Source organism: Xyrauchen texanus, chromosome 43, assembly GCF_025860055.1.
Source record: "Xyrauchen texanus isolate HMW12.3.18 chromosome 43, RBS_HiC_50CHRs, whole genome shotgun sequence".
NCBI classification, from domain to species: Eukaryota; Metazoa; Chordata; class Actinopteri; order Cypriniformes; family Catostomidae; genus Xyrauchen; species Xyrauchen texanus.
This window is the reverse complement of record NC_068318.1, coordinates 27,669,690-27,731,893: the sequence shown is the minus strand read 5'-3', so window position 1 is coordinate 27,731,893 and position 62,204 is coordinate 27,669,690. Positions and strand designations below refer to the sequence as shown.

The 62,204-nt window shown below is 38.4% G+C and overlaps 5 protein-coding genes across 9 annotated transcripts; 3 read left to right on the top strand and 2 right to left on the bottom strand.

Annotated features, from left to right (window-relative positions):
• Nucleotides 1-1,050: 1,050 nt before the first annotated feature.
• Nucleotides 1,051-3,518, top strand: LOC127635763 (carbonic anhydrase 4-like; the record flags this gene model as incomplete). Its single annotated transcript, XM_052115987.1, has 5 exons — nt 1,051-1,185; nt 1,278-1,388; nt 1,540-1,603; nt 1,708-1,868; nt 3,318-3,518. Coding segments are annotated over 5 exons (672 nt in total), but the record flags the coding sequence as incomplete, so codon positions are not given.
• Nucleotides 3,519-6,508: 2,990 nt separating this feature from the next.
• Nucleotides 6,509-35,388, bottom strand: LOC127635679 (histone-lysine N-methyltransferase SETD1B-A-like). 4 transcript variants are annotated; one of them, XM_052115870.1, is made up of 19 exons: nt 33,614-35,388; nt 33,072-33,184; nt 30,768-30,922; nt 30,350-30,448; nt 29,826-30,096; nt 28,763-28,884; nt 26,319-27,362; nt 20,849-21,589; nt 20,032-20,202; nt 19,836-19,929; nt 19,216-19,409; nt 17,800-17,881; nt 17,359-17,712; nt 15,570-16,957; nt 11,446-11,622; nt 11,217-11,342; nt 10,612-10,731; nt 10,396-10,533; nt 6,509-10,179 (listed from the first exon to the last, which is right to left on the bottom strand). In XM_052115870.1, exons 3-19 carry the CDS (start codon nt 30,906-30,908, stop codon nt 10,006-10,008), a joined length of 5,436 nt encoding a protein of 1,811 aa, XP_051971830.1. In that variant the 5' UTR covers nt 30,909-30,922; nt 33,072-33,184; nt 33,614-35,388; the 3' UTR covers nt 6,509-10,005. The 4 variants fall into 4 exon arrangements, with proteins under 4 accessions (XP_051971830.1, XP_051971829.1, XP_051971827.1 ...); XM_052115869.1 differs by having other exon boundaries at nt 33,072-35,388; XM_052115867.1 differs by lacking the exons at nt 33,072-33,184; nt 33,614-35,388 and adding an exon at nt 31,096-31,284.
• A 1,614-nt stretch (nt 35,389-37,002) lies between these two features.
• Nucleotides 37,003-44,611, top strand: rhof (ras homolog family member F). Its single transcript, XM_052115871.1, has 5 exons — nt 37,003-37,914; nt 38,441-38,528; nt 40,240-40,349; nt 41,904-42,038; nt 42,866-44,611. Exons 1-5 carry the CDS (start codon nt 37,786-37,788, stop codon nt 43,031-43,033), a joined length of 630 nt encoding a protein of 209 aa, XP_051971831.1. The 5' UTR covers nt 37,003-37,785; the 3' UTR covers nt 43,034-44,611.
• Nucleotides 44,612-49,314: 4,703 nt separating this feature from the next.
• tmem120b (transmembrane protein 120B) lies at nt 49,315-57,373 on the bottom strand. The gene is made up of 12 exons (XM_052116359.1): nt 57,285-57,373; nt 55,450-55,568; nt 55,223-55,339; nt 55,066-55,125; nt 54,885-54,980; nt 54,683-54,772; nt 54,316-54,381; nt 54,137-54,198; nt 53,916-54,008; nt 53,164-53,228; nt 51,310-51,378; nt 49,315-50,978 (listed from the first exon to the last, which is right to left on the bottom strand). The coding sequence occupies exons 1-12, from the start codon at nt 57,345-57,347 to the stop codon at nt 50,865-50,867; spliced, it is 1,014 nt and encodes a 337-aa protein (XP_051972319.1). The 5' UTR covers nt 57,348-57,373; the 3' UTR covers nt 49,315-50,864.
• Nucleotides 57,374-57,541: 168 nt separating this feature from the next.
• Nucleotides 57,542-61,678, top strand: morn3 (MORN repeat containing 3). 2 transcript variants are annotated; one of them, XM_052116361.1, is made up of 6 exons: nt 57,542-57,589; nt 59,596-59,741; nt 60,037-60,194; nt 60,317-60,434; nt 61,101-61,285; nt 61,546-61,678. In XM_052116361.1, the coding sequence occupies exons 2-6, from the start codon at nt 59,597-59,599 to the stop codon at nt 61,672-61,674; spliced, it is 735 nt and encodes a 244-aa protein (XP_051972321.1). In that variant the 5' UTR covers nt 57,542-57,589; nt 59,596; the 3' UTR covers nt 61,675-61,678. The 2 variants fall into 2 exon arrangements, with proteins under 2 accessions (XP_051972321.1, XP_051972320.1); XM_052116360.1 differs by having other exon boundaries at nt 60,275-60,434.
• The last annotated feature ends 526 nt before the right edge of the window (nt 61,679-62,204 follow it).

The window sequence follows — 62,204 nt, the reverse complement described above, 5'->3', positions numbered from 1 at the left end:
CTTTTGACTCTTTGCATCTGGAGGGTTTTAATTTGACCCATAAAGGTCATTGGAAGCTGATAAATCAGGGTCACTCAGGTGAGTGTATTTTTTTTATCCTTTAAGGATGGATTATACTACACAATTTAAAATCTGAACAGATTTTTAAAATACTAGGCGTCCTTACATTTACCGACTTTGAAAATCGCTAGTAAATACGAAACGTGGCCATCACACCAAAAAACACGGGTGTCTCTTCAGTACAAAAATGGGCATTTCCCAATCAGTGGTTGTTATCAAACTGGGATGAGCTTTTTTCAACTGCTTTCTTGATTTGCCTACTACATAGAGATTCCCTACTTTTATTGGATAGTTGAAAAATTGCCATACCGGTTTGGTAACGCCCACTGATTAGGAAACGGACATTTTTGTTCTGCAGAGAACTTGCCACCAAACGACAAGGATCAAACACTACCAACTACAGGAACTGAAGCTTAAAGGGATACTTCACACAAAAATGAAAATTCTCTCATCATTTTCTCACCCTCATGCCATTCCAGATGTGTATGGCATAAAAGTAATCAATAAGACTCAAATGGTTAAATCCATTCCTTCTGAAGCGATATGATAGGTGTGAGTGAGAAACATATAAAAACGTAAATCAATTTTTACTATAAATCCACTTCCTTCCCCAGTAGGTGTGATAGGCACGATGAATGCAAATCACCAAAAATAAAAGAAGAATTAAAAAGTGAAAGTGGAGAGTGATCATAAAAAAGGACTTAAATACTGAAGTGTTTCACACCTATGCTTATGTGCATTTTGGAGCTATACATTTTTGGCACCCATTCACTTGCATTGTATGGACCTACAGAACTGAGATATCTTTCTAAAAATCTTCATTTGTGTTCAGCTGTTTTTTGACTGGAAAACCATGTCTTTTTGTGCAGTTGTTCTGGGGTCGGTAACATTTATGCATTTGGCAGACACTTTTATCCAAAGCGACTTACAGTGCACTTATTACATGGACAATCCCCCCGGAACAACCTGGAGTTAAGTGCCTCCATATAAGGTAACCATATGCAGGTGAGTGGCGGAGGACTTCCTGGAACTTATCGCACCATCCAGTTACATTTCCACTGGGGAAGTGCCTCCTCCAATGGATCCTTGGAACACACCTTGGACAACATGAGGTTTCCTATGGAGGTTTGGGCATTTATTTCACCATATCTCTAAACTAATAAACTAAAAAGTACCGACGATCACATCACAGTTTTGTATGTTTTTTTCATTCACAGATGGACATAGTCATAGTCAACATTAAATCCACACATCCAAACTTGACGTTTGCACTGGAGGATGCAACTGGCCTTGCTGTGCTTGGAGTCTTCATTGATGTAAGGCATAGGGTTATCATGTTGACTTGACAAAGCCAAGAGAATTCTGTCATTCTAAAGACATGCTCTGCATCCGAAACCATGTACTGTCACAGTATATTACATGCCTGCTCAAACAATACTACAGCTATTGGTTAATGTTTTGTTTTATCTCACTCCAAAGGTGTTTTTGCACAATGAAAACTTCCAGCCCATCGCAAGTGTACTTCCTTCTGTCACCTACAAGGGTCGGTTGAGACTAAACTGTGATTGAGACTAAAACAGGTGATACTGTAATAAAATGCAGAGTCTCTGTGGAAGCTTAATCCAAATATTGGTTGTTTTCTTGTAGGACAAATGAAATCGATCAGACCATTTCCTCTTATTGATCTGTTACCTCAGAACAACTTGTCGCAGTGTTCCCGTTATCATGGCAGTCTCACAATGCCACCCTATTCACAGGTGGTTTTGTGGACCGTGTATAAAGTTCCCATTTTTATTTCGTGTACTGAGGTAAGAACATGTATTACTTAGGCCTGAAACATTCATAATGTAAAGCAAGTACGCTGTAGATGTTCAGCGTTGCTGCAAGGTCACTACAACGTGCATTACATACTACAGTCAGTTTTCTAGGTCAGGTCAACTACCGTCCTGGTACAGCAACAGTTTGAACAGAGATTCTTTTATATAAGGGGATACCACCCCTACCATAGAAGAGAGCACAACGGTCAACTTGGATCACATGAGTCTTCTAAGACAATCATATAATGACCTTGACATCAAGGAACTGCTTCAGAGTGTAATGAATGGGAAGAGCCGTAAACTGAAAACCTACTGTCGCAAAATTGTCTGACTTCTCTTATAAATCGTAGTAAACTCCACACGAAGTTCACTTACAAAAAGTTAGACAGCCGGTGAAGTAATTAAGTGATGAGCTATTTCCTCAAAAGCAGTTTATTCAGGCTACAGAAGCATCTCCTCCTTTGACATCCAGTCAAAACAACAGCCTCTGGTCTCCTTGCCAGTGTACCGTCTCTGGTTAGAATATAGAGTAAATGTATTAAAAGTTAGTTCAATTGTTGTTTTAGCTAGCTATCTGGATCATAACACATCCGGTTTAATGGTGCAGATATTTCAAGGAAATTCTTTCGCCCCCTGAGAGCTAGTATGTACAACGGAACCGCATGCTTGCAGTGCTTTCGGCAACGATTCATGTCAGAAGTTGCATACTTGCATAGATTATTGCTGCATCCAAATTTGTGTACTGACATAGTATGCACTACTTTTGATGAATGAAGAACATACTTTTGGCCATTAAAAATTGCGCTCTTTAGGTATGCAGGTCAGCAGTAGGAATACATTCCCAGCCGTGAATTTCCGAAAAGCAGGATGGCAGGGGAAGAATCATTAACATTCACAAGGAGAGTGTTACTTGATTGGACGATTCCATAATAGTCATCAGCAAAGTGCTACCTAAGACAACGCTACCCCTAAATCTAACCCTAAACAATCAGGTACTTTTGACATAAATATAAATGACTCTTCCCCTGGAAATCCACTTCCTGGACATACTTTATCAAGAACTGTGACCCGAATATATGCCATAGCAACAAAAACTGTGCTAAAGTTCTACTCTGGTTCTCTTAAGCAAGTACAATTTAAGAACAACTTTCTTGGCATAATTACTTACAGTTAAAATAAGTAAAGTGTCATGTGGATGCGTACCTCGGAATCTCGGCAGATACGGTTGAAGCATCCACATATTTCTCGCCTACTGTTTTTATTTTGAGAATTCTGACACCCTAGTCCACTGGCATACTACGTTTTGCATACTATATAGTAGGGAAGTATGCATATTTGGATGCTGGTCATTGAACACACCTTGAAAATGTCGTTTATGACAAACATAAATGTTGTTTCTAAACAAGTGAATTGAAATAAAGATTTGCTTTCTTTTGTCAGTTTGAACAGTTTGTGATTGGAATATATTCCACGGAAGAGGATGCAGATGAAAAAGTTCTTCTGCACGACAACTACAGACACATCCACCCAACCTACAGTCGGACCATGTACGCTTCCAAAGATGCCAAGCTACTCATCACAAGAGAGGAAACGCCATTGATATTTCAGCTTCTTTTCAGCATCTGGACCTTGCAGCACTAAGAAGAGTCTGGAGTCTGTTCATGGCACTTCAAGCTCTGTTGAAAAAAACTACTCGTATCATGATCCAGCCATAATTAAACATTGTTGTAGTTAATCAAGGGCAGTTATTGAGAGAGTTGAGATTTGTAGTTGCAAGTTTGATAGCACATCTACAACAGCCCTATTGATAATACTTGGGGTTCTTTGACTATTCCTCCAACCAAGCTGTTCACGCTTGAATGATTGTTCTTTGGAGGGTATCCCTATTTACGTATTTCCTCGTACTTTCTTAACTTGATCATATGTAAAGGCTGCTGTTTAAGAGGGAAATTGAAAAATATAGTAGAAAATACAAGTTTCAGCTCAATGTTTAGGCTTCAGATTGACTATTGAGTGTACAGTATAGCTTATTCTATATCCAGGGTTGGGAAGTAATGGAATACATGTAACAGGAGTACGTATTCATCCATCCATCCATCCATCGTCAACCGCTTATCCTGTGTACAGGGTCGCGGGGGGCTGGAGCCTATCCCAGCTAACATTGGGCGAAAGGCGGGGGACACCCTGGACAGGTCGCCAGTGGGAGTACGTATTAAAAATACAAAATATAAATATCTGTATTCCACTACATTTACAGTTTAAATAATTGGTATTTAGAATACTGTTACATTACTGAGGAGATTACTTTGCCTTTTATTGTCATTTGTTTCATTTAATATTTAGTCCTTTCAGATGGAAAACATTTATACATACAGTGAGGAAAATAAGTATTTGAACACCCTGCTATTTTGCAAGTTCTCCCACTTAGAAATCATGGAGGGGTCTGAAATTGTCATCGTAGGTGCATGTCCACTGTGAGAGACATAATCTAAAAAAAAAAATCCAGAAATCACAATGTATGATTCGGCTGCAAATAAGTATTTGAACACCTGAGAAAATCAATGATAATATTTGGTACAGTAGCCTTTGTTTGCAATTACAGAGGTCAAACGTTTCCTGTAGTTTTTCGCCAGGTTTGCACACACTGCAGGAGGGATTTTGGCCCACTCCTCCACACAGATCTTCTCTAGATCAGTCAGGTTTCTGGGCTGTCACTGAGAAACACGGAGTTTGAGCTCCCTCCAAAGATTCTCTATTGGGTTTAGGTCTGGAGACTGGCTAGGCCACGCCAGAACCTTGATATGCTTCTTACAGAGCCACTCCTTGGTTATCCTGGCTGTGTGCTTCGGGTCATTGTCATGTTGGAAGACCAAGCCTCGACCCATCTTCAATGCTCTAACTGAGGGAAGGAGGTTGTTCCCCAAAATCTCGCAATACATGGCCCCGGTCATCCTCTCCTTAATACAGTGCAGTCGCCCTGTCCCATGTGCAGAAAAACACCCCTAAAGCATGATGCTACCACCCCCATGCTTCACAGTAGGGATGGTGTTCTTGGGATGGTACTCATCATTCTTCTTCCTCCAAACACGGTTAGTGGAATTATGACCAAAAAGTTATATTTTGGTCTCATCTGACCACATGACTTTCTCCCATGACTCCTCTGGATCATCCAAATGGTCATTGGCAAACTTTAGACGGGCCTTGACATGTGCTGGTTTAAGCAGGGGAACCTTCCGTGCCATGGATGATTTCAAACCATGACGTCTTAGTGTATTACCAACAGTAACCTTGGAAACGGTGGTCCCAGCTCTTTTCAGGTCATTGACCAGCTCCTCCCGTGTAGTTCTGGGCTGATTTCTCACCTTTCTTAGGATCATTGAGACCCCACGAGGTGAGATCTTGCATGGAGCCCCAGTCCGAGGGAGATTGACAGTCATGTTTAGCTTCTTCCATTTTCTAATGATTGCTCCAACAGTGGAACTTTTTTCACCAAGCTGCTTGGCAATTTCCCGTAGCCCTTTCCAGCCTTGTGGAGGTGTACAATTTTGTCTCTAGTGTCTTTGGACAGCTTTTGGTCTTGGCCATGTTAGTAGTTGGATTCTTACTGATTGTATGGGGTGGACAGGTGTCTTTATGCAGCTAACGACCTCAAACAGGTGCATCTAATTTAGGATAATAAATGGAGTGGAGGTGGACATTTTAAAGGCAGACTAACAGGTCTTTGAGGGTCAGAATTCTAGCTGATAGACAGGTGTTCAAATACTTATTTGCAGCTGTATCATAAAAAAAAAAAAAGGATCAGTTGTTTTATAAACTGCATAAGATATTTAGGTTTTTCAGAGAATTTAATTTTAACATATACAACATGTATTTTGTCTTATTGGCTGAGTTTTTATAGTCAAAACAAGTGAAAAAATCTACCAGTGCTGAAGAAGTAATCCAAAGTGTTTAGAATATGTTACTGACCTTGAGTAATCTAACTAAATGTGTTACAAATTACATTTTACATCATGTATTCTTGTAATCTGTAGTGGAATACATTTCAAAAGTAACCCTCCCAACCCTGTCTATATCATGTACAAACCAAACTTGGAAAAACCAATGTCAGTGTTGTCATTCTGTGAAATACACAAACTATTTATTTTAATAGTATAAAATAGAACTGATGTACATGTAAATGATGAATGTTTAAATTAAACTGAAATGACACTGGGTGCACTGCTCAATCACACAAAGAACTGCTGTTTCTTTTGAGGTTTCTAGGTTTGTTAAGCTGATCAGTGATGTCCCTCCCTGGTGCTTGCAGCCAGTAGAAAACATTCTTCTGAGACAAGGTCTCAAACTGAATACACATCACCTGACTTGTGTCAAATGGCTTCTGTAGACTTGAATGGGACTATAGAAAGTAACTCAATATCAAAGCCAGATGGCGAGGAAGGGCTGTGCAGAGACCTCCTATTGACTAAAATATGTTAAGTAATTAACCCTAAATGAATGCACATGTAAGAAAGAGCCCGCTGCCATCGACTCCAAACCTAGGAATCCATGATTAGAAAACATCCAAATTGTTATATAAATGAGTTGTAATGAAAAGTGTACAAAGACAAAGCAGTCTGAAAAAAATCCTTTATTTTTCCATGATCTTTTTCCATACATTTGTGGTATAATAAATAGACAAGGGGGTATAAGTAGATTTCACCAATGTCCCTTGCCATTTCTGAATAATGCTTTTCCCCCACACTGCAAACAGATTTTCATAGAATTTACAACAGAAAATAAAAAATAAAGCTTGACACAAGCTGAAAATACTGCCACCAGCTCTCTGCACGCACTGTCAAATAGACCTTTCCGAGCCGTGATGCTGTAGCAAATCCTCAGGACCAAAAATATATATATATTTATATTTATATATTCACAGTTAAAGTATTTACACATAATAATCCAAAGGAAAATGGGCAGAAAAAAGACGTTTCTACAAGAAACAATCTTTCAAAAGGAAGTACAAATCTGTTTTATATACAAGATGCATCATTTTCCTTAAATTAGCTATTCAACCCCTTTTTATATCATAGAATGTTCCCTGAAAAATAGTCATTTTAAATACTCCATTTGTCGCTCATAAAAGAAGAACGATGCATCACTCCCCATCCAGATAAAAAAAAGCCTCATTCCTTTATACAAATGATCATATCCTGTACAATATAAACATATTTAAAAGAAAGAAAACCAAAAAACGGGAGACCTTACCCTGTGAGTGATCTAATTTAAAGGACGTGATTAATAGCTTGCTCTTGTGAGTGCCGGTTGGATTGATGGGGGGTGGTAGCTTCTAGTGCATTTATAAACATGAGCAAATCAAACACGGACAGCACAGTATCCAGATGCTGCCTTGCACATCAGAAAGTCCTTTGGAGTAGACATTTGGCTGTAATGGCTCTTTAAACACATTTTGATGGTTAAATACTGAGCAATATGCAAAAGGACCTCAATAGATCACCCTAAGTACCAGTGGAGAGTTTTTAGATACCATTTACAGATACAGACTTGAGTGGAAACAAGTGAAAACAGGCTGCCTTTAGAGTGACACTTTAAGTTCCCAAAGTACATATTTGGCACCGTGTTTGACTCCTTGATCTTCAAATCTTCAGGGTCCACATCAGACGATTTCAGGTTGACTTCAAACTGAGCAGCTCTCAAAGCACTGACAAACTTAATACTCCAGGGCCTTGATTGTACTAAATACTTATGTCTGAAGTTGCGTTTAACTAGATTATTAGTAAAGCATCGTTTAAAGTGTGAGATTATAAATAAATGTACAATCAATGCACACATTTAATAACACTTAATACTATGAGTACCAGAGTCATACACTAGGGTGAATCTCATGTAACATGTCTGGGTAAAAATTATATATATATATATATCTATATATATATATATTTATTTATTTATTAGGACCATAAAGATATTTTACGTTCAATACAAGTTCAGCTAAAATCAACAGCATTTGTGGTATAATGTTGATTACCACAAAAACTTATTTTGTCTCATCCCTCCTTTTCTTTAAAAAAAAGCAAAAATCGAGGATACAGTGAGGCACATAGAATGGAAGTGAGTGGATCCAATTTTTGGAGGGTTTAAAGGCAGAAATATGAATTTTATAATTTGATAAAAAACAATTCCATTAATTCTTCTGTTAAAACTGATATATTATTTGAGCTGTTAAGTTGTTTATATTGTAATTTTTACAGCTGTTTTAGGTGTTAAGGGTTTGTTGATATTACATCATCATGACAACAAAGTTGCAAAATTGGCTCCAACTTTGCACAGAAAATGTTAGCAATTTTATCACAGTAAAATCATGTTTACATACCTACTTGTGACTATACTTTTGAAAAAGTGAGTATTTTAATGTAAAAAAAAATTGCCCCAACCTTCATTTCCATTGTAAGTGCCTCACAGTAAACAAAATTTGTGCTTTTTTTTTTAAGAAAAGGAGGGACAAGTCAAATTGAATTTTTGAATCAATATGCCACAAATGCTGTCGATTGATATGAACTTGTATCAAAGCTGGAACATTCCTTCAATTAATGAAATTGTAATGAATTTGTACATCATGGTATTTTGTTGTCTTGCCTTTAATTTATAAAAAAAAAAAATGTGTTGTTGTTTTAAATCATTGTATTGGAGCAATGGGAATTATCATTGAGAATAATGTGAATTACTTGGAAACGTCAAGGGTGGGGGGTGGGTGCTTGATTGCCATTTAAATAATGATAATGCTAAAATCCTAATGGTTCTCAAATTTGGCCTAATTTTTTTTATGATAAATGTAATTTCATTTATTTTTCTTGTGGGTGAAATATGACTTGGACGTGTTTTCATGAGATTTACCCACTAACTGACCTGAAACCAGTGCAGGTGAATTGGTAGGGAACGTAGGAGGTTTCATGAAAAAGCAACACAAGTTTGCAGTATTGCAGAATAGCAGCATCGTACTGTCAACATTGGTGAGAATTCCCATGTGAATCAGAATCAGAATAGATGACTATGAAGCCAATTGAACCTCCACATCTATTAAATGAAAACCATAGTGAGCTGACATAAAATGATGCAGAATTAGTAATAAGCTTTCCACCTTGAGTGTTAGGAAATTGTAACGTGTATTAAAGCAGCTTTCTGTCTTTACACCTTGAAGACGCTAGGAGGCAGTGCACACACTTAAATGTGAAGAACAATATTGGATACAACGTTATAATGGAATAAATGAGAGAATAAATGTAGTGTATTGTTTGGTTTGCTTTTGATCCTCTGAAAAGCTCTATTCGGTAGATGCCATACAAAGCGCTGGCTCAAGTACTGTGATGAGATCGTTTCACTTTGTGTAAATTTGCCTGAGCTTTGGACCTTGTCTACTAATTTGTTTTGTGGCTGACGCAGGTGTGCTATTGTTGAGCTGTAACTGAAGACAATTGACCCAGTTCCCCCAACATTGGTTAGTGTCACAATGCTAAACCTGGAGAAATCTTTCCTGGTAGCAGAATTTTTTGTTGTGAATATCCAAGTAAGCTTGTTTCGTAGAGAATGGATCTACAGTTTAGCGGGAGTACATGGGCAGAGAAGATATTAAAAAAGGATTTCAAATTCAAACAGTGAGTTTTGTGCATGTTGGACAGATACAAGCAGCTTAAAGTGTTCGGGGTTAATGTTCAAGGACAGGGTGGTCTCTCCATAACCAAACCGCAGAGGAAAATTGGACTGACACAGACCATGATCTCCACGGGACAGACAAAGTGTGCCAAACAGGCGGACAGCAAACCTAGTGCCCAAACATTTTGGGATAAATATGGTATTTTCATACATACAGAGGTCAATGGAAGAGTGGTAGAAAAACGTTTTTTTTTTTTTTATGCTTGAGCACCTGTAAATCGTAAACAATCGTGAAAAGGTACAAAAAGAAGTTCCAGACACTTAGCTGCACAATGTTAATTCAGTGGATGTGTTGTATTACACCCACTAGTTCCTCTGTAGCTCCCTGCGTTTTGGCATGATGTCTCCAGAAGACTGGGCGTCTGCGCTTTCGGGGCAGTGTATATTTTTAAGTTAGATCTCACCTATCCAGCTGGGGTTAATTTAAGGTTCCCCTGCAGTTCTCTGCACCACAGAGGCATGGTATCTTCTCGTCCTCGATGGGGAACTTGTAATCGTAGGTGATCTCCTCGTTAACATTTATTGGCTGCCGGGAGTAGATGACAATCTTTTTCTGTGACTCCACAGTGATGACCTTGGCATAACAGTTTGGCTAAGAGACACAAAGAAGAACAGACATGATTAATATGGTTTCCACTTTCAAACCTAGCTCCTTGTTAAAAAACAAACAAAACAGAAGAACAGGCTCAATCATTATGGTTTCCACTTTAAAATTAGCCATTGTTCAAAATCAAAACAGAAAATGAAAATAGAAAAACAAAAACCATATCAAAACAAACACAAACAACATTTAAGGTGGTTAACTCACATTGCAACTGTGATTGATGAAGCGGGCGAAGTTGCCACATTTGGTTGCGTCTATAATGGTATCGTGATCCACACGGAACATGTAGCTACTGCCAATGCCCTCTTCTTCGTAGCGCTTCTCTCGCATGTCTGCAATAACCTGTAAATGAAGACAAGCCGTTAGGTAAAATCTGCCGAAAAGCAGTGGTGCTGAAAGTCTGGTTGAGTTTGTGCTCACCTGTCGAATATTCTGGCCAACGTATTCAATAACCATCTCATCAGCAGCAATAGGTTCCATGGCAAACAATCCCCAATCATGAATGTGACTTCTGCAGAACCGGATCTTCTTTTTACGGAACTGTGGAGAAGTCGTGACTCATTACATGTTGCCAAAGGCTTATATGCAAGAAAAAAGGAGAAGGAAATTTTGCACTGGCTGAATTGGTACCAAGTGGCATGTACGCAGCATCATGTTAATCAATAGTTTTCAGTTACCACTGCCATTGTAAAAATGTGTATTATCAGTCAGCCATAATTACTTTATTCAGTGAGTGAAAGTGTCTGTTAACAGGGTTAATCGGTTACCAAGACATAACCGAGTAGTATTGGTAATTGGTTAGGTGATCTCAACATGGCAGCACCTGTTAGGCAGTGCAGAACCATGTAAAACAAAACATCTTGTATTAGGCTACTGACATGATTGGATTCTTCATCTCATGTGAGTGTAAAGGATTGAATTTTTTATTATTATTGATTTCTTTGGGGGGAAATGTTTAAATAAGAAAAAAGTTCTAAGTGCATCTTTAATTTAGTATTTTTCAATTTTAAAATTTGAAATCTTACCTTAAGCTGGTTGAACTTGAGGAGGTCACTATCACAACTGAAGGATGAGAGCAGGCGTCGCTGTTCAGATCGCCGCTCCGAACCTGCCCTAGAGGACGCTTGGGGCTGTGCTGGAATACTCTTCCCCTGTGGAAAAAACACAAGCAAAATCACATCAGTGCCTTAAGCAAACTAGATTAATGAAAAATTGTTTGCGATTAAACATCTGTATGTCATCACTGCTTCCCACCTGAGTGTCCATATCAGGCTCTTCTGACTGCAGGCGTGAGCTGTTCAGATATTTCATTTTGTCTTTCTTGTCGATTTTGTAGTAGCCCTCACTGCGGGCGCAGCCAGTGACATGCTCCCGTATGCCATCTTCTCTCCGCTTCCGCTTCACCCCTGGCACACTAACCGCATTGGTGGGTTCAGAGGAGTCAAGGACAAACAACTTTTTACCAGGAACAAATAGATATATACAGTTACATAAAAAGTGGACCAATCACATCTGTTGTGGTCTGCATCGATGCGACACACAGTTATTGTCCCTGTTGCTGACGGCACGGTGCATGCGTGTTTGTAGCATGCTTGCTTGCTTAGCATTGTTTTTCTTACTGTCATACATTCGTCGTTTTATCCTTTGTCATTTTACAGCGTTTCTGGGTTTTCCCATTTTCTACTGTTTCATCTGTGTATTTAACCTGTTGCTGCTTTAAGTCTGTGTTTGTAGCCTGTGATCTTTTTTAGCATTGCTTATCTATCCGATTTCAGATTTTAATCCCTACAATTGGCCATTTTCAGCACGTATCGGGTTTCCCCCCACATTATTCGCTTATTGCAATTCAACTGCATGCATTTTCCACATGCATCGGCTTTCTATTTTTATCAAGATTAAACTATGAGCATTTTACAGTGTGCACCTGTTTTCTCCTCTGTGCTTCACAGATTATTGCATCAATCTCAAAGCACCACTTATTATTATCTCATAAACTCAATAAACCCCAAAGCCTAGAAGAACTTGACGAAATAACAGAAAATATAAATACAGTCATCTCTAGCCCTCTTGATAGTGTTGCCCCCCTTTGATTAAAGAAAAAAGCCCTGCACCATGGTACAATGATCACACTCATGCCCTCAAGAGAGCAGCTCGGAAAATGGAGCGCAAGTGGAAGAATACAAAATTAGAGGTATTTTGCAGTGCATGGAAGGATAGTGTCTGTACCTACAGACAGGCACTAAAAGCTGCCAGGTCAGCATATTTGAGCTAACTCATAGAAAATACCACAACAATCCTATGTATATAGTCAGTACTGTGGGTAAATTGGTTAGGAATAAAGCCTCAACAGAACCAGATATTCTGTCGTAGCACAAGAATAATGACTAATAATCTTGAAATTATGCAATCATCTGTCACATTACCAGTACACAGCAAATTCAATCCTTCGCTGTCATAGGTCATGAAGAGCTAACAAAGCTTACAGAAACATCAAAAGCCACAACATGCATGTTAGATCCAATACGAACCAAACTCTTAAAAGAGGTATTCCCAGTAATCTCAGAACCTCTTCTTAATATTATTAACTCCTCGCTATCCTTAGGACATGTCCCAAGAAACTTTAAAATGGCAGTTATCAAACCGCTTATTAAACCACAGCTTGATCCTGGAGAACTGGCTAATTATAGTCAGATTTCAAATCTCCTATTTATGTTGAAAATACTAGAAAAGTTAGTATCCTCCCAAACATGTTAATTTCTACAGAGAAATAGTATATATGAACAATTTCAGTCAGGATTTAGGCCTCATCACAGTACAGAGACTGAACTTATCATCTGACTGTGGGCTGTATTTCACTTCAAGTGCTTTTAGATCTTAGTGCTGCTTTTCGACACGATAGATCACGACATTCTCTTGAATAGGCTACAGAATCATGTTGGCATTTGTGGAGTTTCATTAGCATGGTTTAGGTCCTATTTAGCAGACCGCTACCACTTTGTCTATGTAAATGAGGAATTGTCAAACCAAACAAAAGTAAAGTCTGCTACCACTTTGTCTATGTAAACGAGGAATTGTCAAACCAAACACAAGTAAAGTATGGAGTGCCACAGGGATCAGTTTTAGGCCTCTGCTTTTCTCCTTGTATATGCTACCCCTGGGAGATATTATCAGGAATCGTGGAATACATTTCCGATGATACCCAACTTTATATTTCTTCAAAACCTGATGAGATTTCACAATTCCAAATCAATCTGTCCTTTGAAAATCAAATTAACAATTTTTGTAGAACAGCATTTGTCCACCTAAGAAATATTGCTAAATGACGACATGCTCTCTGTCGCTGATGCCGAAAAATGAATTCATGCATTCATGACTTCAAGACTAGATTATTGTAATGCATTACTGGGAGGATGTCCAGCAAGATCATAAATAAACTTCAATTGGTTCAAAATGCAGAGTGCTGACTAGAACCAAGAAATATGATAATATTAGCCCCATTTAATTGTTGCTACATTGGCTTCCTGTTAAATTTTGTATTAATTAAATATTTCAGTTAACTATGCACAAAGGTTCTGTACTTAAGTGACCTCCTACCATGCTATATTCCATCACGTTCATTATGATTGCAAAATTCTGGCCTGTTAATAGTTCCTAGAATATCAAAATCCACAAAAGGAGGTAGATCCTTTTCATATTTGGCTCCTAAACTATGGAATAGTCTCCCTAACACGGTTCAAGATGCAGACACACTCACTAAGTTTAAGTCCCCTCTATTTAGCTAAGCATACACCTAATTTATCCTTCAACTCACAATTAGGCTGCTTTAGTTAGTTAGTTCCGGAACCAGAAACATTGATTGTGATCTATAACTGCAATAAATTGAATGGCATCTATGCTAATATTTTTCTATTTGTTTGCCTGTCTCAACCTCGGGACTCCTATCTTGAGGTCACCAGAACCATCTGGATCCTGCTTCATTCCTGCTTTGTGTTGGACTCCACTGCTATGTGTCACTGAGTGATGATGACTAATATCAGCCAGCGCCAGCCAAACATCAATTCAGTCTATTACGATGGACTTCAGAGGATGAACTGATGCCAACTCCAACCATAAGACATGGAATACTTCATATGCCTTTGCCTGAAGCTTGGACTTAGTATAGACCTCACAGAAATTACCGGTCAGGTTGAACTGTGATGCACCTAACTGACTACACTATTGAAATGGAATACCTAGACTATCAATTAATTGCCAACAAAACACTTCATCAGCCAACTAACAATGACAATTGCATCTATGTGAACTTCTGCAGATAATCCAGGATGGACTTCAAAGACATTAGTCATAAGTGGAGTGGTGGTGGTGTAGTGGGCTAAAGCACATAACTATTAATCAGAAGGTTGCTGGTTCGATCCCCACAGCCACGACCATTGTGTCCTTGAGCAAGGCACTTAACTCCAGGTTGCTTTGGATAAAAGGGGGGATTGTACCTGTAATAAGTGCACTTAATAAGTGTAAGTTGCTTTGGATAAAAGTGTCTGCCAAATGCATAAATGTAAATGTAATCTTACAGTTCATATAAAATCTTTGTTTAAACACTGACCCTTAACCCTTAATTAGTTTAATCATTTTAAACCACGACTTGCACTATACATCAGTAATATTGGCATTATATTCATGATGTTAGCCAGAGGGGAACTGGCCCCCACAGAGAGCCTGGCTTCTCCAAAAGTTATTTTTCTCCATTAATCAACATCTTATGGAGTTTTGTGTTCTTTGCCACATTCGCCTTGCTCACTGGAGTTATAAATACAATTATTATTGAATGACTTATTTTTAAACACAAATCACAATGATGACTAAGACATTATAGACATTACAGTTTCATTTTCTGTTGCATGATCTTCTGTAAAGCTGCTTTGAAACAACATGTGTTGTGAAAGGCGCTATACAAATAAAAATGACTTGACATTAGCAAGTACATTATGATACTTGACGAAACCACATGTGAACGCACTCACAGTATGGAAAGACTGTCGCCATTGGCGGCTTCATTTTTAATAATTGTCAAAAATGATATGTATTTTTGTAGCATTTGCCAGAATTTCAGTCACAGTCTGGAGCCCTATGGGGTGAAACTGGGGTAGGACTAACTGTTTGCCAGAGAGAGTACTGGGGGAGTATGTGGGAAACCTGATAATTACTCATTAGTTTTGCCATTCTGCTGGTTGCTACTAGGGGTGCAGATATTACGCAGCAGCTTTAATACAATTCTACAAATTTGTCATCACGATTCTGGGAAACGCTTTAATAATTAGACAATTAGACAAATGTTTTAAGATCAAGAGGATGTTAAGACTGTCGGACTAAAGGATATGAGGATGGTGGACCCAGAGTGTGTCGTTGAGCCAGTCATTACCATTGTCCTGCAGAAGCATCTTGTCATAAGTGATCTTAAGGTAAAGCATGTCCTCTTCATCAATGCCGTCATTCCAGATGTCATACAAGATGGTCATCTCCTCGAATTCTGAGCGGGGTAGGAAACTGGGATGGGTCGGTGTTGTCACAGGGGAGTGCATGGATAATAACAGCTCCTGCCAGCCCCGCCTCTGTCGACGTGTCTTCTGAATAGGTTCCTCCTCATAGAAGAGCCTGTCCTCCACCTCATGAGGTATGACTGCCTGAGTTTGGTCTTCTTCCTCCAAGGCTACAGCTGTGGAATCGCTATCAGCTTCTTTGAACGTCTCTGAAGGGTGCTCTTGGAACACGTCATTTACTGGTAGATTTGGAGACAAAGAGGCAACCATTGGAGCTGGAGGCTCTTGAGCATCTTGGGGAGCAAACACAGACCCCTTTTTAACCTTCGGCCTGCCTGGTTTCCTCTTCGGTGGAGTGGCATCTAGAGGCAGAGGAACATCTATCATTGGAACAGGTATATCTTTTGGCGCAGAGGTGGAGGAAGTATCTACAGAAGATGGAGAGGAGCCTTGTGGTGGCATGGCTGGCTCCTGAATTGAAGCAGCATGAAGAGGAGGGCCATAAAAAGGAGAGGAAGCTGCATTGTTAGGTAGGCTGGCCTGAGGAGAGGTGCTGAGCAGAGGCTCTTTGAAGAGAGACTTCTCCTCAAAGCTCTCAGAAGAGGACTTCCTGTGAATGGGAAGGCCTGCAGCTAAAGCAGCAGATTCAGGGAAAGCTGGGGTGAAAGTAAGGTCTCTACCTGGAGTACGAGGGATGCCAGCGCTGAGGACAGGGGATTGGGCAGGGTAAGAGAAAGGGCTGCCAGGAATGTGCGGGGAGCTCAAGCTGTTACCTGTTAGTGGAGTTTCACTGCCTGGTGTGACAGGAACTGTATCAGTGCTTTGTGACTTGCCTAAACCTCGAGGTCTGTCCATGTGGTCTCTGCCCGGCGTGTGTGGGATGTCCTCTTCCATAGGCAATCGCCCACGGACAGGCAAATCAGGCAAAGCCTCCGGGGGTGGAAGAAAGGAACGGGCTTCAAGGGCATGATTGAGGGGAAGTGGCAGGTGCATGGAAGAGGCAGGAAGAGACCGAGGGATTGAGGCCTCTGATTCTAAGGGAACTGGGCCATCACGACCAGGGGTTCGGGGGAATTCCTCCTCTATGGGGATCTTTGGTCGGTTGTCCTGATCACTGTCTCCAAACGAACCTATTGGGGTGGGTGGCCGAAGGCTACCAACATCCTCCAGATTCGTTTCAGCTTTGGGCACTGGAATACGGCCCTCCAAGTCAATATCAGGTTCCTCCACTAGAAAGAGATCACAATCAATTACCATCTGACTTCACAACACAAAGCTCAACTGCTACATGTACATCAATACATCAAGAGGTGTTTTCCCACTATTGAGGCGAATGTTTATTGCTGCTGAAAGGGCATTGATTATACGGTTACAATTTCTTTTTCATTGTGGTGCTGCAAAATCAGAATTTGAAGTGACCAATCGTGAGTCATCACATCATTAAAGCTGTTCCAGCAGCAAAATGCTCTTACCCTGAATAAGGTTGCTAACCATGCTGAGTAATCCATGTGAAGAACAGTTGCAATCATACCGTACCAAACAGATACGTTACTGGAAACATTATTCACTGTGTTCAGAACCGTTCGGGCCAATGGTGGCAAAGCGCCTTATGTAAAATAAAGATTCTGACCTGGCACTCCTTTGGGTGATGAAGGTCGAATGTCTTCAAGACCAAGTTTGCAGGAGCTCAACGTACCACCGATCTCTGCCTCTTCTAACGCCTCTGTTGTCTCCTCCTCTGGGGGAGGTCCTATGGGAGTACTGGGGGCTTTTAGATCAACATCCTCCTCTTCATTGGAGGATGAGGATGAGGAAGATGAGGATGACGATGAGGTTCGTACTTCATCTTCATCCTCTATTCCTACTAGTCTTTCCTCTTCTTCCTCCTCTTCCTCCTCCTCCTCTGAACTTGATTCATAGTCGGATGAGCTCTCACTCCCGGAGGAATCCGAACCAGATTTGGAGGACGATGAACTTGAGGCTTCTAAGGGAGGAAATGTGGTAAAAGTCATTATCTCAGGACCATGACAGTGACCAGAAGGACACAATAATCATCACTGAGAGTCATTACCATCATCTGAAGAGTCTGATGATTCACTCTCACTTGACTCTGATTCGCTCTTTTTGTCCTCGTCTTCTTCTTCCTCGATATCCTGGAAGGACAGGTTTGTGTTAGGTTTGGCTCAAATAAATCACTATGTTAGAAGTACAGCCTGATGATTATAGTTGTACTATTTCTGAAGAAAATGTTATTAGTGTTTTTTGGAACAACTTGCTGTCAAATAGTCAAGTGTTGTGGCTGGTTTCCAGGGCAATGCTATGCAGTAACTAAAGCCCCTTACATGCAGTGACTTCCAACAACCTCTGGCGACTAGATGTGGGTATGGTAAGCAACACGAAAAAGGTGAGTAAAGATTAACTTTATGCAAATGAGGAGCAACTTTCAGGAGTGACAACTAATAGGAGTGAAGACAGTGTTCACTGGAGCTCACGTCACCCATCTCCTTTGTGGTAATAGAGTAGAGTGCAGGCAAGACAGAGGAGAAATGAACGTTTCTGGGAGCGATTTCACTGTTCTTTATGATTTGTCTGTATTCACATACATGGATATAATAAAAAAAAAAATAATGCATGGAAAGTAAAGTATCGGCAGTCGGCGTGAGTTTGATTTTTACATTAGTTAATTCATATTGTTAATGATCTGATGCAATGACCACTGCTGCAGATCATATTAAAACACTCTCCCCTGCAGAATGTTACATTTTAGGGAAAAAATTACTTATTATTTGTCAAATTAGAATGACATTTTAGAAATTATTGGCAGTTTGAGTGGGTTTGAGTTGTAGATTTTGTACATTGATAGACTGCTGATCTGGTTAATGATTAAATGCATTGATCACTGCTGTAGTTTAAGTAACAACACTCTCCACAGCAGAATGTAATTTGTTAGTGTCAAGAAAACACACTCCTAGTCAAATTAGAATTATATCTTGGTTTCACCAGCAATATATCTCATCAGATATGGCCAGATGTGCAATTCACCAATAACGTTAGAGTGACAGAAGCATGAACAGGAGTGACTTTATAGTACAGAGACTAGCGACATCAAGCGATAATCTCGCTGCAGGTGTGTACAGGCTTAAGGTGTTCTGAGAGTTTTTAGCATGTTGCTGTGGGGTTGCTAGGGTTCTACCCCCTACATACGGCTTCAAAGGAAGTCTATTGGATTTTTGTCTCGTTTTGTCAGCCAGGCGAAAGTTGTAAGTCTGATTACTTAGAAAAGTAAAAACACACCTCTCCTTCACATGCAACATGATTTGATGTATCACTGATTTAAGTAGCACAGACATTGCAGGGTGAGTTAGACACCAAAGTTTAATTCTTTAGCTAAGGGCTTTGTTCAAATCAACCCTATGCATGAGCAATAATAGTGATGCTTGTCAAACTGCTGAAATGGCATAAGCCGTTTAAAATCACATGTACTCACCTTGCTGGAAGACAGCCTCTCAGAAGCATCTTCCCCTGGCTCCTCTTCATGGTCGGACAGCGATGACTCCTCTTTACCGGAGGTTTCCTCCTCCTCACCCTCACTGTCCAGCTCCAGAGGCCTGGCTGGCCTTCGCTTGGCAGCAGAACCACTGCCATCCATTCTGGATCCATCCGGGCAAAGTTCTGTTCTTTCTGATTCGGAGAACCAGCCACACAGAGTTAGTTTATTGCAACAGAATGAAACCATGAAAATTATCCTTACTTGAAAATCAAAGGTTCATAAATGTGAATATGTTGTCCACTTATCTAAAGGTGAAGGGTGTAATTTCTTCACCACTTGTGGCAACAAATGGAATTGCAAAAATGATTCCTTTCAATTATGACTTCAATGTTTTCAAACAGGTTTCAAGCACTGCCCTCATCTATAATTGCTCTCAAACAGGTAGGACCACCACAAACTTAAGCCATATGTTACGCCAATGTTGTTATCAACTCTCACATCAAATCAGTTTGAAGATCTCTGAAAATGTAACTGAAAACTGAAAATGAATTGGGCCCTTCACATATATTCCTATCGTTTTTGAATAAATATATGGAAAAATAACATGGCAAAGTCACCTTCATCCTCCAGCTCATCATCGACAGGTGTGGATAGTCTTACTCTCTTGTTGTCATTTGTTGATGTTGGCTCAGAGGGCTGTTTCCGCTTTACCTGCAATTAAATTAGTAAAATTGATAATCATCATCATCTAAAAAGCACACTGGCTCAGGTAAAACAAATACTAACAAAACTAAAAAGTTAATCGTTTTGTACCTTAAAGGATGGTAATCGGATGGCACCACGCAGCCCAATGCCAAGCCCCATACCCTCAAAGCCCAGACTCTCAACCTTGTTCCAGTTCTCTAGCAAACTAGAGGATATAGGCTTGGCCCGTTCTTTATCCTCATCCTTGCTCTCACCTGTCTTAACAGGTGTAAGTGTAGCCTGCAGGCACAGAAATATGATGTCAGATGATTTCTTTACTGTTGCAAAAATGACCTCAGGCGAAGCCTCAGTTAAGGCAATTTTGAGCAGTTGTCCAAGCTTGTCAACTATTATCTGCCCCAAAACAGCAACAGATGTGATTTAAATTGAGCAAACCATCTCAAGAAGAATTTAAATCAAACAAAAATAATTTTGTCGCTTTTTCAGACGCCACTGAAATAAATAATCTGACATTTGACACTTGTCATTTAAGATTATAAATAAAACATTAAATATTAAACAAAGCTTCATCATTCTCTATCAAGCGTTTACAAATGTCTCTTCTGGTAGAGGACCATTTTAAGTGTGGATTGGACATAGCCAGAGATATTCTTTAAAAAATGTAAACTTTTATTCAAAAGGTTTCTTCTAGGCAATCCTGTATGCTCAATCCTCATGTTTTATTCCCCCTTTTAGATTTCTCGATATAAACAGGCTTTCATAAAATCTTGACCTTTCCAAAAAACTTTCTTGCTTTCAATCTGTAACAAGTTTGGTGAATGCTATAAATAAAAAATAATGAACTGAATCAAGTATTCAAAAGGGTCATGTAATACTATATATACATATATATATATATATATATTTTAAAAAAAGCTTCACAAACCTTTGCAGAACGCTCCTGTTTGTCCCACCACTCATCAAATGCTCTGAAGGCCACCACCTCTACCATCTTACGGTTGAGATCTCTTTTCATGATGGCCTTCAGCTCTTTGACAATAACCATAAGCACTCCATCCACTGTGGCTTTGTGAGGGTCTTCCTTCTGGGGCTCATATCCTGGTGGTGGGACAGCAGGATTAAACTTGGGTACGTTGGGCAGAGACCAGTGTTGCTCATGGCCTACACCGGCAGCAGGGGCAAGAACCATTGACAGAGGTTGGTATGGGCCCCCAAACTGCATGGCACTAGCTGCAGCCCCTGCTGCGTCACCGCTCATGAAGTGGGGGTAGGGATACGCTCGCTGGCTCTGAGCAATACGACTTAACATCTGAGTCTGCATTTGGAAAGACATGTGAACGCTACCCCACTGTGGTACGGAGCTCATTAAGTCCACATGCATTATGGGCATCATGCCAGGGGGAAAGGGGTGCAATGGATGCAGCAATGCATGAGGGGCAGCCAGGTGTGGAACGGTTGAGTGGGGTGGAAGAGGAAGCGGTGGCAGGGGGAAGCCAGCCTGTGGAGGGGGCAGAGGGGGGAACCCTGGTGGGGGCATGGAAATGGACTGCATTGGAGACAGGGCAGAGTTGACCACAATGCTTTTGGCACAGTCCCCACTGGCAATGGGTGTGCCAGGCATCTCATCGTCAGATATCTCCATGTCTTCGCCCGAAGACTGATGGCCCTGTATCAGAAAATAACATGTTCTGTTAGAGCATGGTGAGATCTGGTGAACATTGATGAACTAGTTCCCTACAAAGGAAACAGAAAGATAAATACAATCTATGGTGTCTTTGACAGAAATTATGTCCTTCATTTGAACTAACATGGCCAACTAACATCAGATTTTGGATTCTGTTATTGCATTTTAAATTGAGTTATCTTGCTCTTGGTAAGCAATAATATAATTGTATAAATGTATATCTGATTAAGTATGTGACAACAAATTTTGGAAAAGGGTTTGTTTAAATCTCTAACCCAAAGTATGAGCAACTATAATAGTGACACTTGCCTTAGCATGTGCCACTAATTGTCACATACTTGTCTGAAATAATGTCTTCTGAAGTAAACGGCAATGGAGAATTTAAGGGGTTGTTCATCCAAAAAGGAAAATTATCTCATAATTCACTGACCCTCATGCCATCTAAGATGTGTATGACTTTCTTCTGCAGAACACAAATTAAAATTATTAGAAGAATATCTCAGCTGTGTAGGTTCATTCGATGCAAGTAAAAGGTGGCCTTTTCACACTATCCGTTTAAGGCTCCTTTCATTTTCCTCATTACAGAGCAGGTTACATTTGCATATACACAGATTTAATGAAATGCTATGAAATTATTACTGGCTTTCTTCATGTTTCTATGTGTCGTTTGCATAAAGACAGCCACAAAAACTTTACTGGGTTATCAACAGTGGTGGGTAGTGACACGCTACATTTCCTGCGTTACAATGGGCCATGTTCCTTTTGTTACATTACTGGTTTTAATTAAGTTTTATAAATGTGTCATTTATTATTTTTTTAATGGGACTTTTATGACAAGTCCACCTCTGCAGCAGCAGCAAGCGCTCAAAACAAACACTTTCTTTCATCACGCAATGTCTTAATTTTACACTAAGACAAGTGAATATTTCAAGATTAGAATTGCAGCTTCAACTTAAGAAAACTCATAGCGGCGAGTTTTGGTGACTGATGACTTGAGCTTGTCTGGGTTGTGGTGAAGGTCATTTTCAGGGTGATTCTGAAATTATGGGCTTTTATGACATAATTTTCCAAGTATACATTTTTATATCAGTGCTGAAATATATCACTGTATATATCCATGTAAACATCCGCGTTATGTGTAATTGCCTTTTGCTTTGCCTGTTGCATGCATGCGTAATGACTGGAGCGCATCTCTGAGCATGCACACTGCAAAGCAACTGTTTGACAGATGCGTTATGTTTCTCATGGACAACATAGAACAAGCTCTAAACTTAAATGGGACCTATTATGCAAAATTAACTTTTACATGGTGTTTGTACATAAATGTGAGTCGGCAGTGTGTGTAAACAACCATCCTACAAAGTTAAAAGTACACCCACTCCTCTTTCTTATATTTATTTTATCAAAAACAGTGTGTCAAAATGAACTGTTTTCATTTCTGCTCTAAAGTGATGTCACATTAGAGCAGGCCTCGCCCACAACTGGTGACAGACTCCACCCTCCTCCCCAGAGTGATCTACACACAGTCTGCCATTTTTTTCCATGCTGGAGCAACTACAGTGAGAAGAAAAATGTCTCAGCTTTGTAAGCGTCATAAGTGTTCTGTTGTTGGCTGTAAAAGTGAACAGAAAAGTCTTCATGTACTCCCGGCATCAGAGCCACTGAAGACGCAGTGGACATGTTTTGTTTTTGAAGGAAACGTGCCTCAAAATAATTTTACACCGGACTGCTTTGCGAATGAGTGTCAAAAATGTGACTTAAGCATGGATCAATACCAACTGTTCGTGTTCCAGCTTTATATCCTATAAATGTATATATTATTATTATTATATGTAAGAATCGCACTTTATATTTTATGAATGTTTGCAAATCGCCTGTCCAAATGTGCTTGTTAGCTTATTCCACGGATAATGCAGCTAAAGTTACCATTGTCTCTGATTGTATTCACAGAGACCAGATATAGATATATATATATATATACACATATATATACACATATATATACACACACACACACAATCCGGTAATAACTCCGGTATTTACGCTGTCAGTCATATTGGTTCTGATTTGTTCTTGCTGTATTATCCGAAGCATGAGCTGTAAAGGCATAGCCCTCTTCCGGAAAGGGGGCAGGGAGCATCAGCTCATTTGCATTTAAAAAGACACACGAAATCGGCATGTTTTTGATTCCACCCAAAAAGAGGCATTTATATCATGGTATAATAAATGATCCATGGGGTATTTTGAGCTGAAACTTCACAGACACATTCTGGGGACACCTTAAACTTATATTACATCTTGTAAAAGGGAGCATAATAGGTCTCTGTTTAATTGGCCTAACATGCTTCCGAATACAGAGATAAGGTACAGTTTGCCCTTACTGTACAGAACTAATAACCTAAATTCTTTCTACACTGAAAAAAACAACTTAACTAATAATCCATTCAGGACTTTAAAACGCTGTGAAATAGCAAACGTATCCATTAATAAAGCATAGTCTTGCTTCATTTTATTCAGCATTACATATGATTGGACCTGTGGAATATTGTTCACATTTTCGACGTAATAATGATAAAAACTGGTTTCTAAACTTCTCTTCTAATTCCCAGATTCATCTAAATCTGACATGCATCCTTAAAGTGATAGTTCAGTCATAAAATTAATGTTCTTTCATCATTTCCCCACCCTTATTTTGTTCCAAACCTGTGTGACTTTCTGTATTTTGTAGAACCCAAAAGATGTCAGAATGATAGAGACTGACAGCCTCAGTCACCATTCCCTTTTAAAATTTGGAGGAAAAGTAAACGGTGACTATAAGGCAAACATTTTGTCTCACATCTCCTTAATTGTGTTGCATTTTAAAAAGTCATACAGGTTTGGAACAACATGAGGGTGAATGATGAAAGAATTTCCAATAATAATAATTATTATTATTATCAAAATTGTTATTATTATTATTGTCATGTAATACAAGTTAAATGTGTAATAGGTAATGCAATACTGGAGATTGAACATCCATTATGTTATATATGAAAAGTAATTAGTTACTCGCTACTTGAATACCTTTTACTCTTACTCAAGTAATTATTCACATTATTGCTTTTACTTAAGTAATAATTTTTTTCAAGTAATTGTACTTTTACTTGAGAACAGTTTTTGGCCACTCTACCCACCTCTGGTTATCAATGTAGATAATAGATTTTAAACAATGTTGAGGTTTTATTACAGGATGAATTCATCTTTAAGAAATGACACAGGTTTGCTAACGATGGTTTAGGAGATTTAATAAGAACAGCACTATCCTGATGGTCCAGCTTTTAACAAGCAGGAAGTAAAGCACAGAGTGAGCCAACGGCTGGCCATTGTTTCTCGTGCTGAACTGAGTGAAAGAGGAAGTGAAAGTGTGCTGCTTTAAGCGGCATCAACAGCAAGATCGTATTTCATGGGTTTGCCATGCCATACATGTCTGGGGGCTCTAATGCAAACACAGGACAATTTACAAGAAAACCTCATTATGCACTGTAAGCTGAAATCCCTACAACTGCAGACACCAGAGAATGCCCAATCTTAAATTAGCCTATTCTCTGAAATGCAATGCTTGGCATATTTTATACAGATTAATAAATCGGACTTTGACTGGGACAGTCTAAACAGAGCATTTGATTTGATACTTTGATTTAGCACCATTTTCAGTGTGATGTTAAAATGTCACAAACAGTTGAGTTGCAAAAGCACATATCATACAAATGCGCTTACAAAAATACCATGTATTCGACACAGTCTTGCCTTGACCTGTGGGTGCAAAATAGGCCAAAACACCTCGCACTGTTGTTGAGTTTTCTATTTGAAGAGGAAAAAAAAACCTGTACATGCAACACCTAATTTCAAATACCACAGAACATAGAAGTAGCTATATCCTGACGAAGAAAAGATAAAAAACACAGAATATGAAACATGTTCGGCCAGACTTCACAATATGGTCTTCAACTACTGGTAAAGGGTTTCATGCAAAACAAAAGGGAAAGTAGAAGCCCCCTTTAAAGGAAGATGAGTGTGGTTGCTCTCTGTGTTTCCCCTGGGTCCTGTAATCCTCCAAACAGCAAAGTAATGTCACTTTCGACACAGGATCAAGAGCTATCGGTAAATTGAGTTTGTAGACTGCACAAAAACACTTAAAGTATAGGCACATAATTTTTTTCTTGTTTAAGGTCTGGGATGCGGATGTTGGGTAAGTTGCTTTGTAAACTTTTTATTCCGAAGCTCGTAAAAATGTAAGAGTTTAACTACAGTGAAGTTACCTTGTTCAGAAACAACATAGAATACTACATTGAAGTTATGGGAGCAATATAATTTTTTTTTTTTTTTTGTACAGTACATCTCACTCAAAGTCAGTGCTCAGCCTTTTAAAGTATTCTTTAGACCTCTAGCCCATTCAGACATGTTTGACCCTTGCACGCTACAAATGCTTTGTGATACTCTTTGAGCCCAGTCAAAGGCAGTCGTATGTGCCGATGACACATGCACTGTCCGCCAGTCTAGATAAACTATGCTGCACACAGACAGTCTATTTTTACAACGAAAGCCAAAAACCTAATGGAGTACAGCAGAATTGAACTGACATAATATATCTCTACGAAAAAGAAGACATTCAGACGTAATAATGTTAGTAGCATCGCTACTTTTAGAAAACAGGTTGAATAAACAGTCTTACCATGTCCATTTTGTCTGTGGGCGTCCGTGGTCGTCCTGTACCACTTTTACAGTGGAAGTTGGCAGGCGACATCGCCCTAGAGTTCGTCAGCTGAGAAGCAGTACCTAGGATAGGTTCATCATCATCATCTGAATCAGGCAATGGAGTAGGGCTAATATCCTCCAGGCCAGTGCTTGAAGGCCGTGAGGGCCGATGGGGCGGGATGGGGGAGAGCTGCGAGGAGGATGAGGAGATTGGGCTCCCATCCATGCGCACCTCAGTGTCTGAGTCTCCACGCTCGTTCAAGAACGGCTTCAGGAGCATTTCTATGCGGGAGTCCAGGCTGTTGCGCTCTGACTCCTGGGTGGGGGTGCCTAGTGATGGGCAGGTCTCAGGTGTGGAGGGCGGAGGTGTGGCTGGATGGGTCTCAGGTGTAGGGGGCAGCTCAGGCATTGGTGGGGTCGCAGGTCTGTCTCTGACAGGCGTAAAGTCGGTGCCTGGAGGAAGAGGGGCTTGAGGGGTTCTCCTGTAATCTACTTCATGCTGAACGGGCTGATAGAAGGGGGATTCTGTGTGAGGGTACACAGGGGGCATTGGGGGCTGGTAAGGAGAGAAAGCGGTCTTGAAATTTGCTGGTGGTGGTGGTGTGTGCGCAAATGCAGGGGATGGCGGTTCAGGTGGCTGATGTTGCTTAAAACTGGACGGCTGCTCTGCGTTGCCGCGATGTGCCCCTCCTGTGCCATGTACATAATGCCGTTCTGGTCTGCGGTTGTAGGCGTCCTGGAATTTGGTTTCATGCCTCCTTGCCTTGTAGCCTCCAGAGGCTTCCGCACGGTTAGGCTGGAATGCCGGAGTGCCCTGCCTGCTAGAGTAGCTGGAGTCCTGAGAGTATGGGGTGCTCGATTGGCGTGGGGTGTGCGGGGTACCCTGGGACTGGGGCGTATCCTGCCTCAGGCTGGAGTAGGCTGTATCCAAGGACATGGGTGTGTTGGTGCCAACTGGTGTAGCAGTGCCTGTGACTGCAGAAGAACTGCCTTCAGACAGCCTTCGCAGGGGCTCACAGGCCTGCAGACAAACAAATACAAGTCTCAGCACAGTTGCAAGACATACACAGACACATTTTGCATACTTAAAGGGATAGTTTACTCAAAAATTACCTTCATGGCATTCCAAACCCATATTAAATTTATTTTGTGTAACAGAAGGAATAATGTTGACACTGCTGCTTTATCCATACAATGAAAGTGAATGGAGGTTGTCAATACCTGACAATCTGACTAACAACTCCTTTTGTTTTAATGCAAGAAGGAAAGCCATATGGCCTTTGTACAACAGGAGGGTGAGAAATTAATGACAGCTATTTGGATTTTTGCATGAACTATCCCTCTGAATACCTTCTACATTTCACACTTGATGCAACCAATACACAGAAGCACCGGTCTGTCCTAATGCCATTAACGATTAACACGCTAATCAAATACATACTGTACAAACATAATTAGCTATGTTGCTCTTTTTTTGGTTTTATGTGGGCCCACTCTGTGATAATAGCTATAACTGAGGGGACCGTTCAAAGTGCATGTTGAATTGGCTTGCAGTTCTCTGCTGGTTGTGGTTATTATGCTGCATTTCAGTCAGTGTCCATTTTACCACCTGCTGCACTGACAAACTAGATTAGAGATAAATACTTTTCTATTGAAGAGAGACTCACAGCATGTTACACAGTGTGAAGCCATAAAATAACTAAAAACAATGAATTAACTAATTAATGACATTTCATGTTATGAGACATTAACAAAACCAAACTACTATTTTCATTTAAACATAATTAAACATATTTATTTCATTTAAATATATCACTAATCATATAAGCTAAAGCTAAAGTGTGTAACCTTTTTGGTGTTAAAGACTTTCTCCCATCCCAGCTTAATATATAGAGACAACTATGAGTAAGCCATTTGTAGGTAAAATTTCTTGCTGATATAAAAATGTGTCTGTTTTGAACAACCTACCCAGCCTAACACAACAACATTGACTTAACCAATGGAGTGAGCATGAATATGCAACTATCTGTTTGTTTGATCATGGCAAACGGAGACGTATTCAGAAGGCTGTTTGAAAACAATGTTTATTTTTACAATTTCATTCGTTGGCGCAGAAAAAGCTTAAAATAATGTTTACAACTTTCAGCATTAGTAAACAAAATGAAAAACTACAGTAAACATTTTATGTTGGATTTAATACTCTTACCGATGAGCTATTCTACAAAACATTTGAAACTGCAGCAAATCATTTTAATTAGTGCTTTTTATTTTAACTGTGATAAAATATATGTCTCTCTAATGTCTGTGTGCATTTGTACTAAAATTGTCTTCAGTTGTGTTTTGTATTAAACTTAAGAATTCAAATGCATGCTTTCTATAATTAATGTCATATACAGTGGCACATTGTTGTTTTGATTTTACCAGCAGGGCTTCGGCTAAGCTCCGTGGAGAAACTTCACAAGCCTCTTCGCCACCAACTGGAAGTGTGAGTGGAGTATAACTTCCATTGATCAAACGCTGGAAGTACCTCTGGCGATTTTCACCTGAGCAGATGGATAGGAATGCAGGTTACTGAGGTGAACGTGTATTATGGGATCACAGCTAATAAGAATACGGACAAGATTAGTTTTTTTATTACTTGAACTAAAATGTGGGCAGAAAATGTGTGGGACAAATCGGGAGGAACAGATTTCATACATTGTACATTTCTTGTATTGTCTAACATTAATTTCCAGATATAATTAAGTAAAATTTCTGTTTCTTCAAGCTGTCATAAAAACATGAACAGATAAAATATAATTTCTATTAATATACAAAAGTAATTCTGTATAATATTAAATACTGAGGCTTACCATTACACATATGATGTAAACATGAGAGTACAATGTATATATAAAATAACTGTACTCATTATTTTCATATCACTCCTGTCCTGTCACTGATGGCAGATGTAAGTGTACTGTCTCTTTAAGAGAGGGAGAACCAGCCACAGCTGTCGGTCTTCAGGATCATTCTTTTACAAGATTAATGACAAAAATCATAGTTATTTTATTTCAGAGTAAAGTCTAAAACCATTCTAGGTTTTAAATGTCCAACATTTCTGTTTGTACAACTATTATGTTGTACTCCTGTTAACTTATATTCATAGAAAATAAGGCAAATCTTCATCTAGATATTAAGATATTGTAATGAGGTTGAGCAACTGGCATTTAGTTTATAACTATAGCTAGACATTAAACGGTTAAAAATGCATATTTTTTCACGCATAATCTCAGCGTAAGGACATAAACAAATCCCTCTGTCGCTGACGTTTCATTTACACTCGTTACCAAGCAACCAACGTAAATTTCTGCACGTGACTTGACATTCCAAACAATCAATTCAAATTTACATGTAGGAGCACTGTTTTACCATAATAGTATTTGCCACGTTATAAACCACTTGTTTAACATTAAAACATTTAATTCATTAAACAAGCATTTACCTTTAGGGTCCAGCTCCACGTGGATGATGTTGCCCATGACAGAAGTGTTGTTCAGATTCTGAACAGCATCTTTCGCCGCCTTGACGTTTTCGAACACAACTTTTGCTATTCCGAGGTGTTTTTTATTCTTCGGGTTGTATAATATTTCCACCTCCTCGATATCTCCGAATTTCTTGCACATGTCGGTGAGGAATCCCTCTCTGACGTTGTCATTCAATCTCGCGAACGTGATCTCCTTCGGCGGCACGCGACCGATATAACATTCGTCGATCTGGGGAAATAAAAAGTTTCTTGGGTTTATTTGGGGCTGTCGCAAATTAACTGACCCTCTGCCGCAGTCCTGTGAACAGACTGGAGGTTATCGTGAAAGCATATGGCACTCATATTTTTAAATAGCCTAAATGTTAATAATATTTGAGAGGCATTAGATGTATAAGCGTTATGCGACGTTTAACTTGCTGCATCTGGCTACTTCAAAACAAAAACAAATGCATGCATGTGTCAGGGGGGTGTGACTGGGCTACCTTAAATTTAGGAACCGGGAGATCCGTTTCCTTGTACTTTGTCCAGAGACGACCGATTCTCGGGTCTCTAACGATATCCACTGGTGGCATTCCAGGGTTCTGCAACCAAAAAAAAAAAAAAACACACACATTTATGAACACTTTACGCAAAGAAGTTGTTCAAACCGGGAATGCCACTGTCCCCGGGCGCGTTTGAACTATGAATATGTCATGAGCTCCATTCAACGGCAACTTCGAGTTGTTTAATTTTAAATGTGAAAATAAGTGGTCAGTAATGAAGGTTTGGCAGAGCCAAACTGTTTGATGTGCCGTGTCAGGTTTATGTGTGCGTTTACAATGCGCAACAATAGGCTACATTCACTAACGGTGCGTCAATGTAAACGTTTCTGCAACGTTCGTAACGGCTCGTTTCCCTCACCGGCATGCTGAAGTGCTGTCCATCGTAGCGATACAGTTTGTGCGACCCCTTTTTTAACGCTGGGTCAATAATCAACTTGTAACTTCTCCAATGAGGACTTCGTTTCTCTCCCGAACTGCAAAAAGGATGGCTGTTGTCCATTCCGTTCGCCAAACCTGCGAAGAGAGAGACAGCAAGATATAGAGAAATTGTTGTTTACTAATACTGACACGGCGCAAAGAGTGATATTTGCACAGAAATAGTACGTTGTAGAAAATTGGGGGGGTTAGAAGCGGAGCCCAGTCACTGAAACAGACATTACAGAGGAAGAAAAAAAGAGAAAGCTTACTTGAACTCTGCCTTTTGCCGTGATCTTCATTTAGCTTATTTCTTTCCCCGGGTCTGGACATTTTGTGTCCGAACGAGTAGTTTGATATAAAACGGCTAGATCTTCAGCGTTCTGCCGATCACATTACATGATTTTAAAGATACTGCCTCCTTTTTGCGAGCCAACACATATTGTGCGCCTGTACTCTGAGGTTTCTGTCTCTCCCACAATACACCACTATCTCAACCTTCCGTCGCGCGGCACATTCGACACGCAGATTCAAAGAATATTTTTTAATTCTCACATCAATATACAACTATTTTGCGAACTCCAATAAAACATGTATACAGTTTCGTGTTTAAAACACAAGAAAAAGTTGCCATATATGAAATTCCAAACACAAAAACAAAGGTTTATAACGCGTTGAATCTGCTTGCTAGATTTACGTGGACGTTAAATACAAGATGGACATGGAGGACCAACGCTGGGGAAGGTTGTTAGAACTGATTTGGGACACGATCTGCGAGTCCAAACGATTTAGTCCACAGCTGGAATGTAACTTTGCATTAATGTAAACATTTATTCCGAAATATGTTTTGACACGACCAGACAGTAAAATGTGCCTTCAAGTGGCTTGACTAAATGGTTATTTATCTTTTTATTTTATTTTTTTGGTCGAGTATTCAGTGTAAATATCTAATGTCTGTTTTTTGTTTTTGCAACAGCATAAGTTTTACACGTCTCGTTGCTTTCCACCATTCCGACCATTGATATTCTGCGGTGCTTGGGCAATTGGCAGGTTAACAGCAGTTCCCTCTCTGGCCAATCAGATTGAAGCACCATGTTAGTTTCTGCTATTAGAAGCACAGCCCTCAGTTCTTCCTACAGAGAGCAGAATGAAGGCTGAATGCAGGCGCAGCCATTTTCTCCTACATTGGAACTCAATGGCCAAAATTGGTTTCCTTTGTTCCTAAAGGGATCTAAATCTTGATTTCATCAGCCTTTTATGGACTATTTAATACATACAGTGTTTCTGTTTGCAGGATCTGAGAAGAAGGAAGAAAAAATGTTGGATGATATCCCTTTGACATTTTTAAACTTTTTTTTTTCTCTTCCTGGAAACCATCTTTGTCCTAGCAAACTAGGTCATGGCACACCCATATAACAGTATTGTATTCTTTAGTAAAATGCTACTGAGTAAACAATTTGCAATTGATTTATATTACTAATTACAATGTAAAAAACAACAACAAACAAAACCAAAAAAAATGAGAATTATCAACTGCTTTGTAAGGCCCTTTCTTGTTCAGGGACAAGCATTAATCAATAAGTAAGTTTATCTTTATTGTCTATGTTTTTCTAGCTGCAGGGAAATCTGTTTTGTTGCTAATTAAAAATAATTTTATGTAAACTGACTGGATTCTATATTTCTTTTCAGTGCTCCCTCAAGATGTCATTTTTGAGCCAACTTTGGTCTCCAGATCATTCAGTTGTGTGCTGTTTTTTTGTTTAAATAGCCATTTAAATTGATTGCTTCTCACATTTCAGCAAACAAGCCAGGCCATAGAGAGAAAGGACCATTGGCCTTTAACAAAAATGCTGAATCACAGGTATGATTGATTGAGTTGTAGATGTTAATTCTCACCCTTGTTGTGGCTTATTTATTTTTTTTTAACCCTTTTTATTTTTTTTTATTTTTATTTATTTATCAAACCATATTTAAAAAATTACCAATGGCAAAAATGTGGAATTCACTTTGTGTTATGACGTGACAGAAAATGGAAAAAAGAATGGAAATTAATTGGTCAAATGGCAGTTTTAGTAAGTCAATGCTCTTGGGCAAACACATTTGACCTCGCGCCATGGTGCGTGCTTTAATTTCATAACACATTTCGTCTCATGGACAATGTAATATACAAATTTCCCCCCTATATATTTTGGTATAAAGTCGACTTAAACACACACACAATCATTATTACACTAACAGAGATATTTACCTTAACATTTTGTTGAAATATTTTTATCAGGCCTATACGCTGAAGAAACAGGAACGTTTTCATTCCCATCTTCGGATCCTTTAACACTGCTTTAAAGAGGGGGTTTGGAACGCCTAAAAGGAAAAAACAACCATTTTTTTTCTGTCATCGTTTTTTGGGAAATAACCATTTAACACTTCTAACTACGCAGTCTCTCACTACTGAAACTGCTGAGAATCCTGTGGCACTTCTTAGATATTGCAATATGCAAACAATCTCTTTCTCTTCCTGAAGACACTAACAGGATGACAAGAGAAAATACAGTCGCTCTTCATCATTCAGAGAAAATATCATCCAGAGCTTTTCTTTCAGAAGTTAATAGTTTGTAGGACATTATGTATGACAAATGGAATTGGGAATAGTTTGAATTTAAAATATAACAATAAAACCACATTTATCATATACAGTTACAAAATAAACTTTAATCAAATATTTCAATATAAATTTATATAATGGGGATTTTATTGTAATCGTTAAAGGTGTAAAATCAGTATTCCAAACACCTCTTTTGTTGACCCATGTCCAAAGCGACCTTAGAAATAGCCTGTTGTTGAATGGCTTCTCTGCTGTTCTCATTTTCAAAATGGCTAGTCCATGCACACAAAGGACATCATAGAGGGAAATGAAGGTTTCCGCGCCATACATGGGCGAGGCTGTCGGTCGCTGTTACAAATGACTCTGCTTTCGACACGCAACTGTGGCGTTCTCAAGCAAACACAAGATGTGCATAAGAAGGACTTGAGAAGCCAGTATATTGCATAAAAACACTCTTATCTGAGCAGTAATATCTTCTGCGTAAAAGGCGCTCTCGACGCTGCTGCGCAAAGCCGCGGAAACCATGTGGCACGAGAGAGAGAGCGAGAGAATAAAACAGCAGTAATCTGAGCGCTTGGATGCGTGCCACGGGTAGGCTACGGGATATGAATGCACCCACCTATCTAACCATTTAAGGTCGGAGAAAGAACCTCAAACACTGTGACATTTCAATCAGCAAGCACAAAGGGAATATACAGTCCTCTGTTGTGCTCTCTCTCTCCCCCTTTCAAGAACATTCGGTGCTGTTTATTCGTCAGCCATTCAGTGGATCATTTGACGTGAAGCATGCAGGATAAAATAGAACCAGGATTGCGCACTAAGGAACACTTGATTTTTTTTTTTTGCTTAGGTTCCTGATCTTCTGGTGAATTTATCACACTGTTGCAACACATACCGGTATGTGGTATGGAAATTGTCGTGCTTTTTTTTTTTTTTTTCCACAATTTTTTTGGCAATGTAATTTTGCATATTCAGGTTGGAACACAAGACTAGTGTATTGAAATGACAAAGTTAATCTATAACCCAAACATTTCATCTTTGGAATTTGGTCATTTGCGTTGGTCTCTGTCTGTTTTCCCCAATTTGTTTTTTTTTTTATATATGTGTGTTTGGGTTTGGTATATCAGCCTGTATGGTGTTACGCAAGATTCATTCAGGAACACCAAATATCTCTTTTTTTTTTTTCTTTTTCGTGGTTTCTTGTTGCGGTAATCCAATCTGATTTTGACTCTGCCATAGTCAAATGTAGCCTTGGTGTCAGAATATGCCAGAACATGAAGGACGCCGTATTGGCCACATCGTTTCCTGCCGTGCAAGGCTTTAGTGGGTCACGAGGCCGTTTTGTGGCACTCGTGTTAATCAGGAAAATCCTCTTTATATTCGTGTCCTGCGAACGCAAGCTGCTTCTAATCCGCTACTTAAAATATAGAAGTACAGATATGCTACCAGAGAGTCGACGCTAGTATCTTAGTATGTGTTCAGTCTTTTTATATTTTTATTATTATATATATTATACTGGACATGCAAACGTGTGAAAATGCATTTCATACCGCAAGCGTCATATGTTCTCTCGACAGCTGTCGATAATCTTCAAATTTCGACATTCAGTTTCACCATTAGGCGACTCGTATCTTCCCCCCTTCTTTCCAGGCCGCCTTATCTAAACGTTGATAGACTAATAGCCTATAATTCTTATGTAGCTGCCAGTAGCCTATTATAAAAGGCATTTCACTGGATTTTTATGCCAGTGATGAGTGCTAAATTCACCTTCTAAAGCCATTTTAACCTTGCACACCGTGTTAAAATCAGATCAAGGCGAGATTTCACACAGTGGATATCATTTGGTTCATGTTTATAATTAACGATGGACCTCATTAGATGGTGTGTAATGTCATGGTGAGTATTCCTACAAATGGGGTGTTTAAGCTTATTTTTGTGGTTTTTATATAATAATAAATATGAACGTGCTCTCACGTGCAGTCTGTTGTTTTTATTGATAATCGTGTGGAATTTAATTGCCTTTTCCTTTCATTGTATTCTTGTTTTCGCAAAAGTCTTCATTTAGTCAGCTAATGTTCTAATGAACCGTATATGAGTAAATTCAAGTTCAAACCTTGAAAACGTTTTACATTTCAATTAGCACACATTTAATATTGGACCGCAATATTAAAGGGACCACAGGCCCAATCGTGTATTTTTTTCGGTGCTGCTGTAGGCCGCTTTTGTCCTTCATTGATGAACTGTCCGCTTTGAGCTCGTGTACTACATCATTATCCATATAAGAAATCCGAGCAAAACGGGCTGATGATTCATTTTAAAGCAGTTCATCTCCGCAATCCTGTTCGGCATAACTAACCTCGTCACAGTTATGTGAAGGGATAGTCATATATGACGCCTCCTATCTGTGGGCGAAGAGATAAAACAACAACAGAAGGGGGGGTCATTAGCAGCTCGCCCATTGGTCACGATCAGGCTGGATTACATTTAATTGATAAAACAAATAAAGGAAGGCTAAAGGTCTGCCCAACAACGACCTTTAGCTGATTTGCCGACTATATTTACAATATGGCACGGCCTCTTATGCATTATTGATTTTTTTTATAACACATTTATTAGGCTACTACTACATCACAAATGTATAAGGGCATTTACATAAATACATCACTTTATAACGCACATTTGTCAAGTGGAACATATAGTTCCTGACATGTGTGCTACTTGTGTGAAGGCAAGGCAAGTTTATTCACACATTTCAGACACAATTGTCAAGTTGTGTCACAAGATCACTCAAGGTCAGTAATGTATATTAAATACTTTGGATTACTTCTTCAGCACTGGTAGATTTTTTTTCTGCTCCAACTTACTTTTCTGTCTGCTCGTATGAATGTAACACATCATAAAAAAGTGTTTCACCGCTCTTTAAATGCACATTGGATCGAATCATTTATATGTATAAATATTTTCCATCTGAAAGGACTAAATATTAAATGAAACAAATTACAATAAAAGGCAAAGCAAGCTCTTCAGTAATCAAAATACTTTTTTGAATGTACCTGTATTCTAAATACCAATTATTTAAATTGTATCTGTAGTGGATTACAGTTACTTATATTTTGTATTTTAAATACGTAATCCCGTTACATGTATTCCATTACTCACCAACCCTGAGTAGGCTACAGAGATGCAGGTGAAAAGATTACTTAAAGGAATATTCTGGGTCCAGTTCAAAGGTGTGTTGACATTACATCACCATGGCAACAAAGTTGTAAAAATGGCTGTAACTTTACACAGAAAAGGTTAGTTAATGATTTTATCACACTAAAATCATGCTAACATGATCTTGTGTCTATACTTTTGAAAAAATTAGTATTTTAACCAATGCTGTTGATTGAGCTAAACTTGCATTAAATCCAGAGAATTCCGAATTAACACTAAACATTGAGGCCTCAGACTCTTAGGACCCATTTTGTCAAAGAAAACTTTTAAAATGTCTTTTGCAGTGTGGAGGCCCCCTGTCAGATCGGGAGCCCTAAGCAACTTAGTTAGCCTATAAGGAGGACCGGCACTGCTTGCAGGCCTATCTCACATTTTAAAGAGCAGGCATGAATCGAATGCTTGATTTGAATTTGAAATTAAACCAATTGCAAATTCAAATTAATATTGAAACAAGTCACGAATGTTTTCTTTTTATTATATAGTACATACACCGAGATAGCCTGAAGGTGCCTGTGCATATAGTATGTTTCTACTATATGTAGGAGGATAGTAGATGTATACAACTTATTGGTAATATAAATTACTCTCTTATATAATCAACAGTCAGAGTCTCAATTATCAGCCAATTAAATAATCATATAGATAGAATAGCCATGGCAACAAATGTTTTGTTGATTACATAATCTCAAGTATGTATTATTTAAAGAAGCACTCTTAAGTGTCCATCTGCTTCACCCAATGGAGACCAGATAATGTGAACGGTGTATATTTTCACAGATTTTCAGGAAGTCAACTCTCATGACAGGCTAGAGGGAGTGCCTGTGCCTTTATTTACTCCGCCTTATGATGCTACAGACCATGTGTAACAGGGACAGGAAAGGCACATGTTCAACAGGCTTACTTACAGCAACACGCTCTGATCAGAGGTATATTTGAAAACATAGTCACATGGTTTGAAAGGAAAAAAAAAATGAATGTAAGTGAGAGGAGGAAATGAGAACAGTACGGCAGCATACTTACCTGGCACAACTTTACTTTCACATTATGCTCACACGCCTCTGTCCCATGAATTTAACTGACACATCTGTACACTTGGGCACCTGTTGGAGGAACTGACCTGGCCTTTGTGGCCTCACTGAAGGAGATGACACAGAACGGTATTGTAACCGGCAATGGCACTCATACTGACGCTCTCAAAATTGTGATCGTTGGAGATGGGGGTTGTGGAAAGACATCTCTGCTCATGGTGTATGCCAAAGGAGATTTCCCAGAGGTAAGCACTGAGATATGGGACACAAAATAGTTAGGAGTCATATTTTGAAGGAGCAACACATATATTGTATTAAAAAAAAACATGCCATATGCCTTCACTCTAATATGTAACTGTATATATATGTAAATATATATGCCCTAACTTGATAATAAAGATTAAAACATTAAAATTGGGATTAGTTTGAATTGACACAGTTTTGCACCTTATGTTATTCTTGTGCATATACCAAATTAAATGAAATACTGCACTTAAATGCTATGAAAACTGGTACAGAAATTAAAACTTTCAACCCACATTTTCTGAGGCATTGACAGTTTAAAGGGGAGATATTGCAAAATATGTAACAGTAATTTACACAATATCCTCAGCAAGTTTTTGCACTTACAGACAGTATTTATAGTTTCTGCCAACACCTTAATTGTTGAAATGTGTCATGTTGAAACAAAAACTTTTTTTTTTTTTTTTTTTTTGCACCATCATTCATTATATTCATGTACAACTCTAATTTAATAATGGTTTTCAACAGAAATATGCTCCATCTGTGTTTGAGAAATATGTCACCACTGTGTCTTATGGAGGGAAAGACATTCAGTTGAATCTTTATGATACAGCAGGTAAGTGTCAACATCCATCCACTGTCCAAAGATGCGGGACACACCTTAGATTCCAAATTTTCCTCTTTCTTTAGTACCACGGCTCATTGATTTCACGTTTAGACAAGAATGTTGAGAAAAATGGGTGTGAGGCCAATTGGTAATCGTTTTCATAGCTGTCATCTCAAAGGTGAGACACCATGAAAAATTGGACCATCACATGTAAAAGATTGTACATTTTTGTTTTTGTCGTAAATGTTATTTTAATGCTAAATTAATGTTAGAAAGGGATGTTTTCATCACTTTTATTATCAAGACAAATAATCCCTCATATTGTTGTACAGAGGGGCCTATTTATTGACATTTCAAGACGATAGCATAAATATCTCCTGTTGATAGTGTTTACTTGAAAAATTGACATATAAAGCCATTGTGAAATATTCATATTCTCAGAATTTCCTCTCAAGTTTCTAAGCTGTGGCTTTGTAAGGACAGAATCATTTTGCGGATGTGGTGCAACATGCTAAAAAGCCACTTTACTAAGTGTGTAGTGTTGTTGTTAAAATGTGGATAAATGTAATTCGTCTGAAATCATTTAGTCATATTCTTTTCACAGCTTGTATTTGTTTTATTAATAAAAATGTTCAGTAACGCGTTACAGTAAGGTTAACATAATGTTAACATGCAATATCTTTAATGTTTGTTAACTACATTAATTAACATGATCTAACAGTGAACAATAATTTAATAGCATTCATCAATCTTGGTTATTGTTCTTTTTTTTTTACATATGCAAATTTTAGTTTTTTACATTAAAAGTTGTAAATGATGCATTAGCTAATATAATATGAACTAGCATCAACAAACAATGAATTATAGTATTAAATTAAAATGAACTAAGATTAATACATGCTGCCAGTGAAAAATCATTGCTCATGGTACCTAATGCATTAACTAATGTTAACAAATAGAATCTTGTAAAGTGTTACTAAACGTTCTGATAATTTAGATGCCCTAGATTTGTTGGAAATATGTTAGTAGTTCATATTATGTTGTGTACATGTTATAGTTTGTTTATAGTTCAAACTTTTCAGAACTGTCCAACTGCATTTCAGCGAAGAATGGGTTCCCATGGCTGGTATCCACAGAGATAAGGAAGTGCAACGTTGTTTAATCCAACCAAAATAGCACTGTTTATAATAAAAGTTGTATTTTCATCGTATTTACATTTTCATAATTCTCTGTAATCACACAGACATATGGCTTGCTATTAGAGCTGACACACTAAGGTTCACATTACACCGTAATGAGCACATTGTCATATTTATCCAGTTGTCCGTATTTCTGTGAGGCCCAGATGTTTATAGAACCCGATTTTCCACATTATAAATGACATCTATGTCTTTCTACAAATGCCTTTACTGTAGATGAACAACTTATCAGAAACAAACTGCTGCCCGAGGCTTACTTTGCCTCACAGGAACAGGAAGTTCAAGCCAGGATGTGGTTTTATACCACATCTCAGCTTTGTGTCAAAATAATCTGTTCATAAAATATGACATTCAAGATCATGATCTACAAGGTCATCGTTCTCCTCCTATTCTGTGAAATGACTGTTGTATTCAGATGCATAATATCCATCTAAGCAATAGTTGTTTTTAGTTACTTCAGTGGATCTACGTGAGTGGTAAAATACATACGTCTTATTCAGATCTGTTGTGTACATTGACAGGCCAAGAAGACTATGATCGCTTGAGGCCACTCTCCTATCAAGATGTAAACCTCGTTATCATCTGTTATGATGTGACAAATCCAACTTCTTTCGAAAATGTGACGATAAAGGTGATATGATTTAGCCTTAAAGGAATAGTTCACCCAAAAATGTTAGTTCTCCCATCATTTACTCACCCTCATGCATCCCAGATGTGTATGAATTTCTTTCTTCTGCTGAACACAAACAAAGATTTTTATAAGAATATTTCAGCTCTTTTGGTCCATTCAATGCAAGTGAATGGTGGACAGAGCTTTTGAAGTTCCAAAAAGCACATAAAGGGAGCATTAATGTAATCCATATTACTCCAGTGGTTCAATCCATGTCTTCAGAAGTGATATGATAGGTGTGTGTGTGAGAAACAGATCAATATTGATGCCAATTTTTGCTAAAAATTCTCCTCCCTGCCAAGTAGGTGGCGATATGCATGAAGAATGCGAATTGGCAAAAACAAAAAAGAATGTGGAGATAAAAGTGACATTTATAGTAAAAAGAACTTCAATATGTATCTATTTCTCACCCACACCTATCACATCGCTTCTGAAGACATGGATTTAACCACTTGAGACTTATGGATTTCTTTTCTGCTGCCTTTCGGGGGGCTGCGGCTCAGTTGGTAGAGCGGGTCGGCCACTAATCCCAGGATTGGTGGTTCGAATCCTGGCCCACACGACTCCACATGCTGAAGTGTCCTTGGGCAAGACACTGAACCCCAAGTTGCTCCCAATGGCAGGCTAGCGCCTTGCATGGCAGCTCTGCCGTCATTGGTGTATGAATGTGCGTATGTGTCACAGTGTAAAGTTTGAATACCGTTAAGGTTAAAAAGGCGCTATATAAGTGCAGACCATTTACTCTCATTTATTTATGCTTTTTTGGAACTTCAAAGTTCTGGTCATCACTCACTTGCATTTTATGGACCCAGAGAGCTGAAATATTCTTCTAAAAATCTTCATTTGTGATTGGCAGAAGAAAGAAACTCATACACATCTGGGATGGCATGAGTGTGAGTAAATGATGGTATTAGTTCAATCAAACATGACATTTTTGAAGTCATTTGTTCAATATTTTTGCAAACATTGTCTAAGTTGACCAAAAGACAAGGCTTTAAACAGGGTTTTTAGTTTTATCATTATTTTTACAATCTTGGCTATTTCTGTCAAATTTGGGCAACTGCAAGATTGCTTAATAATGAATTAAGTACACATCAGATGGACCTTTCAGTCCGAATGTTTGTTTTGATAAGTATGAGCTGGACTACTGTGTACTTTTGACAGATTGTGAGCTGATAAATTGATCTGAAAAACTTTGACGTGCACAGGATTACATTATACAGATTTTTCATGACTTATGTAACTTTCATGCTATTGGTGGTGTCTCATTGGTCACCTCAGAGGAATGTGCCAAACCTTGTTTAAATAAAGGTAGAGCCAAATGTTTGGACAATTAGGGCACACCTAAAAATGTATGAATTTCAATGCATTAGATAAAAAAATAAAATTAAATCAAATTATGCTGGACCTCTTTTCAGAACATAGTTTGATATTTTCCTATATAATGCAATAATATTCATCGTTTTTTTATGAATGGCTGAATTGTCCAAATACTGTTCTCTTTCTGTCTCACAGTGGTTCCCGGAGGTCCGTCATTTTTGCAAGGACGCGCCCATCGTCCTCATAGGGTGCAAGACAGACCTGCGAAAGGACAAGGAGAGAACAAGAAAACTCAAAGCCTTAGATTTGGCCCCCATCACCTACCTCCAGGTATGGAATAGGGTCATTTTGAGATTTCATGTTGACTTTTGATGACATATTTCCTTTTGTAACAGGAAGATTGTGCGATTTGATAGTATTAGGTGGAGGGACATTCTCATTCTACAGATCATTTGATTGGACAAAAATATTTGAAGTGCAAGCATGAGTCATTCATATTTTTGGCCAATATTCCAGCTCCACTGCTACTTAAGATCAATTGACAGCAGTTGTGGCATAATGGTGATTACTTGATTTGTCACTCCATTTCTTTATAAAAAAAAAAAGCACAAATCTCATTTGCAGTAAGATACTTACAATGGAAGTGAATGGGGCCAAACTGTAAATTCTCACTTTTTCAAAAGTATAGCCACAATATGCATGCGAATATCACAACTGTTGCTATGACGACGTATCGCCATAATCCCTAAAACCCTAAACGACCATTACAATTATGATTTAAACAACTTTACAGCTCAAATAATACACATGTTGTTACAGTAGAATAGTAGTAAGTGCTTTTACAAAACTATAAGCTTCACATTTCTGCCTTTAAACCCTTAAAAAATTGGCTCTATTCACTTCCATTGTAAGAGCGTCACTGGAACCTCGATTTTTGGAATATTCCTTTAAATGTGTATATCCGGTCAATGTTAATTTAGTAATCTTTTAGGAGTGCACTAGCATATAGATGGCTTCAAATCTAAAAGACAGGGACTAAAAGACACAAAACTCTCATTTTTATGTATGGGTGCCCTTTAATTTTAAGAGTAAGTGCATGAAAGTTCTGCCAGTGGTGACATGCTCAGTTTCTCACCTTCATTTTTCATTTTCAACAGGGCGAAGAGACCCAGAAGCAAATGAATGCTGAAATATACCTGGAGTGTTCAGCTAAATATAGAGAAAACGTGGAGGACATTTTCAGAGAGACAACCAAGCGGGCGTTAGCAGCAAGGTCTAAAGCTAAACATGCCCTCAAAAAGAAGAAACGCTGTGCTATTCTTTGATCAGTGCTGGAAGAACTGATGCCTAAAACTCATTTTCTCCATTCACTTTTTCTATACTTGAACTACAATATGTTGTCTCAAAAGTATTTTTCATAAGCACATGAGGAGTGTTTTCTCACAGTCTTGCCAGCAAGATAGGCTTAGTATTTGATGGCAGATAACACTCGAATGATCGAAACCACACCCTTCTGTGTTACTGATATGACTTGCTGGAATCTTGTCTTCCACAACTGTGGATTTAATAAGAGACCAACAAAAATAGAGAACATGCTGCTGTTGTTTCAGAGAAGACCACAAATTGTGGTCTCGTTTTATGTATGGTGCCCCTTTGGTTACAATTAGTTGTTTTTTTTTATGATGGTTTACTGTTTTAACATGGAACTAATATAATTTAAATCATGTAATTTTGTAACTCCACTTATTATCCATTGGGCTATATTGTCTTTTTTAAAAACTGAGGTAGAAGAGAGCTTTACTGAGAATGTGCGGCATAATTCATCTCTCAGTTTTAAATGTAAAAAAAAAAAATGCTGAGTTACAATATTGTGACATTCATGGGCTTCCAAATCTCTTTGATTGTCAATGTTTTCATATGTATATATTTAGAAATATCACATTAACTTTAGACCATAACCATCTTGCCACTGTAACTAGAATTTTTATTTTATTTTTAGTGCTCACATGTTCGAATCTCATCCAGGGGCCAGAAAGTGTTGATTAGATATCATATTTAATGCAAACAATTGGTGTTTTCCTCCATCTGCTTAGATTGTACAAATATGAAATCATATTTTTAAGTTCTAGATTGTGTGTATTATATATTGTATTTAAAAAAAAATTGTGAAACAGGTTTGATTCACTGCTACAACTCAAGTCATTATTGCCATATTTTTTTGTGTAGGCCTATTTTCAGCCTGAACCATAAACAAAAAACAAACTGCAGCCATGTGCTGGTTTCAAATTGGCACAAGCAGACAAATGATAGTGAAGTGAAGTTTGAGTCTTTGATTTCCCTGCAAAACAAACTTGGTTAGAATACAACAAAGATCTCATTGTGGTTTATACAACAACTCCAGCTAACAGCAGGATGTGACCGTGGTAATAGAAGCCTTCATACACTGTTGCTCGACACAATGAGAGACTTAAATGTTTCTTCAGCTTTGAATTATTTAATGTTCATGTTAATTTTTATGTGGTTAGCATTTTTATGAGGCACATATATTCATTTAACAATTTTCTAGCTTGTTAGTTATAAATATTCAAGCAATTTCAAGTCATTTTTATTTTATTTTATGTATATTACTATAGCAATAATGCCAGTGGCTTGACTTGTATCTTCCGGGCCCCTTCCTTGGGGGGACCTTTGTCGTTTTTCATCACCCATTGGCCCACAGTCATTTTTATGGTTACTTTTGGTTGACCGTTGCTGGCCCCTCTCACCCCATGCCCTAGGGCGGCTGCCTACCCTGCCCTCCCTCTAGTTATGCCTTGAACAAAGTTTTTTTTTCTCATTAAAAACATTTATTCCTAAAGAAATGTATAGCACTTTTGAAACATATTTATAAAATAAAGAAAACTCGCATGAGATAATGACTCATGAACTTAATAAAAGCTGTTTTATTCTACATGGAGAGGATCACCTGATGGGGGCTGCCATGTTTTGATAGCATGACCGTTACTCGCTTAATCTTAGTAACTGCCCTGTTATGGAAACTTTTACTCATGGATTAACGAAACCATCTGAATGTGAATAGTGAATTTCTATAATTGCATTGTTTACTGTAAACTATTGTGTAATAATACTGCATCCACACCACTAGGTATCGCTGTAAGTCTAAAATGACATTCATAAAAATGACCTTAAGTGTACCTTAAAGGTGCACTCAGTACTATTTGTAAGTATTTCGAAGTGACTTACATTGGTTTACAGTGACACCTATTGGCCTGGAAGCTGCATCGTTTAAATAAAGTAGTAAGGCGGGACTTATTTTATACATCCGTTAACCATTGGGCACTCAGAGCTTCTTGGTTGGGCATTCCAATTTCTCCCATTCATTTAAATAGAAGTGACCTGTCTCTGCAAAATAGTCTCTGGTAGTTTTCAGCTGGTCATGTGATTCTAACATGGCAGCACTCATGAGGTACCCACACCCCACGTGGAATAAAAAAGCTTTTATAAGGTTACTGATATGACTTCATCTCACATGAATGCTCATGGTTTCATACATATGTTTCAATATTAGTACTCACCTATTTAGGTGTAAAACTTTTAAAATGAGGGGGAAAAAATGACTGAATGCATTTCACAGCAGTTTCAGGACAGCAGTGCCAGGCAAGCAGTCTCATGCTGGGTTCACACATCCTCTGTGAGAGTGGGGTGAGCGGGGCGAGGCGGTCGTATTGAACGTTCACATTTGCCGTGAAATGAAACCGCAACGCCTCTGTGCAAAGTTATCTATGGGGTCCTACGCCAAATTTTTTCTTTAATAAGGTCATAATAAGCTGAGGTTATTTAGGCATGCACTGGCTGGGCATGCGGGCTACATGGCCCAGCAAATGCAGCCTTGCCTGCCGGAGGAGCTCACCGATGGGACTTTGTCCTGATCTTTCAAGGATTTGTGATCTCCTCACACAATCCAGCCTGGTTAAACCCAGGATGGATCGTAGGCAGGCCAGCCTAAATGTTTCTAACCGCCGAAGATGTTCCATTAACAGGGTCCATGTTTCGCAAGCATAGAGAAGGGAGGGAATGACCGTGGCCAAGAAGGCCTGAAGCTTTGTGCGGAGTGACAGACCAGGTAGCTTCTACACAGCGTTACGCAACCCATGAAAAGATAATGCCGCTCGACTGATTCAGAGTGAGATCTCCGCTGCTAAACCGGAGCTGGTCATGAGCACACTGCCCAGGTATGGGAAACTCTAACCACCTGTCGCACCCCAAGGTGTACAGGGAATGGCTCTGACTCCCAGCCATGTAGTTTTACCCGGGCCCGCTCACCATCATGAAGGTCCATAATGATCGTGAGCAGAGGGTCAGGGACTCCGAAAGCACGAAGAACAACCCAGGGCCCAGGCCTACTGATGGTATCATAGGCCTTGACAAGGTCAATAAAGCAGAGATGTAGGTCTTTTTGGAATTCCCTACTCCTCTGCTGTAGCAGACGGACAGAAAATAGGGCATCCATGCAGGACCGTCCTTTCCTGAAACTGCATTGGGGCTCCACAAGCCTCTCCTCAGCATGCCTAGTGAGGCGATATTGAATAATACTTGCCAGGACCTTTCCCGGCACACTGAGGAGTGAGATGCCCCTGTAGTTGTTACAGTCTGTGCAGTCCCCCTTCTTAAAGAGAGGGACCACCAGGGCATCCGTCCAGTGGTTCAGACTGTTGTTATGATGTCATGTAGGGCAGTCTGTGCACAAACGCCACCTTCCCTCAGCAATTCACCTGGGAGATCATCTCTGCCCGGCGCCTTTCCCAGTCTCAGACTCTGGATCGCTTTCAGTACTTCCTCAACAGATGGCATCTCAGCCAACCACTCACAGGGGGTGACTTCTTCCTCCAAGATTTGAGGCAATGCAGCCTCGGCAGGGTCATCCCCACTTTGTCCCACGTTGGATTTCCCATCCCCAGGACCTCACAGAAATGCTCAGCAAATCTGCAAACCTGTACCTGGGGGTCAGAGATTGGATCACCTTTCTTTCCCCTAATGATGGTAATAGGTGTGGTGCTGCTGGTTACTTTTTTATGTCAGTAAAAAGTGATTTGTGATCACGGGCCACTGAGGCAGACTCCATCTCCTCAGCAACTTGTGACCACCACCTATCCTTGCAGCGCCTCATAGCTCTCCAAACCTCCAAGCGAAGGCTGCAGTAAGCCTCCTCATTCTCCGACTTGGGATGCTGTAACCAATGAGAGTGGGCCTGTCCCTTTTTTCAGCCAGCTTGCACACCTCCTCTGTCAGCCAGGGTCTTTGGGGAGGTCTGGATCGTGTACTCAAATCAGCCATTGCAGCTGTGTGAGCCACAGTCCTAAACCTCGCCCATTTCCCCTCGACATCTTTAGGATTGGGGGATGATGCCAAACCCAGTCGCAGGCGATGATGAATTTCATTAGCAAGCTGAGACCATGCCATTAAGGGTTTGAATGGTGACCTGGGTGTACACCCACCACTGGAGTGGAAGAATGCAGGGGCATCTTACAGATGACAAGTCGATGGTCAGTGGTCAGAGAAGCTCCACAGTAGGTCCTGGTGTCAAGGACATGTGCCCGCAGCCGCTGTTCATCATTATGTAGTCCAGCAAATGTTCTTGCTTGAACCCGGCATGCATCCATGATGTGGTAAGAATTCAGTCTCCTGGCTCCACCAAATGGGGTTTGGCCAGGAGACGTCATAGACGCCTGTCCCCCTGGGGCCTCCGGCACAATCTTAATGATTTCTTTACATCATAGTTTTATGGTAGTTAATTGAAAAAGATGGATGGGGTTACCAGCCCCTCGCACCCATCCAGAGCCCCCATTTGGCCGCTGTGGTGGTTACAAATGTCATGAGGAGGAAAGGCCAATCGGAATTGGACCTACCACCACATCACTGACAGTGTTGCCCGTCCAGTACCATGAGGAGGTAGGGGGTTGTTTGCCAGATACACACACACACACACACACACACACACACACACACACACACACACACACACACACACACACACACACACACACACACACACACACATGTTGGTGCACCTATCCTTATGAGGACTCTCCATAGACAATGATTTTTATACTGAACGAACTATAGATTCTATCCCCTAACCCTATCTCTATACCTAACCCTCACAAAAAACGTTCTGCATTATTACTTTTAAAAAACAAAATGTTGTTTAGTATGTTTTTTAAGTGAATTAATTTGAATTATGAGGACACTATAAATGTCCTCATAAACCACATTTATAGCACAATACCCTTGTAATTGCCAGTTTGTAATCTAATAAAAGTCCTTGTTAAGCCACCCACATCCGCCCACACACACATGTGTAAATACATACGTTCATTACTATTTTAACCTTGTAAATTTGATACTGCAGCAAAGAATTCCATTATTGTACAATTGTATAATGTAGTATCTTTGTTGTCCAGAAGATGGTGTGAATGCATTGGCTTTGATATTAATCCTGAAAAGTTTCTGAACTACTTTAAACTGTTTATGAAAAGTATAATGTACAATACTGCATAAAAGATTTAGGCATTTCTGAAAAATGTAGTAAAGTTTTTAGTTTTCAAAAATAATGCCATAAATAGCTTTTATTTAGCATTTAACTTCATACAAAGTGCAGTAAACATAAAAAGCTAAATCATTTGGTGTGCCCATCCTTTGCCTTTAAAACCGCACCAATTCTCCGAGGTACACTTGCACAAAGTTTTTCAACAGTGTTGTCAAGTAGGCAAGTTCCAAGCATCATGAAGAATTTGACACAGTTCTTCTTAATTGCTTCATATAATCCCAGACTTATAGTATAGCTTTTTGTTCTTCTTCTATTCAATTCTATGTGCAAAAGATGTTAAAATCTAAAAATTATATTTTCTACTGGCACTTTTGTGAACCATCTAATGTGCCTGAGACTTTTGAAAAGTACTGTAAATGTAAACAATGATAGAAACGTTTATTATTGCAAAGAACATATATATTCATAAGAAAATAGGGGTAGGCTATATATGAATTTTTCTTTACAGACAAAACTTGGAGGCTCAGAAGAAAGAGATCCAGGAGAAGGAAAGGTCATCTGGTTAAGAAACTGAAAGAAGGGTCTAAAGGCTCACTTAAAGCGCACACAACATCATCTGGAGATTCTCTAGATTTCTTGGAATGAGGGATAAAGAGCCTGACTATATAAAGAATGATGTATAGTTATCAATATAAATACGGGTGTCTGTACAAATAACAATAATCAACAGTTTATTCATTTAGAGTGTTTTGTATGCCGTGTGAACGTTGTAGAGTAGGCAGATACCTGCAATTTGAAAAGTTGCAGGTTAATGGTTGGCTTTAGATGTGAAAAATGTATTTGTGTTTTAAATGTTATTTATTTATTTACTTAATTATATGTAACTTACCCTGCAATTGATTTACCCACCGACTATGTATATAGCCTACTGACAAAGAGATGATGCCATGTACAGTATTCAGTGATATGCATAGAATATGAAAACATAAGGCCTTAACAGATAAGCATGTCGTACACTTGCGCCCTCTGGTGGTGAACATATGTATGATTTTTCACATGAGGCCACTGAGATTGCATCAGATTAATTTTATTTGCCTTATATAGCAATAGGTAGCAAATGGAAATTCAGCTTGGCATCTAATCAGCCCTCTGGAAAAGTTATTTCCAAACATGAGAAATCTTTTTTATTAGCTTTCCCTTACAGTTACAAATTATGGATCTTATACATGACACTTGGATTTTGGACTAAACTGAACAAGATGAGAATAGGTGAACAGACAGCATTAAGGCAAACAAATATTCCAGCAACTCCTTTTTACTTGTCTCTGTAATATCATGTCGGAAGAAGGTTTTGTCAGCGTGACAAATTACCCCGATGGCAAATGATTAAACAGATAGTTCACCCAAAAATGAAACTTCTGTCATCATTTACTCACCATCATGTTGTTCCTAACTAGTATGACTTTTCTTCCTTTGTGGAACCCAAAGAAATATTAGGCATATTATTGGTCTCAATCACCATTCACTTTCATTGTTTAAAAAAAATTAAAAAATGCAACAGTGCCCAAAAGCTACTTTAGTGTGGAAGAACGTTGTATGGGTTTTATAACAACATGAGGCCAAATAAATGAACTATCCATTAACAAATCTTGCATTATTTGGCCAAAATGACTAATTCTTTACTTTGACATTTTACATGGTCAAAGTACATATTAAATTACATTTGCCAGCAAAAACATACACTCTTGAAAAACAATTAGTCCTATTACAGTAGATGTAATTATAACAGTATCCACTCATATTTGGTGGAAAACAGCACATTATGCATGATATTGTTTAGCATGTCTATGCCTCTAAATACAGTACAACTACCAAACTGGTGCAAACTACAAGGCAAGAGAATAGAGAAATGCTAATTTCTGATTCAATTGTACTTTAAAGTGTTAATGGAGCTTTATTGCCATCATTATCAATAATTAAATACAAACAAAACCATATTTTTAAGGTGTCAAGAAATGTCATGTGACCTTGATTCAAGAATTTTGACTTGCTCAACACTACTGACAAGCCTTAACGTGCAAAACACAACTTGTCCCTTATAAAAATTCTCACAATACAAAATACATGAGCATATGCTCCCGTTTAAAAGCCTTGTGTGAGCACAAACATTTATTCCGTTATAATTTCATCACTATCCATCTTTATTAACCATAAAGAACAAATCCCTTCTAGACACCAATGACCCGAGCATCTGCATTTCTGCAGATTTTCCGCAGTTAAAATGTATTTTTTTGTAAACAAATTCATGCACAGGAACAAAATAAAATTCTTCTCACTTATTAAGTATACAGTGTTTGAAACATTGAAGGTTAACAGTGGTACCTAACCCAAAAATTAAAAAAAGCAAAAACACGGCAGAAAAATGGGCAAAGTGACATAATCTCGAGTTTCCACTGTCGCGTCAAAATGAGTTTGAGAGACGTCAACATTTGACTCCAACTCCAAACAGCTTGTGGGACAACACTCAAAAGACGAAACAGTTTTGTGCGCTTTGTAGTTCAGTTCTGCGAGTTCCACTCTGACCTCGTTGGGTATGAAATCTTCCAGCATCAGTTCTTTTTGATCTTTTCTTTGTTCTTTTGGAGCTTCTGGCGGACCACTTTCAGAGTGGTGAGAAAATTCCCCAGGAACAAGACGATAAACGTCAAGGCCAACATGAACACCTAGAATATGAAAAAATGGTCATGTTGATCGAACGATTTAAGAGCAAAAGTATTTTTTCCCCTTTTACAATACTGGAAAATAACCCATTTTACTTCTAAAATAAATTTACATTTACATTTACATTTATGCATTTGGCAGACGCTTTTATCCAAAGCGACTTACAGTGCCCTTATTACAGGGACAATCCCCCCGGAGCAACCTGGAGTTAAGTGCCTTGCTCAAGGGACACAATGGTTGTGGCAGTGGGGCTCGAACCAGTGACCTTCTGATTAACAGATATGTGCTTTAGCCCACTACACCACCACATAAATACATCAGTTCCATCTTTACCTGCCATTCCTTGCAGTCATCACGGGCAGACAGCCTAAAAAGGGTCACAGCATTGTACAACTGCCAAAACTGAAAAAAATCAACACAAATATCTTTCATACAGTGAACTGAATCATTACGCACATCTGTTTATTATAACTGGTAAACAGATGACAAAATCTACACCGCTTTTACAGTCACAAATGCATAAATACTTTTATTTATTACATACAAAAAATGTGATTTAGGATGATCGTAATGTCACATAAGGACATTTTTAGCTCAGGGAAGAGGGCCTTTTTTTTAATCTACCCTGACATACTGCTATTCATGGATTCATATTATCCCCTAATCTGGACTACCTCATTCCTTTCAACTAACTAATCTCCATTTTGCACATGCATGCACTTGAAACCTGTGGTTGCGGGTGGGTAAGTGCTTAAATGACTAAGCATGTATAACTCAGTAAAGTGCAGCACAAACAGATGTGGGTTATCAAAATAATGAACATGTATCTGTCTTCACCACAAAATCATTCTTCAGGGCAGGGCCGGGACTAGGATGCTCTTTGGTGGAGCATTTGCGTCGGTTGCTTGAGGCAAATGCTTCAGGGATTTTCATTTCCATTCATTCATAATTATTTGTTTTTCATGCCATGCCAAATTCTATGGCTATTTTCATGACTTTAAAACTGATTCTGGACCAAAATGTAAAAACTGTGTCAACGGTGTCAGCAGAAAAAAAACTATTTCCTCAGTGGACTAAAAATACCACAGTCCAATAAAATAAGTTTGATAGATAGTGGACACTGGCATGAGGCACATTCATTCATGATTCTTGAAAAAGGATTTTTTTTAAATTACTTTTTAATGATTGCACTAATCAAGCCAATAACAGATTCAAAATTGTACATTAAAAGGGGACCTATTTTGCAAAATTAACTTTAAATGGCATTTGTACATATATGTGAGTCGGCAGTGTGTGTGTAAACAACCACCCTACAATGCTAAAAGTTCACCCACTCATCTTTCTTATATTTCTATTAATCAAAAACAGTGTGTCAAAACAGTTTTCATTTCTGCTCTAACGTGACGTCACATTAGGGCAGGCCTCGCCCACAACTAGTGACGGACTCCACCCTATTATCATAGATCCTCCCCTGAGTGATCTACACACAGTGTCAATATAAAGCAGGATTTTCAAAACATTTGATTCTCAAGCATGGATTAGTGCCAACTGTCCGTGTTCCAGCTTTATATCCTGAAGATGAAAGTATCGCACTTTATATTTTGTGAATGTTTGTAAATCTCCTTTGCGAATGTGCTTGATAGCTGATTCCACGGCTAATGCAGCTGAAGTCACCATTGTCTCTGATTGTATTCAAGGAGACCAGAGCTATGTCAGGGGCAGGGAGCAGCAGCTCATGTGCATTTAAAGAGACACACATGAAAACTGTGTTTTTTATTCCACCCAAAAAGAGGCAGTTACAACATGGTATAATAAATGATCTGTGGGGTATTTTGAGCTGAAACTTCACAGACACATTCTGGGGACACCTGAGACTTATATTACATCTTGTAAAAAGGGGCATAATAGGTCTCCTTTAACTTAAACGACCAAACTGTAAATTAACTTAAAAACTTTCACAACGTTTTATAATTGTACTAATTTCCACGACTTTGGAAGTAAAATAACAATTGTAAAATGATCAGTTATATTGCATGGCTGTGGGAACTCTTATTCTTTGTGAGAAACTAACTTGATTAATGGTGTTAACCATACAACAGGACGATAAGTACATCTAAATGCTAGAAATCCATGAAGAAATAACATTTTCAGAGAAAAGAAAGTCAATAATTAAGCACTAACACTCACATGGCCAAAAAATAAAAATGGAAGAAGGAACGTGAGCCCCCTCCACATCCATGACTGAAATCCCTCTGTATGCGAAACATAAGAAAATGTATTATGAGAACATGAGAGGTCAATGGTATCGGCCGATATTGTTTTTTTATTGGCCGATATGATACAGATTATTTTAGTGTATAAGTGTCCAATAACTAGAGATTTACCAGTAATCCGTTTGACCAATATTTTCACTTTTCAACTTAATCAGTTATCGTTTTTTCAATCTCGCAAAAGTAACATAAGAATTAAAAATCGTTTATCGGACACTTAAACACAAAAATATTCAGTATCGTATCGGTCAATTAAAAAGAAAATCAATATTGGCCCATCTCTACTGATAAAAGAAAGGCATAACCAATTTTTTATTCTTGTTTCAGGTACATTAACAACTAAATCATGTATTACTAACCGTTTGGTGAACAGCTTTCAAAACCTATTTTGCGCACAGTCTACAAATTGACTAATTAGTTGCAATATGGACTTGTTCAAAGCCCTCACTTAATTACTATTTAAAATGTAATTTATTTTGTGTCTAACTTTAGCAGTAAACCCGATATTAAAGAACTGATAACCATGTGGAAAAGTGTAAATATTGGTTAAAAATATCGGTCAAACCGATTATCGGCCCATCTCTAGTCAATGGGTCTGACTTCGGGCTAAATATGCAACATCATCCAGATCAGTGTTTCTCCAACGATGAAAAGTGTCTGAACTCTTACCCACTGTAAGGTCCAGCTGGTTCCTTTCGCCCAGAGCTCGTAACCTATACAAGCATCCGCTCTGATAATAATACTGAAGAAACTGCACACAACCTACCAAACATGCATGAAGCCTTCATTATAAAGCATTACATCAGAGCATGACATAAATATACAGTCAAATCCCATTGCAAGTCAAAAGTCAAATGAAAATCATATTGAGTTGCAAATAGAATACATACTCTGATAGATGGAGAAAGCCAGGAACTGACTTCTGAACATCTGATACATAGGACCTTCTGGCCTTCAAAGACAGTGAAAAGCAGAGTGCTTGAAAGCCATGTTTTCAAACCGGAGGGTCAAATGTATTAACTGTTTTATATAAAGTATAGTGATTGCCATTATTTTACTGTATACTTACCATGTTAACATAACACCTGATAAAAAGGTTGAGACATAGTGATGTGAAACCCACCAGCCTTTAATTCTACAGGAAGAAAGATAAAAAAGGAAATTATCAGATATACTTTTAAATTTCAATGTCCAAGGACGAATTTAATTTAATCATGAAGTGTATGCATAATTACTGAAATGGAAAAGATATCAGCTTATACATATACTATCAAAAAGGCAAAATATCAGCCGATATATTGGTCTATCACTTGATTGTATTAGCTATATCTTTACCTTGATATAGATGTGTCTTATCTTCGTAATGCAGTCATCAGACAATACAAGAACCAATCATTATTTTACACAAGAATTAGCCAGTCAGTCTGTGAACTCACCGGGAGCCATTGCTCATAAGGACACTCTCCCTTATTGTCAGAGTGCAATAATACCACACCAATAAGAAATTGAAGATTTCATCTGTAACCCTGCGAACAAATGGCATATCTTCATGTTACAGTTCAAAAGGGAATTTTCCCTCATTTTTGAAATTCTTCCACAGAATAACATTGGAAATCTCTCGCAGAACTAACAACTTACCGGTAGTTTAGAAGAAAAAGACAAGTAACGGCACCAAACATTAGTATTATGGTCATATAAAGTTTGAACTTCTCATATTCATCTTTGTATGCAAACCTGTTGTTCAAAACACAAAAACAATAATTTTGCATTCAGAAATCTCCCAGACAATTTCAAATAACACATTTCACATCTGACTTACTTTGCTTGGTTGCTGAGGAGCGTAACATTAACATTTCCAAGGACCAAATTTAAGTACAATCTGTAAAAGGAAGAAAACAGTTTTGAACAGGGTAACCCCCCCCCCATAAAAGTAGTATTGTAAATACCAAAAAGCAGAATAAAGTACTGAAACTGACCCATTCTTCTTTGGCAAATAGGATTCCATGTCAAAAAAGACATTTAGCCTTTCTTTAATTTGGACCTGCAGGTCATTTACCACTTCTGATTCCTTTTCATTGCAGGTTTTCACACTCCTGTTTATAAGAAAAGAGGCAAAAATCCATTTACATCATTGTGAATGGTACGTTCAATAAGCATTTAACATAAATGATGTACCTTTAGTAATGTGAAACATGGCACATACTTATGAAGACTTTGCTTGAGGTCTTTCAGGCCTTTTCTCTGTTTGCTAATGGCACTGCTGCATATCGCCTGCAGGTTAGTCAGCTCCTCCAGTTTCTGTCTGTAAACTTTGTGAGTTTCCTATTATAAATAATAATAATAAAAAAGTTTTAAGTAGAGGTAGACTGATATATCGGTTTTACCTTTTAATCTGTGCAGATAGTTGCATTTTGGATCTATCGTTTTCTGAAAAATCTATGCCGATTGTTGCCGATAGTCCCTCCTCCTCCATGTTTAGCTTTGAATGTAGTACGGCTTAGTTCTACAGTATAAAAGTGGCCTCTAAAGGTGAAATAAAACAATCACTGACCATTTATGGGGATTTGCTGCATCTAAATGTGTCACCATTTTCATCCATATTTTTGTCTTCACTTTAATGCATATTTTGTCATTTTGATTAGTTAATCAAGTGTTTTAAATTAAAGTGAGGGCATGCAAAGAAAAACGTGACAATATGGAAACGTGCCCCATCAGCACATACTCCAACTTCATATCTTGTTAATAATTATAAACCTTATTCCTCATTAAACCTCACAACACCCTTCTTCAGGTAAATGTATAGGCTATAAAAAGCTTAATTTGGATAAATACGTACATATTGAGCACTGTAATGGAGCAGAATCTCATTTATTTCAGTGTCCCCGGTATTTTTGGCTTATTAATATTTAAAACTCTTAAACTCCATGTCTCAATTGCCTCCAATTCTGAAACAGTCAATCCGCGCATCTTATCACATGGCTTGATGTGCCTAATACCGCAGACTTACAGCACGTGGAGGCTCATGCTACTCTCCGCGATCCACGCACAACTTACCACACGCCCCATTGAGAGCAAGAACCACTAATCACGACCACATGGAGGTTATCCCATGTGACTCTAACCTCCCTGCCAACCGGGCCAATTTGGTTGCTTAGGAGATCTGGCTGGAGTCACTCAGCACACCCTGGATACAAACTTATGACTTCACCACACCTATCATATTGCTTCTGAAGATCTGGATTTAACCACTGGAGATTTATATTACTTTTATGAGGACTTCGTGCATTTTGGACATTCAAAGTTGCATTGAATGGACCAACAGAGCTAAAATAGGGTGAGTAAATGATGAGAGAACTTTCATTTTTGGGTGAACTATCCCTTTAACAAAATACTCTAACTCATGTCCCATCCATGACATTTTGCATAGAAGCATCTGCTATATTAATAAATGTAAATGTAGTTAAAACAACAACAACAACAACAACAACATGGTATTAACATGGCACTTTTGGAAGTATTAAAATCCCTTAACGCTACATGAACCTTTGGACAAACTATGCAAAAAGACTATCATACCAACTTCTGATTCAGTGTCTATACAAGAGCTTTATCATCATCCTGCAATCTGACCCGTACTCTCATGCATCGATCATAAGAGTAAACTGAATGTTTTTGCAATAACACGATACAATTGAGCAACAACTCCTCTATGTTAACATCTAATCAGGTTTATCCAGTTGAAGTCCTGAATCATTATCAAGTCATGAAGATCTGCTGTGATAACCACATTTACTCACAATTAACAGATATAAGGCTAATTATTATGACGTTTCAGACGTTATTGAGAGAGAGAGAGCTAATGTTAGTTTAACACAAATGTACAGTAACAAAAGAAAATCAGTTCATCTATGAGCTGTAGCATGTTAGCCACATCATAAACATCAATAACGCCCCCTTTCGCTTCATAACATGCCCATCTCGTGGTCCATGTTTTGGCTATCGGAATACGGATATAACACATTTTCGTTCAGTTCTAACCTGTAATTGTTGATGTTCTTGCTCTATTTCAGTCCATTCACTTTGACATTTCTCCAGTGACATTGTAACCCGTCTGCGTTCGCGCTGCTGTGCCGCTTACTATCGATAGTGGGCGCTCCAACAATTTATATGAGCTCCGCTTCTTCACCTATTCACTAATCACAAGCACGCACAAGATTATGAGGACAACATCGCCATCTAGTGACTGGGAGAGTCAGCAATTATAATATGATCGGTTAAGGCTTGTTGCTAAGTTACTGAACACAAGACGTAAATACCTTTAGTGGTTGACCAGTAAAGTTTAGGTAAGGTTGTTTCTCTTACAAATGTGATTAGCTTTGAGTTGATTTCAATGGTGTTGGTCACAGGTAAGGTCTGACCATTGATGGTATCTCATAGTAATAACATGGTACTGTAGGCTGCGTTATTCATTTATTATACATGGTGTTTACACCGTAGCCTACTCAAAGAATGGTAATGATGATATGATTCCATTCTACTGGTTAGAGGTCAACCGAACCATTTTGCAGATAGCTATAACTAAACTATAACTAAGCTGGTGAAAAAGGCTGATAATCGATTCATCGGCCAATAGTTTTTGATATTGAATTACAGAATGTTAAAATGTTTATAGATAGGCACAGACACAGAAGCTACAAGATTGCGAAATTAATAGAAATCCCAGATACAGTTTATTGAAAAAAATTAAAATTCTAATAATAACCAGGAAAAAATTTATATGTGTGCATAATGTGGGATTTTTAATCATAAACAAGCCCCCCAAAAACACCAGGGACTCTTTATTTAAGTGTTTACTAAAATTAAACTTTTTTATAGCATATATATTCACTAGATATAGTGCATTTTTTTTATATATATTTTTTATAAATATTCCACCAGATGACATTAAATGAGAAACAAGATTTATTAATATTCACAAGATATAAAGTTGGTGACATGTTCTGACATAAATCGTCACATATTGTTCTTTACATGACCATGCTTAAATTTAGAACACTTGATTATCTAATAAAATAAATAAATAAAAATACATTGTAGTGAGAATAAAATATATATGAATATTGTCAATAATGAAAGAGTAAGATACAGCAAATCTCCATATGACTGTTTTTATTCAACTTTTAGAGGCCTATGTTGCACTGTGGAACCAAATCATTCTAACTGTATTCTCCAGCACCAGCCACAGAGGAATATGGGGGAATAAAAAAATAAATAAAACAAATGGCAACTATCGACATAAACCGATATATCGATCTACCTCTAGTATTGGAAACACCATGTAAAATCCAACATGGATTTGTACAATTGAACTACTGTATATCAAACAGTGCTATGCTATGGTACTATGTAAAAGTACTATGGTGGTACAATAGTAAAGTGGTGTTTATAAATGGTAATACCAAGGTAACTGGTTAAATAATATAATAATTATGATTAACATATTCATGTATGTTATTTAACCCCTGTGCGACATTTGGGACATAATTTTTGTTTTTTCGATCATTTTGGCTGTGCTAACGCCAACAGCATAAATGTTGCCAAATGTGTGTATTTATGGGGGAATTTTGATATTTCAACATCAGTTCCTATAATACATCTATAATACACTGTGTACACAAAATAGTTACACTCAGAACCTTAAAAACTAAAATGTCCCGATTGAAACCCATTAAAACTCCAATATTTGACCCCAGTGGCACTGAAGCATAAACTCATGAATTTTATTATTTTATGCTTCCATTCCGGAGACATGGCTTCAAAATTAAAAAAATATATATTTTCCACCAGATGGCGCCATTTTTCTCATATTTAGCCCATGGAGCTTTCTCCTGTTTTCTGTATTATAGAGCACTGCAGGCCAATTGAATAAATGATACAGCTAAAATTGTGTAAGGGTGTTGTATGGATGTCAGAGTGTGTTTTGTATGTGTGTATTGAGAAATGTGTGTGTGTGTGTATATAAAACAACATTATGTAAAAAAACTGGCATTTAAAGGGTTAAAATCCTGAAAATGAATCAATATTTGATAGTTATGTTCAGGACTGATGTTGGTTAAAAAAATTAACTATTTGAAAGTGGAAAATAATATTAATATATAATATTATTATGTCCTCTAAGGACCTCTGAGTAACTTTTTCTAATTGACGAACAAGGGTTATTCATTACCATGGGGCCATATCTACAAAACCCTGGTAATACCATAATTCTTTGGTTAGTGAAATTGGTATATTTTAGATGCATTCTTGAAGTGTATCACTTAATAATATTCTCTGAACATTTTATGTCCAGCATGCCTTATTTGAAGAAACCCCAGACTATCGAACTGCTTGTAAAACTCTGGGACAAAAAGGCCCAAAAATGTGGACCGCACCATACCGTCTATTCTGTCAATGGGGATCAGTACAAGGGCGAGTGGTTGGACAATAAGAAACATGGTAATATAAATAAAGGCATATAAATAACACCTTTAAACTTTGCAGGTCTTTCAGATGATGATGGTAAACTGTAAACATTCTCAAAAATATTTGATGAGCCTTATTGCTTTCCTGCTAGCAGTTTTAATGGACAGGTCTTTATTTAATTTAGTTTAGTTTGTTTAGATTATGCTCTGTTAGATTACTATTAGTGTTGCTAGGAAACACTAGCATATCAAAGAGACACTTGGCAGAATGACAATTCAGTTTCCCCCATTAACAATATGTTCCTGAGCAAAGCTTTTTCTCTGATAAGGACAAGGAGCACAGCTTTGGAGAAAAGCAGAGATGGTCTACGAAGGGGACTGGAGTTGTGGGAGGCGAGACGGGTATGGAACACTAAGCAAGCTTGACCCTGAAAAGAAAGAATATGTCATGGTGTATGCTGGTGGCTGGCAAAATGACAAGAAGGAAGTAAGTATACAAGCGTTCCAGTAGGACATTTCCCATCATATGGTCTTCCTGGAGGTAAAATCAATGTCTTTTATTCTAAGGGTATGGGGACATATTTCTTCAGTCCGTCTGCTTTCTATAAGGGCCAGTGGAGTAAAGACCAGAGGAGTGGATGGGGAAGAATGCAGTATGACAACGGTGACAATTACGAGGGAGAGTGGCTGAAGGACAAACATCATGGACTGGGTTTACTTGTACTAGGTATGGACTTAAAACTAAAACCCATGAAAAAAATATCCATGTCATTTCAAAAATGAAAATTCTCTCATCATTTACTCATCCTCATGCAATCCCAGATGTGTATGACTTACTTTCTTCTGCTCAACACAAAGATTTTTAGAATAATATCTCAGCTCTGTAGGTCAACTACATGTAGGCAAGTGAATGGGTAACAAAAGTATGAAGCTCCTAAAGCACATAAAGGCTGCATAAAAGTAATCCATAAAACTCCAGTAGTTAAATCACTATTTTCAGAAGCAATATAAGTTATGGTCCTTTTTTACTATAAATCTCCACTTTCACATTCTTCTTATGTTTTTGGCGTTACGCATTCTTTGTGCATATCTCAACCTACTGGGCACTCATACCTTTCATATAACTTCTGAAGACATGGATTAAAACACTGGAGTCTTATAGATTACTTTTATGCATCCTTCAAAAAACTTCAAAAGTTCTGGCCACCATTCCCTTGCACTGTATGGACCAACAGAGCTGAGATATTCTTCTAAATATCTTTCTTTGTGTTCAGCAGAAGTAAGTTATACACATCTGGGATGGCATTAGGGAAAGTAAATGATGATCATTCTCATTTTTGACTTATAAACTATATTTATAAGTCTGCTCTTGGTTGTTTTTGTAACCTTTCAGCGAATGGTAATCGTTATGAGGGCACTTGGAGAGATGGAAAAAAGAATGGCCATGGCAAGTTCTTCTACCTGGACCACGGTCAGCTTTATGAAGGCTTTTGGGTTGATGGTGTTGCTAAGTGTGGAACAGTCATTGATTTTGGGAGAGATGATGCACTCAAGCCAACAGTGTACCCAATTCCCAAGGTAAATGATTAACATTGATGTGAAATGTTGAACATTGCACATTTGCATAGCTTGTTGTAGCTCATGATGATTTGCATTTTAACAGTAACACAAAGTACAAACTTTCCATTACAAATTTTGACCCTGTTACAAGAAACTTCACAAAATATAGTTTTTTGGAAATCTGTAGATTGTGTAGCTTGGTCTTTAGATTGTTTGTTACTAAGTGCAAATACCGGAACATTTTGTGGCTCACAGCTCTGGTTTTATGTCTCTCTTAGGTTTGCTTACTGGACACAGAGTCTGTACTGATGGAGGCACAAGCATATTTCATCAAGGTCAAAGAGAAATCAACAACGACCAATATTCCATGTGATACAGTTGCTAGGCAATGTGACAATACCCCCTGAAAATATTGCGATTTGAACCTCAGAAGGCAAGACTTGTCTAAGGAGTGCAGTGAAATGTGTTTTATTAACCCCTTGTTTAGTTTAACATAACATTGAAAACAGTATGATATGTTAAAAAATCTTTTGGTACATGATGTATCTAACAGTCTTGGACAATGTGCATCATTTTTTTAATACTTTTTTTTAACTATTGGCTGGAAATTCATGTCATACTTTTCAATGCATAAGAGCATATAAGGTGTAAACTTTGGTGCTTGGTTGAATTTTATTTCATTAAGACTTTCATAAAATGTATAAAATGGTGTTGTTTCAAATTCCAGCACATGCTCTGCACAGATTTAAAAAGTGATGCAGAACCGGATTCAACAACACTATTATTATTCCACAAACTGGGGACATTTTCATTGAATTGTATTTGGCAATATAGAACTTTTAAGTAAAAGGCAATATTATATACGTTCATATGTGGAGTTATGCTGATGATATAACTTCATGCTTAAACACTCCATGTAGCCTCCTCTGATTAATAA

Bases quoted from the DNA above. Each gene is read 5' to 3' on its own strand.
- LOC127635679 (XM_052115867.1), bottom strand. From the start codon at position 31,156: ATGTCCAGACCCGGGGAAAGAAATAAGCTAAATGAAGATCACGGCAAA. The intron at 21,590-26,318 runs GTAAGACTGTTT...TTTCTGATACAG, and splicing joins CCACAGACAAAATGGACATG to GGCCATCAGTCTTCGGGCGA. The intron at 16,958-17,358 runs GTCAGAATCTTT...ATCTCTTTCTAG, and splicing joins ATCACCCAAAGGAGTGCCAG to TGGAGGAACCTGATATTGAC.
- rhof (XM_052115871.1), top strand. From the start codon at position 37,786: ATGACACAGAACGGTATTGTAACCGGCAATGGCACTCATACTGACGCT. The intron at 38,529-40,239 runs GTAAGTGTCAAC...GTACATTGACAG, and splicing joins GAATCTTTATGATACAGCAG to GCCAAGAAGACTATGATCGC. The intron at 40,350-41,903 runs GTGATATGATTT...TCTGTCTCACAG, and splicing joins TCGAAAATGTGACGATAAAG to TGGTTCCCGGAGGTCCGTCA.
- tmem120b (XM_052116359.1), bottom strand. From the start codon at position 57,347: ATGTCACTGGAGAAATGTCAAAGTGAATGGACTGAAATAGAGCAAGAA. The intron at 54,199-54,315 runs GTAAGTATACAG...CTGTCTTTGAAG, and splicing joins TCAGGTGTTATGTTAACATG to GCCAGAAGGTCCTATGTATC. The intron at 54,009-54,136 runs GTATGTATTCTA...CATGTTTGGTAG, and splicing joins GGCTTTCTCCATCTATCAGA to GTTGTGTGCAGTTTCTTCAG.
- morn3 (XM_052116360.1), top strand. From the start codon at position 59,597: ATGCCTTATTTGAAGAAACCCCAGACTATCGAACTGCTTGTAAAACTC. The intron at 59,742-60,036 runs GTAATATAAATA...TTCTCTGATAAG, and splicing joins GTTGGACAATAAGAAACATG to GACAAGGAGCACAGCTTTGG. The intron at 60,195-60,274 runs GTAAGTATACAA...TTTTATTCTAAG, and splicing joins GGCAAAATGACAAGAAGGAA to GGTATGGGGACATATTTCTT.